Raw genomic sequence first — 72,089 nt, forward strand, 5'->3', positions numbered from 1 at the left:
AAGGTATTACTTGATCAGAGGCGCAATTTTCAAGGGGCCGGGGGACCCCCTAACTTTTCACTCGTAGTGTTATGTATATAAGTTTCGTATAAATTTTTTTAGGTATATACGTTTTCGACCCCCCAGTTATATAAAAAATTACTTATATATAATTTTTAGGTCCGGTGACTTCCGACCCCCGGTGCTTGAAAAATAAGCCAAACAAATGTGAATTTTTAATTACCATGACTACACAATCAAACTTATGAGATTACATCTTTTAATAATATTGTAGCGAGAATTATATTTCAAATATTTGACTATCACTCAAGTCGTCGATGTCTACTCTTGAAACAATATTGATGTGTTGTGAGATTGTCAAGTCATAAAAGATTTGATATATTTCTCAAACCGTTCAATATCTACTATCAGATTGCCATGTTGTAACAAAGTGGTTTGTTTCTCAAACCATATAAACAAGTTAATATCATTGATACGAATTTATAGTCGTTAAGAGGTAACACAATAAGTTACCAATTTATACCCTAACCATAGCATCCTAAACAATGAATATGTTTTCAAGAGACCTTATTTGATACGAACCTCGGTCTATCTTGATATCATATTTTTGTATGTTTTTTTTATATGATGTTCTTTTAATTCTACATCAATTTTTATTTCACAAGTTATTTATAGTATTGTATTTACAAATGAGTTGGGTTCACAAATTTGACAACAATATTTAAAACGTACTATGTAGAGTAATATTTCTCAATGTTTTAAAATCCGGTTTTTATATCGTATCGGATTTGGCTCAGAAATGGTTTAACCGGGTGTATCGGGCAGTTCAACCAGGTGTACCGGGTGGTTTAACCGGTACAACCGGCCGGTTTAAACCGGTTTTTAAAACAATATTATTTCTAACCCGAAAAGATACAATACATTTGTATAAACTATTTGCTTAACGCATTGCAAAACACAGCTTTGTGTGAAGGCGTGATCTCAAACTTGTTGTGTTCTACGGATTTTACAAAACAATTAAGCAAAAAGGTAATTTAATTCGAAACAAAGATGAGTTGAAAAACCATATTGCTAAACACACTCACTTTGTTGAAAATAAATTGTTGTAAAAAAACGATATAAAGTGACAAATTTCAGAAAAGAAATTAAATAGAAAGGGTAATTTTAAAAAAAAAATATACCATAATTTGTCAAATAGAAAAAAAAAATTATTCACATACAAGTCACATGTTATTCCCTCTCTCCTCTATTTTGTGAACGTACATAATTTTTTATACATTATTTGTTTTTTTTAAAAAAATACCATAAAATCGAGCATCTTTTTATTTTTAATATGAGTACCATATTGTTATATTTAAAAAAAAAATCGAAAACTCAGTTGCGTATTACACAATGGACATAACTTAAAACACAATGAGTATCAACTAAAAACACAATGGAAAGTAGACCAAAAACACAATCGATGACAACAGATAAAAGACCAATGGACATAACGTAAAATACAATGAGTATCAAACTAAAAACACAATGGAAAGTAGACAAAAAATACAATTGATGACAACAGATAAAAGACACAATGGAAATAACGTAAAACATAACGAGTATCAAACTAAAAATACAATGGAAAGTAGACAAAAAATACAATTGATGACAACATATAAAAGACATAATGGACATAACGTAAAACACAATGAGTATCAAACTAAAAACACAATTGAAAGTAGACTAAAAACACAATTGATGACGACAGATAAAAAACACAATTAGTGAGAGCAAATAAAAGACACAATGGACAACAGACTAATACAAGATGAACAACAGATTAAAACACAATGGATAACAGAATAAACACAATGACCAGAACCTATAACACAATGTATAGAGTACCCAAATATAACATCATCTTCGTTGCGCCATACATTGTGTTATAGGTTTTGATAAAAATGCAATGGACAGAAAACCCAAATTAACATTGTGTTATAAGTTTTGATAATAACACAATGTATAGAAACCTTATTAAAAAAATGTAAGGACCAAAACCCAGTTGAAAGACAAAATGGTCACAACATTTAACACAATACAAAGAAAACCCAGTCAAAGTGAAAAATTTTATCTTATTTTTATATAGTAATATAATACTCATATTAAAGATAAAAAACGCTCGTTATTATGGTGATCTTTTTTCAAAAACAAATGTCGTATGAAAAAGTTATTGACGTTTTGACTTTGATGAGAGAATTGACATTTGACTTGCATGTGGAGAAAGAAAGTCAATATATGTAAAATTCCTTTTATGTCATTCTATTATTTTCTTTTCTCTAAAACTAATCTCAACCCTCAAAATCTAAAATCAATGGATTATAATCCTTCTTACCCTTCTTATTTATGTTGTCCTTTGTATTTGATCTTAATCATTCTAAACACACTCACTTTGTTGAAAAAAAAAAATTGTTTAAATATATTATTGCCTTGTTCGATTTTTATTCTCCTATTAGATGAGGAATACTTATCTGTAAGGGGTTGTTTAGTAGCTTCTGGATTGTCATTAAAATGCTACCTTTTAATGGAACCATTAAGAATTTTACCAATGAGAAGGTAGAAGAATGTGACATGTGATGATTTACCATTCAGAGATTACCTCTTAACCATTCAGACTTGATGTTATCTCTTATTCATTCAGAGGTTTTAAATGGTAGCATCTGAATGGTCATTAAGAGGCTACCAAACAGCCCCTACAACGAGACGACTAAACTTATTTGTGAGATGCGTAGAATGTCGATTTTTAGGCTAGTCGTGACTAAATTAGCTTCACAAGCGGTGAGCGATTTATCGAGACAAATATATATGTTATGTTAAATAATTTGGTAGAAAACGTGAAAGATGAAATGAATTTTAAGGAGATGAAATCTAAAGTAATTATGGTTGGGTTGTTCAAGAGAACGAGTCATCAACATATATTTTTGATAACAGTTTCTTATTCAAAACAAAACAATTGAGGATGGATATGATAGTCTTTCTAGTTCGTTAAAAGAATATTTTTAACTACCAATAATAAAAAAATAAGCAAATGTTTTTTAAAGTAAATATTTGTAACACACCTATTACTGGGATTTGCACATATCAAACATTGCAAATCCAATACTTTCTTGAGCGTCGAATGGTGGCCCTAGACCCCTATTAACAAGCTTATTTATGGTGTTATACAAGTACCCCAGGACTTGATAGAGACTTGATAGAGAAGATGAAGTGTGATTGATACATCTCCTTAGTTGTTGTGACAATCCTGGTCTCCATCTCATCTCAGTAGATCCATGCAATACAATATCAACAAATAGCTTACACTTGCAAACACATTATCGTTTAAAATATAGGTAAGAATCTTATCTCCAAATGATTGATCAACTGGTCTTGATCTTAATTTTGTTATATCATGCATGTCCACGACTAAGGAGAAAATTATCCACGATAGAGTGTGAATTTGTGACACTACAATAACCTAACATGAAATTCACGGGTTTATGTTTGGTATAAACGGTTTCCGGTCAGTTTCAGGCCTAACGCACGAACCGTTTAGCTAGATGTGTTGAGTTCATGTCAACCCGTTAGGTTCTCATGTTTACCTATTTAACACATCTATTCTTCAATTTATTTTCTTAATATGCATTTATGCCATTAACGTAATTGTTTTTTTTTTGTTTGTTGCAAAAATCTAAAAAGAAAAACAAAAAACAAATTTAACATAACACTTTATAATTAAATATAACTAGAATCACCCCCCCCCCTCCCCAATTTATGACGGAGACGTAAAATTGTGCCAAATAACGCTAATGTCACATCACCACAAGTGACAACCAACGTTGAAGTTGCGACGTGTTAGTATGAAAATATTATGCCAAAACGTAAAACATAAAAAATAATAACTAAGTTGATTTAGGACCTGCGTGTTGCGACGAACCTCTCAAATGTGAAAACGTTAAACACGCACGCACGTTGTGTCATGTTAACTCGCAAAAAAAATTAGAACAAAACGTAAAACGAAACATAAAAACGTTGAACATACGCACGTTGTGTCGTGTTAACTCACAAAAAAATTAGAAGAAAATGTAAATACGTTGAGCCATACATGAACATTGCGACGTGTTAACTCGCAACATTTAGAATGAAACGTAAAGCGTAACGTAAATACGTTGAACCACACACGAAGGTTGCGGCGTATTAATTCACAAAATTTAGATTGAAATGTAAAACCAAAGGCTGCGAAAGATAAAAAGTTTAAGGGACCAAAATTAAAAGTAAAAAAGTTGTGAGGTTAAATTTCAAAAGATAATAACGTTTTTTTTTTTTTTTTTTTTTTTTTGTTAAAAGTAAAAAAGTTAAATTTGTAAGGTTAAATTGCAAACGACGAGTTTTGGGTAAAAGGTAACAAAAATCAAATTTTTTAAAACATCCTAAGCATAAGATATAAAACTATTATGCATAAAAAGTTACAAATTAACACCACATAGATTGTTTTATATACATTTTTATACTTGTTGTAAACGTACATTTAGAAAATAATATGCAAGACAAGCAAACATTACTAAAAATCGTGTTAAACATATCGTATTCATATCAACCTGCAAATATTTATTTTATATTCAAGTTCATACGTCATACACAATTTTTAGATCAGGTAGCGTTTAGGTTCATCTGAATCCGTAAACACAACCCACATAATTAGTATCCTATTCTATAGGCCATAAACATGCATGTACTATGCATAGAAACACAAGATGGGGGAACAATGTTAGAGCTGTCTGGCACTCCCTCATTGGTCCGAATAAATTACGATTTAACCCCAATATAAATGTACGATTTTGTCTCGGTTCAAAATTACGGCGTTGCCATCGTTGTAGATTTTGACAAATTACGATTTCCCTCTGTCAAAATTACGATTTTGCCCCCGGTTAAAAATTACGGCCTTATCATCATTGTAGATTTTGACAAATTGCGATTTTACCCTTGTCAAAATTACAATTTTGCCCCCGGTTCACAATTATAGCTTCACTTATAGCTTTTGATAAATTATGATTTTACCCAGTCAAACTTATGATTTCCCCCCGTTCAAAATTACAGTCTTATCTTCGTTTTCGTTTTTTTTTCTTGCAAACCTATGATGGTATTTTTTTTAATTGGTCGACTCAATGTAATTTTTCTTCGCTAATGCTTGCTCATTGGTCATGGACAAATTAAAGTTTTGCCACCAGTTTAAAATTACAGTTTTCTCATCGTTTTATTTTTTCTAGCAAAACTATGATAATGTTTTGTTTTAATTGGTGGAGAAATATTTGGCCTAGCGTACTACAACGCGGGCGAAGAATAGTGCCAGACAGTTGTCTGACACTTCCTCATTGGTCAAGCCAAATTATCATTTTGCCCTTTTTTAAATTTACAACTTTGCCATTGGTTTTTTTTCTTCCAAGCCAAATTACGACTTTTGTCTCAGTTCAAATTTACAGTTTTGCCATCGTTTTCGTTTCCTTTTTCTCTGTCAAATTACGATTTTGCCCCCGGTGTAAACTTATAGTCATGCTATCATTTTTTTTTGACAAAACTATGGTAGAGTTTTGTTTTAATTGGTTGACTCGGTGTAATTTTTATTCGTGCCAAACGACTACCTGACACACGCTCATTTGTCCTTAAAAATTACTATTTTGCTCTCAGTTTAAAATTATACTTTTTCCATCATTTTTTTTTAGGAAAAGTATGGTAAAGTTTTGTTTCAATTATTTGACTATATGTAATTTTTTTTTGAGATCGTGTTATGAGTATGTATAAGTAACCGAAACACAAACGTACATGTTATGAAAGAAAAATATTTGGCTTAGCGTCCCGTAACGCGCTCGACAAAAACACATACACGTTAGGTATCCACGACACCCCGTCCAGCATGTTTTGCTCGTGTGTCGCCGCCAGTTTCCCACTCCACCGATAACCAAAATCTTTTTATCTTTTTTTTTTTAACGACCAACAGAATCAATCCCGAGCACTCATGTAAATGTATAATTTGACGTCATATTATACAGAACTCAAATGTCATCAAGAGAACCATTGACTCCATAGAACTAACTTTGTTCTTTTTTTAGAACATTATATACGTAGCAACCATTTATTTTGACCAAAATTGTCAACCCTCTTCATTTTTTAATCTTATAAAAAACGTCAGGCAAAGAATCATAGTGCAACCCAACACGCATGGAAACATTATCCACCATTGACCACTGCTTAACTAATTCACAAATTACATCATTTCTTAACTCATATGCCTATCAAAATGAAATATTCCAACAACCCCCCTTTCTCTGCAAAGTTGTTCATGCACACATTAAGCATGACTTTGCTCATCATAATCATGGTCACCTCCTTCCAAGCCATGGCACTCGAGCCCGTACAAGCGCCTGACCCAGAGTTTTCATTTGAGCCGGAGCCACTTATGTTCAAACCTGATGATGAGATACTCGATTATGGTGATTGGTTTGGACCACCTAACACTGGCGGGACACCCGATAGCGGTCCAATACCTCACGCGGAGGTGGATGATGAAGTTGTTGATATTTACTTTGATGATACTGATCTGATAGATTGATCTTGAAGTAATGTGTTTAAAGTTTACATATATTTCATGCTCGAAATGAATACGCCGTATTTATGTAAAACAAAAGGAATGTATATCCTTGTTCAGTGAATGTTATAATTGAAAATAAAATTGCATCTCACTCTTGTATAACTCCTTGAAATTCTTTTTTTAGCGTGTCGTGCCTCTCGTTTTTCCTCCTTCACTGCAGCCTGCATCAATCAAACAAAACCGAGTTTCTAAACCAATATTCGGTTATCTTGAAAAATAAAGAACGAATTACAATAAAATGTAAACCATACGCTCTTTCTTTTCTTCCTTCGTCGATTCTTGACCATGTTTCTTCGTTGGAAGCTGCAGATTCTTCAGTTTACTCAAATCTTTCACAGCCGCGGTTGCAGAAGTCAAACCGTGAGGCAAAAAGTCAGCATGGAGATTTTCTTTTCGTTTAAGAGTAATTACATGAGTTGGAGTAGTGATCGCCTTGTTGACCGTTTCAGTCAACGCCTTATTTTGCCTTGTTGCTCTCTTCTAAAAACACATTTCTTTTGTCATTTTCATAATGTTCAGCATATTGCATACATCGCGGTTTCAGATAAAAAGTTTATTAAGCGAGTGAACGATTTACATGAAATCAGATCAGGAAACTTCACCAGATCAAATTGTTCATCCAACTGTCAAATTCTCTAACAACATTGTGAACAATGTTATCTTCTGAACAATTCGAATTAACAACTGATTCTTTTGCCAAATGAAACTTATTATCCGGAAGGTTTGCATTCACAACAAAATCCTCTTCCAAGTCTTTAACATCAACCAAAACACGATTCGTACTATCATCTGACAATGCAGCCACTTTGGGATCAATTGCTTTCTGTTCTGAGTCCTTACAGGAACAAATTTTCACTACAACAATATAGATCAAATTCTTGTACCAATCAACATCATCATTTGCCAATGAAGCCTAGCTCAATTGGTGAAATTTGGGGGAGCTAGAGTGGAGATCAAGTGGAGGTTGGGGGTTCGACTCCGGTTGAGCGCGTATTTACCACTTGTGGAGAGATTTACCTCTATGGGCTCCAAAGGACTTGTTGGGCCTTGGCCCAGCCCCTAGTAGGCCTGGTAAATCGTACCGTTAAAAAAAATCAAATGCCTAAAAATCACAAAAAAAGTAAAATATTTTGTTTTGTGCAACAATGTATACCAAAAGATATGAAACTAACCTTTACAACACAAGGCAGCTAATTTCCCTCATAGAACACAAATAACTGTATTAGTCATTAACCAACATCTTGTTAAAAATGCATTCGATGGAATTTGCAGAGTATATATAGGGTTTAAGCCCATTGAGTAAGTTTAATAATTTTTTCGTGTATCATCAAACCCGTTCTGACCCGAACCCATTCCGACCCGAACCCGTGTTGACCCAAACCTGTTTCGACCCGAACCAAAACAAACCTTTTTTAGTTGACCCGTTTTGTCCCGAACCCGTTTGGACCCGAACCCATTTTGACCCATGACACGACTCGACCCGACCCATGAGTTGGCATAGGGACAAAATCAAAAAATCAAAAAATCAAAACATAAACATAAGGACTAAAAATCACAATCCCGCAATTCACAATCATGTCACCATTTTTAATACCTTGAAACTTCTCAACGATGGCATTCCACCAATCCGCATGAGCCAGCCTCCACCTTTGACCAACTGCAACTCATAGATCTCTTGTTTAGAGATTTAAATCCTCGTTTATTTCATTATTTATCAAATAAAAAATAAAAACCGTACAAAAGATGTTAGCACGTCAACCTAACCTATGCCCAGCACATTTTGACCATTACTTAAAAACTGACCCGTTTCATTTTCTTTATGAAGGGGATCAACTTGTTTCTCGGGATCTGAACTTGTCATTCTTCGAGCGTCCACATCATCTGATTGACCGGATGTCACATCATATTTGACCCGGCTGCTGTCTTTACCTTAGGTTGCTCAGTAAGAAGAATCTGTGTGGATCATTTTCATGACTGAACCAAAGAAATTTGTCACAGGTACCTGATGATAAGATAATCGAAAGTCAACTATTAGTTCCTGATTGCATAGTGTGTAATCGATCACAACTTGCAAGTTCCCACTTTATTAGTAGCATTGGATTATATGTACAACTGCCATACCTTCTCTACATGTTCTTGGTATAGATCTGTTCGATAATATGTGGTTGACATCAACAAATTTGGGTTAAATGAGCTGAAAAGTTTGCAAAACAACAACGAAAAAGGAGAAATAGGTATGGGCTGAAGACCGTATAGAACTTTCATAACTTATATCGTTTATACCTGCTTAATGATGCATTGTCATACATATTTAGCCTCTCAAAGAAAGCTAAGGTATAAAACGTGAACCGATCCACAATTGAGACACTAACCTATATCACAACAATTTCAACAACGTCAGTGTGCAAGTTAAATATATAGAAGCTTTGCTGTACCCCAATCCGTTCAGAACTAAATGGGTCGAATATATGCTTTTCAAGTTATTAACTATTTAACAACATCCAGAATATGAGATCATACTCACATCAGAATCAAGTGATGTGAATATGAGTTTTGCCCTTTCATGCTACTTCCAATAGCCAAAACACCGGGTGATTGAAGCTGAAAAAGAAGAAACAATCCACACTGTGATCAATACTCATGACAAATATGAATCGGGCTTGTTACATATATAACCGTGAAGATCAGTTTTAAACGAAGAGGAAACAACGATAGATACATAAGAAAGGTTGTCAACGGTTCGATTTCCCATAACGATACACATGGCTGCCTCTCACCAGCAGTTGACTCATCCCGACCGACCTATAAATATATCAAGATTTAATAAGTAAACCAAACAAACAAACAAATTTAAATCGTATATAAGAAAATAAGTGCTTCAAGATTAAAATACCTTCACAGATCGCCAATGAGAATTAGGAAAAACATACTATTTGCTATGACCATAACATGTAAGTTTCCAAAGTGGTTTCTCCTGCTGAAAATCTTAAGTAATCTGGCGCTTGCAAGTCTCTGGATTTGTGCAACTTTATAACACAAAAAATTAAACACACTCAGTTCTCATGACATAAAAAGGTTTAACCATGCAAAGACGTTGTTACGGGTCAAACCGACTCATTTACCTTGAAAAGATGAGGGTCCGGGATACCAAGGTCGTTTCAAACAAAGAGGAAACAACAATGGATACATATGAATCTTGTTAGCAACTCAAAAATTCACAAAAACATAAATTTTCGAAAATAAATAAATAACCTTCGCGACTTCCCCAATGATATCATATCAAGCAAACTGGCTTATCAGCAAATGAGCTGATTTCTTGTCATAAATAAATAAATAACCTTTCGTAAACGCAGGGAGTTAATATGGAGCATAGGCCTGCATTGATACCACGACAATCCTTATGTTAGCAACTAAAAAATTCATAGAACACAAACTCTGATAGCTACCTGTAACATCTTTAAAACCAAAGAATTTAGAATGATGAAATTATAATCCTAAATTTGAGCCTCTTAAAATCTAACCCTAATTAATTGACAAATAAAGAGAATACCTCTTCGGAAACATTACATAGTTTTTCGTCAGTCATCCCATGTTCGACGAAATTCCTAGCTGCATGTCCAGCCGCACTTCTACTTCCAACTATCAAAAACTTGAAATCGACTCGAAAGAGTTTAGGTAAATCTCAAACAATCAAAATTTGTCATAAAAAATAAGTCTCTCGATTCTCATTAGCAAAAGAGGCTGAATCATAATAACCAAATCACACCAATAAAAAGAATAATGATGCAGATTTTTCGTATGCTTTGTTTCTAGATCCTGACAAGCAAATGAGTCACTCAGATACTAAACAACTCTTCATCTCTTCTGCCATCTCATGGTTACTAAACTGATATGTGTTTCAAGCAATTTCATCAGATACATATTTCATGTATATGTGGATAGGTTGAGTAATGGGTTCAAACATGTAGGTTAACTTTTTTTCATCTTTCCAGAAAAAAATTAATGAATAATTGATGCAATAAATGTGATTAGAGAAACACATTTACAATAACAATCAAAATCTCTCATTTAGCAATTTGAAAGCTTGTATGAAACAAAGATATATTTTAGTAGACTTTAACCCATTTGACCAGTTTTAGATTAAAAATAACCTAAGCGGCCCTAGCCTTGTAAAAACTGGGTCAAATTACAACCTCTACTATTTTAGTTTATAAAAATTAAGACTAATGACCGGTGTCACTATATCTTTAATGAAATGATGGAACACCATCCCGTGACCCACCGCTTTATAATCAGATCCCAGTTCTCCTGAAAAGAGAATACAAACCAGAAAACTTATTTACAATTACATCCCAGTTCTAAATTTTTGATTCTATATGTTTGATTGATACAAAACATACATGTGATGTTCTTCTAACTGCAGGAATAAAATTACCAAAAAGTCAATGCCTCCACATAAAAACTGTTAATTCAAATACCCACAAATCATAACCAGTTAAACAATCATGATGATGGACCTGAGAAGAAGCTCGAGACCACTGATTCCACCTTATCCTTGTTTATCAAGCTCGAAACTGCCAGTGACAAAACAAATATGAAGAAGCCTATCAAATGCCTATACAAAATTAATCACGAAATAATCAGTATATACATTCAATCCAATCTGTAATATGCAAATTTAAAGGAGAAAAGTTGTGAAAAAAATACCTGTTGAAATTGAATGAAAAGATCCAATGATTATGGATGGATGAATGGTGAAAAGAGAGAACATAGGTATACCTGTTGAAATCGAATGAAAAGATCCCACAAACTCAACATTATTTAAAATTAAGAAACCCTAAACACTAATAACTAAAAACAATAGAACAACATTTAGAAACATATTGCGAACAATTGAAAAGAAAGAAAATATATTATTACAAGTCACGATCCCAATCGAATCGTATTAGAATGTACATACAGATATATAATTGATCAAGGAAAGCAACAGTATTATAACGGAATGAATTGTTTCTGATATCTAAATCGACTACGATCAAAAAGAAAAATTGTGATGAGATCAAATGTGCAAAAGAAATAGAGAAAGAGACCTGCGCCGCCTCCAAGAGCTTCACGAACAGAAATCCGATCATAATCTCCCATGGCAAGTAGGCTTTCTGACTAACAGTTGAAAACGAATATATCAAAATCAAATGTCAAGAACTTCGAATCGGATACATAAACTTACCATGAATACAATCTTTAGAGGCAACTTTTGGGTGGCGACGATCGAAGAAGAGTAGATTACGATTGGGATTCAAGATCTGAAGAGTTTTCTAGGGTTTTGCAAAGTAGCGGTGGTGAAACGTATGAGGGAATTAGAATGATTAGGGTTTTTTAGTTTCTTATATACCCGGGTCAATCCATGCGGGTTTGGATACAATAAACGGATCCCGTGTAAAAATTAGACATTTCTCTTATTTTCCCGCCAAAAATCTAGTGTGGTTGCACCACAACGCGACACGTGTCCCAAACCTTATTCATTTATTATATATATATAGATATATAGATATAGATAGATATAGATATAGATATAGATTTCCACAACATTATCATTATCATTATCAATATAATAATTATCAAATTATCAAATTATCAATTATCAAAATAATAATATATCATATCATCGTAAACATATATCATTATAATATAATATAATATAATATAATATAATAAATAAAATGATAATAAATATAATAAATAAAACGAATAATAAAACCATCTGAGAAAACCAAACTCGTACGAAAATCCTTTCTTCTCTCTCCTCAACCAACCACCGGAGTTCTGACGTCATGTCCAGAAACCGTCGCACAACCTCCCTCCGTGACTCGGAAACTCGACTCACTGAGTCCGATAAGATCGAATGCACCGGTAGCTGGGACGCTATTGAGTGGACACAGATCGATGTAATTCCTCTCTTTATTCTACGCTCTAACCCTAGCTTTTTTGTCTTCTTCATTCTTCACCGTATTATAACCGTAAATGTGTTGTTGATTTTGTGTAATTGAGTTCAGTTTTTTTGTGGATTTCACAGCAGCCTGTTGTTTCGAGGCCTGTTCCGCATGGATTATCTGATTTTTTGTATGAAGCTGAGGAGGTTATCGCGGAGGTAATAGTTTTGAGTCTGAGTTGACCTAATTTGTATGTTTATGTTTTCGGTTTTGTGTTATATGATGTGTGGTTTAGTTGTTAGGTTTCTGTAGAAAAGGTTGTGATTAATATCTGTTTTTAAGTTGAATAGCAGTGTATTTGATGTGTGCACAAAACTGTGTGTTGTTATGGATATGGAGATTAAGTGGCTTGCATATGGTTGTTTATCTCTGTGTTTGGAGATACAATATTAGAACTGTAGAACTGTAGAACTGTAGAGATACAATATCGAATTTTTCGTATTGTTCGTCTTGCTATAGATGAGCAGAAGTTTATTTGTTTTTATGGTGTGTTGAGCGACCTTAGTTTGATTATTTTTCTTAGGCCTCAAGGAGGTTCGGAAAGCCGGTATATGTGATGCATGGTAGAATCTGAATGAGTATTATTATCATTCCTCATTATTGTGTGACGTTCTTAAAGAGTTAAAGGTCATCGATGCTTTTCTAAGACTGTAACAAATAGAGAAATTGGATAGAGCAGCCTGCCTGAAATTATTCAGAGGGCTCTACCCTTTTTCTTAATATTGGCTCTTTATCTTGAACAACTTTTAAAAGTTTTGTGATGTGCAATATGCTCGGCCTGCTGATATCCAGTAATTTATGATGACTATAAATTTGTTTAACAAGTCTTTTATCAAACACCATCTTTGAAGTTAAATTTCTTATTAGTTCTGCTGTCATGATGAAAGTCTGATCCAGAATATGTTGCATTATTATGATATTATCTCTGTTCAGTGGAAGCCATAAGGAGTGCATATGTATCACAAAATTGGGATGCTAGTCGTCACTAGCGACATTCATTCTGGTGCCTTGGTCGAAAACTGCTAGTACAGTAGTACCTTTAACAGTTATAATCATAGTTATCGATAGCGCAGATAGCGTTCGCTATCGCGCGCTTCGTAGCGAAGCGCCAATGTCTCGCAATCCGTTACGTAGCGACTGAATAGCGTGATTATAGCCGATTCTGACAACGAATTCTGGCTGGAAACCTGCAATTTCTGCCGGAAACTTGCTGGAAAATAGGAGAAAGAAAAGCGGCTGTGTTTTCTTGCGTTTTAGTCTTTTGAGGCTTAAATAACTTTATGGATTTTAACATTTAACCCCTCTATCTTTCATTAGTTTACATTTAGTCCCTAAAACTTGTAAAAAATTACATAAAAGTGTAAAATTAGTTTGTGTATTTTTAACATTTAACCCCCCTATTTTCACCAGCTTACAGTTGGTCCTTAAACTTCTAAATTTATATGTAAAAAGGTATAAAACTAACATTATATATAAATTTTTTTTTGTAGATAGCTATTTTTATTTCTTAAATTTTTAACTACCTTATCGCCAAATACGAAATAGCGGGCGCTATTTCACTGCTATCGGCCTATCACTTCGTAGCATGGTACCTTGTCGCTATTTGCTATCGATAACTTTGGTTATAATCAAAGTCGGCTGCAATCATGTGTACACATTGATGGGAAACTCTGAAAATATACGAAAGGCTGGAATGTTATAATTTTTTGTTGTTTGAACTTTGAGTTTGGACTTAGTGTACTTGTTTTCAGTATCTCATATTCTCCTCGTATCTTCGTATGATTATCTATTTATCTCATATAGGCTTGCTCTTGAAATTTTATTATATTTTGTTGTAGTAATGCTTTTTTTACTTTGCTTTTAGGGGTATGGCGTTCTTGTTAACACTGATGAAGCAGGTACCTTGTTCGTGACCAATTTTCGTCTTCTTTTTTTGGTAAGTTGTTCATTTGTGGAAGCTTTTTATATCTACCTTCCACATGGCAGTAGTGTAACTATGCAAACGTAGAATGCAAGAATGTCTGATTAAAATTATTGCTCCAAGGACTTAGTATTATTAGAATTGGTTGTCAACTTGTCACGAAACAGTTTATGATTTTCTTTTTTTATTGGCCTAAAATCCAATGAGGCAGTCTGAATCTATGCATGCAATGGTCAAGAGAAACTTACATCTTGCTAATAAGGCACGCAGAAAGAATACTTATCGACTACCATTGACCTAAACACTCACATCTTATTAATTAATAACTTCATATTATACTATTTAAATTTGATATCTAGTTGATAATTAAATTTAGGTTGTTCACTAAACATTGTTTCATCGTGCCAATCACATGCATACATCATCTGCTTATGTTGATTTGCATGTTTCCTATACTGCTTCTTATAGAATTATGAAACAGTATATGCTGTTTGGTCATATGTACTGTGTGCTTTAGCGGTATTTGAAAATACCCGTATATCTGATATCTTCATCTTTGTATGTTCTTACAGAGTGAAGGATCGAGAGACATCATTGCACTAGGAACTATACCATTGGCCACCATTGAAAAGTTTAGCAAAATTGTAAGTTATGCATTATCTTCATATGGATTTGGAATGGCATTACTACTATATGCTTCTGTACCAGTTATTCTTCCAACAATTCATTACTAGTATGTCATTGAGTTATCCTTTAGGCTTTTAGGTATGTTGAAAATGTCATACTTCCGGTTATTAAAATTACGACTTACAACTACATGCTGATATTTATCAGATAACTCATTGTCTCATTTTCATATTTTGATGATCTGAAGTTTCAAAATTTATAAAATAAAATCACACACAGGTCTCCGGAGAAAGTAAATATCATGAATTCTGTTTATATGCTAACTCTTAGACAAGCACATAATTGGATTTTAGAATCTGATCATAATTTGGAAACCAACTAAGGATTTTGGATAGCTTTTTTCGATTTAGTAACAATCACATTTCTTCACCATTGAAGGAAAACATGCGACCTACAAAGATCTTGTTTACTGATATGTTTCAGCAATGAGAGATTTTGGGAATCTTAATGTTGATACCTGTGTTTAAAAAAGCGCGCTTAAAGCGAGCTTTAAGCGTGAAGCGCTGGAAACATCGCTTTTTTTTGGTCTGAAGCATTACATTACGTGAAGTGCTGTGAAGCGAGCTTTAAGCACGAAGCGATGATGGTTTGAAACGACGCTTCAGCCCAATCAGGTCACATTTGGGCCATTTTTTAAGCCCAACAGTCTTTAAATAGGGTTAAATGAGGCCTTTTTTTTTACCCTAAGTGTGTTTCGACTTTAATTTATGTTTTAACTATGTTTTTTATGTGTTAAGTGTGTTTTTTAATCATGTTTTTGTGTTTGTTATTGATTAACAAGTAGAATATATATTTTTTTTTAATTTTGAGCGCTTCGTATACGTGAAGCTCTCGCTTCGCGCTTGAAGCTTCGCTTAAAGGTTTTGGAACCAAAACGCTTCTGAGCGCTTCGCGCTTTTTTAAACCAAGGTTGATACACTCAATACACATTTTATGTGCATATACACGTGTGTGAGTGTGCATATGCACATGCATATATATATATATATATTTTTTTTGGGGGGGGGGGGGGGTTGTAGGCATCACTAGAATTTTATTAGGCGATAACAGTTATGCAAAGGCATCACTTTAATGAATAGGTGGACACATCACACATGGTACTTATATATACTGATGTTAATTTCATTCTATAATGAGGATACAGGTGATAAAGCAGCTGTCAGGACCTAGGCAATATGATAAGACTCCTACACGAAGGCTTCTTCAGGTCATCGGTATGTTGGAATGCTTTTGTTCTTGTAAGGTGATATATGGTCAATATGCTTAGTGTCTGAAATCTGAATTCACCCGATAATTACTTCCATGTTGAGTTTTTTCTAGGAACTTACCAGTTTGCATGCTTATCTTGATGAATATAATCTGTTAAAAAGGTATTTGGTGTTGTAAAGCTAATCAAGATAAGATGAAAATTTAGGTTGATAGAGTGAATTAATTAATAAACTGAAGCTAGCATAACATACAGTCGAATCGTAGGGAACCATGTGCAGATTGTTTATCATTCCCGTGCATAGGGTTTTTGTTAGGAGTGCTAAACGGGTCGGAGTGCTGAACGGGTCGTGTTCGCAGGTTGGCGGGTTCAACCCGACCGACGATCCCGAACACGACTTGAACCCGAAAATCGTGTCATACATATGAACCCAAACACGACTCGTTCAACCCGAATTTTTTTATTTTTTTTCGCAAATCGGTATATTAAAATCAAAATTTACTAAATAAAACACAAATGTATATAATACAATTATTTTAATTATAAAATCTTATGTCACTTTCTCTTTAAAAGTTATTATTATGGCATAAATACACACCCAATTTAATTTATATCATAAAATATTGTAAAAAAATAATATAAATGTTTAAACGGGTCAACCTGCCAACCTGACCGGGTTGACCCGAACCTGAGTCCCGATCCCTTTAGCTTGGCGGGTTCAACCTAAAAGTGACCGAACCTTGTAGACTAAACCCAAACCCGCAAATTTCGTGTTAGGTTCGTGTCGTGTCAGAAATTCACACCCCTAGTTTTTTTTTTTTTTTCCAATTTGTGCGAATGCATGTAAACTAAGAAAGCTAGATGGCTATGCTTGTTTTTTTGCAGGAAAAGATATGAGGATTATTGTATTTGCTTTTCGTCCTCGAAGTAAACAGGTAAAATATGAAGAATGTGTTACTACATACTTGTGCTTTTTATAGAAGATCAACTCGAAATGCAGTTAAATTTGGACCCAGTATTTCAACTTTTATGATAAAATTATCAATTTTAATGGTTCAAAGTAATGCATGGTAGGCGCTGCTTTAATTTTATGATAATATTATCAATTTCAGCTGTTCAGCAATTAAGCATATGCATATCATATTTTCGGAATCAATCACTCGACAACACTTTAGATTATTGTGTTTGTGTGATATTTGCAGAGACGTGCTGTCTTTGAAGCATTACTAAGGTGTGCAAGGCCCACAAGGCTCTGGGATCTGTATGCCTTTTCATCTGGACCGTCAAGATTCAGCAATGCTAGCCCTAGAGTGCGATTAGTGAATGAATACTTACGTCTTCTCGGTATGAAATCACACATTTCATCAGCAAAGATGATCGAAGATGGTTCCTTCACGTTGTCTAATGACTGGTGGAGGATTAGTGATGTGAATGCAACTTATGACATGTCTGCAACTTACCCGTTTTCTTTGTTACTACCAAAATCCATCAGGTGAGACATGTTATAGTTATAGTTATACTTAGTTTTTCACTCTTTATTTCAACTTGGCATATAATGTTGTATTTGTTTGTTGATTTTCAGAGACGAGGATGTGCTACAAGCTTGTAAATTTCGCGCACGATGTAGATTACCTGCAATATCATGGTGTGATGCACGTAAGTGCTGGATTTCAATAGCCACTACATTAATATGGAAACCTTTTTTACACTCAATTTAACTTTCCTCTTTGTCATTTATTTTGGCATATGATTTTAAGTTTTAACACGAGCAATTACTTCAATAATATGTAGGCACTGGGGCTGTTCTTGCACGATCATCCCAGCCATTAGTCGGTCTAATGATGAATATGAGAAGGTAAGGATATAAGTTTACTGTTTACCACATTCGTAGTTGTTGATAGCGAAGATAGCGTTCGCTATCACGCGCTTCATAGCGTATTCCACATATTTCACAATCTGTTAATTAGCGACTCCATAGCATGATTATAGCGGGATTCCGATGACGAATTCCGGCTCCGGTGCTGCAATTTCTGCCGGAAACCAAGAAGAAGAGCAGTGATTGTTTCTTGCGTTTTAGCCTTTTTAGGGTTAAATAACATCTATATATTTTAACATCTAACCCCTCTATCTTTCACTAGCTTACATTTAGTCCCTGAAACTTGTTAAAATTTACATAAAAAGTGTAAAATTAGTTTGTGTATTTTAACGATTAATCCCTCTATTTTCACAAGTTTACATTTGGTCCTTAAACTTACAAATGTATACATAAAAAGTATAAAATTAACATTATATATAAATATAAATAGCTGTTTTTTTTATTTCTTAAATTTTAACTACCTTATGGCTAAACACAAAATAGCGGGCGCTGTTTCGCCGCTATCACTACGTAGCATATAGGTACCTTGTCGCTATTCGCTATTTTGATAACTATGACAATACTAGATGTTGCCATAGCCGCGCGTTGCGGCGGCAACGTCTTAGTTGTTTATAGCTGGCGGCACGTTATGTGATACGTTAATCATATGAAAACACGTGTTTTAACGTATCCGATCTAAGAACGTACTAACTTACTAAGTCGGCAAAACCAAAAACCATTTTGTATATGTCATGTGTGTCACGAAAAGGCAGACCCAAGAAAAACTCCAACAAAAAGCCCCATATTTAATCATGCTTTCTTGGTCAACAGTAAGCCCATAAAAGAAGATCACCTTTGACTTGTTTTGTTTCTTTTCCATATTGACATCACAATCACAACACCAATATTGACGTCTTGCTTTTTTTGGAATTTGTGCCACCGACCTTTGATTTTAAGATATAGTAAATTGCCCTGAATGCCTCGAGCAGTAAGATTTGCGAAAAATCCTCTTATTAGCCTTTTCAATGCAGCAACGCTGATGAGAATCTTGTTGGTGCTCTCTGTACTCAACTACCTGATGGAAAGAGAGGACGAAGGTAAAACCTTTTTACTCTTTTATCCAATTTTCTGCATCTTTTTGTTTCTTATGGAAATCCTGTTTAATAAAATATTAAAATGAGTATTCTTTTATTTAGGAAGTTATATATAGCTGATGCTAGACCCCGGAAAAATGCGTTGGCAAACGGGGCCATGGGAGGTGGTTCAGAGTCTTCATCAAACTATTTCCAGTCTGAGGTCTGTCAAAGGTTTGAGCTAAATAATACGGTGCTTTGTCATGCCAGCCTGTCACTTTTAAATTGTGAACTGGATTCTTTCTATGTGTTTGATTTGTAGATTGTATTCTTTGGGATAGATAATATCCACGCCATGAGGGAGAGTCTTGTTCGTCTCAGAGACTACTTGGATACACATGGAACTAAATCATCAGATGGAATGTCTTCATTCTTGGTATGAAGTATGAACTATGAAGTCGACTAGAAACTTTTACCCTAAGATTCTTTCCATATGGAGATATATTATTATTACTAGAAGTGACCCGCCGCGTTTCACGGTGGGGACACACCGATTTGAGTGAAATTTAAATGGAAATGTAGACGAAAAAGTAAAAATAACACTAATAAAAAAACTAAAACTAAAATATTACAAAAATAAAAAAAACAAAACAAAAAAATGTTTTAGTCTCCCGCCAACCCCAATCAGTTCTAGGAGGTTTGGTTTATTTTTTGCCAAACCCAGTTTCTTGCCCGTACCGATTTGGTCAAAACCGGCTCTAATCCTTCTTTAAAAAACCCATACCACTGGTTTGAGGAAAAAAAAGCAAGGTTATATCTAGCATGTAGGCTTGCTTAGTTAATGTAATGGACACTTTGGACCATTTTTTTTGTCTATTTTATCGTCACAGAAGTTAAAATATAAGTTTTTTAATGCATCACTTCAACATCTATATAGTCTCAACAATTAAATAAAATATTCTATTTTACATTAAAAAGTTGCTAACAAAATAGGACAAATCTACTCTAAAAAAATTTATTTAATTTTGTTTTGTACTAATTATATATGTATTTCACCCTAGAGGTTATATGGTTTTATGAGTGCAATGACTATTTTTGAAATAATGCATTTAGTGTATTTAATTAGAAGTTTATTAAATAATGTATTAATGTGTCCTAAGTTTTGAGGTAAATTACAATGATGCCCTCCTCAAATGAAGTTAAATTACCTTGTTGCCCATCTAATATACATTATATAGTAGTATAGAAGTATAGATATAAATTATTATATGATCATTTTGTTCACAACAGAGACATGGTGGATGGACATGGGGTGGAGGTAATCTCAGCAGTATGTCTGCTTCTGTATCAACCCTTGGTGACAGTGGTTGGTTAAACCACATCCAGAATGTACTCGCTGGGTCAGCTTGGATTGCTGCTCGTGTGGCAATTGAGTCAGCATCTGTGCTCGTTCATTGCAGGTACACACACATCAGTATCCGTGGCGTTTTAGATTTGTGATGTTTAACCTGTTTTCTTATTTTTTTTACTGTATTGCTGTTGTGGTGTTTTTTACTTGCTAAAAAACTGAAACGAATTATATTCTTCATCAACATGCAATTGTATTGAACAGTGATGGATGGGACAGAACAACCCAACTAGTCGCCCTTGCAAGCCTGTTACTTGACCCGTATTACCGCACCATCAAGGGATTTCAGGTATGTTTTTATATGAGATATAGGAAACACATAAACACATACATATATAGGAGAAAGTTTAAATGAGAACGCTAAATATTGTGAGAACCGTGAGAACGAATGAAAAAACCGCGAGAACTTGGTCAAAAACAATTCAAATTCAAAATTTTTTACACTTATCATTATTATTCGAATACAATGTTAGAAATTTAATTTACACGTTTAAATTTACGTGAATTCGTAAATAAAGAAAATTTACACGTGTAAGTTTGCCATTTACACATGTGTAAATTTGTTATATTTACACATGTATAAAAAATCTAATAAGAGTGATTTGAGAGGAGAAATGAATTATTTGATGTTGTAAATTCTTTTTTTGATGTTGTACTTCAATTACCATGAGGTTTGGTCCAAATTGCCATTTTAGTCCAAATAGTTTTTTTTTCTCCTCTGGGTCCCTGACTTCTCCATTTTCTTGCCATTTTGATCACATTGCCTAACTCAGTCTAAAAATCTTGTTATAACCATGGATATTTTTGGCATAACTATTGTGTAGTGATAACCAGGGGTAGTTTACAACATAATTTATAAACCTCATAATAATTTAATGCCAAAAATACCCCTGATTATAACCTGGTTTTTAGACTAAAATGGACAATGTGATCAAAATGGCATGAAAAAGGAAAAGTCAGGGACCCAGATGAGAACAAAAAAACTATTTGGACTAAAATGGCAATTTGGACAAAAACTCAGGGACTAAAATGGCAATTTACTCTTAAAAATATGGTTTTGATTGGTTTTTTCATTCGTTCTCACGGTTCTCGCAATTTTTAGCGTTCTCAAGATAACCCTCCCCTATATATATAGAGTAAAAATGGCATATTTAATTCCTATCTTTATGCAGGCTCTTGTCGAAAAAGATTGGCTTGCATTTGGGCATCCTTTTGCAGACCGAGCTGGAATGCCAAGCTTATCTGGGAGTGATGTAGAATTACCGAGGCAATCCTCAAGCTCAAATTTCCCATCGTCACCTATGCGCCAAACACCTGGGTCATTCCCATCTCAACCTCTAATGGCCTCTCAGACACACACTTCAAACAATTATTCTCCAATATTTCTTCAGGTGGGCCTTTCCAACCTTTCTATCAGGTTTCATAGAAACCTTAAAAACGTGTTCCATGATTATCTTATACCAGTTACCACTTCGTTTGATGACTTGATGTTTTGTTCGACAGTGGGTTGATTGTGTTTCTCAGTTATTGCGCATGTACCCTTTCGCATTTGAGTTCTCTTCGGTATGTATATTCATTCATTCATAGACCGACTGTATATACTGACGGACTTCTAAACTGTTTTTGTCTAACGCATAGTTATCAAAAGCGACCGATTTTGGCGCCTAGGCGAGATACTCAGTCGATGCGCATTTAATGCGCTTCTCTTTCCTAGGTATTTAAAGCGCAGGTCCATGTAATAATAATTAATCCCCTTGTTAATTAACCCATGCGCATTTAATAATAATCAACATCTGATGGTTTTGATGATCGATGAAGAAGCTTTATAAGTTTTACTATTAATTACCTTTGCCTTCCAAAAAAAAACTTTTTGAACTTTTTTGTTAGTTAATATTAAATAATCCTTTTTTAATTTGCTCTCACTCATCTAATAATAATTAACACATCTGATGGTTTTGTTAACTAATGAAGAACTTCTGTATTAAAATATTTTGGTATTTGACATTATTTTGGTACTTTATTTCGAAAATTATGTTATCCAAATTATGAAAACGGTATTATCTTTCAAGTTTTGGTATTGGAATATATTAGTATTTTGAAGGAAGTATTATTTTTTAACGCATAATATATATCTTTTTTTATTGTTATTTAAATGCGCTTTTTTTCTCGGGCCCGCGCTTTTTTTGCGCTTCTCGCCTAGGCCCTAGGCGAAGCCTATGCGCCTTTGATAACCATGGTCTAACGGTGTTCATTATTGACTTCGACGGTTACGATCTTGCAGGCTTATCTGGTTGATTTTCTAGATTGCACGCTTTCTTGTCGTTTTGGGAACTTCTTGTGCAATAGGTAGGATAACATTTAACATTTGAGTTTATATGCTAGATGTTTCAAGTTTCAACCCAATTTTTACTAATGGGTCGTTTGGGTTATTAAATTTCAGTGAGAAGGAAAGAGAACAATATGGTGTCTCTGATGCATGTGGATGCTTGTGGATGTATTTAGACGATAAGCGTGCATCAGGTGGCAGTTCTCACGTGCACTACAATCTCTTCTACGATCCATCTAAACACGAGGGCCCGTTATTGCCACCAGCTGCAGCTTTAGCCCCGACATTGTGGCCCCAGTTTCATTTGAGGTGGTCATGTCCTTCAGAAGCTCAAGCTGGAGAGGTTGAAGCTCAATGTAGGAATATGATGGACAAAATCTCTGAACTTCAAAAGGTAATTTACATGTATATCCCTTTTAGTTCTGTTAATAAATCTCTGATTTTGAATGTTCTCTGCTGTTGGCGGTTATTTCATTTGGAGTTGAATGCCAAAATTGTCCCTGATGTTTGGGCATTTTTGCCAATTCCATCCAAAATTGAAACTTTTTTGTAACTGGCCCCCCAATGTTTTATTTTTGTTGCCATTTTCATCCAAATCACTAATTCAGTTAAAATGTACCGTTAACTCTCATGGACGATTTTAGCAATTCCCAGATCTCAGGGACGATTTTGGCAATTTACCCTATCTATTCTTTCGTATTTTTATTTTTATTTTTTTATCTTTTAATAAAAACAAAAAGTTCAATTATAAATATAATATATATACATATACCACACATGGGTTAGGATCGTGTGAGAAGCATTAGGCTAATTGAGAAACTTGAGAAACATACTGGACCACACATTTTCCCTAAGCTTTTCGTAATATACACATATGTATAGTTTAAAATTGACTATATACATGTGTATAATTCAAGATTTGACAATATACATATATGTATATACTATATAGTCAATTTTAAACTATACAACAACAACAACCATACCCAGTAAAATCCAACAAATAGCAAAGCTACTTATAGGGTCTGGGGAGGGTGGGATGTAGACAAACCTTGCCTCTATCCCTAGGGATAGAGAGGCTGCTTCCAGAGAGACCCTCGGCTCCAAAACGAACATCATACAAACACACCAAGTCAAAGAATATAGAAACAAGCAATCTCACATACCAAGAAAGTGATCAGAACGACACAATATAATGTCAATCATGTATAATAGTATACAACATCATTTGGGCATAAACACAAGAAGGCAATCACCGGAAAATTCACTCAAAATAAGAAAAACATACGTCCCTAATATACACCTAAGGCCTTACTACACTATCCTCTAAAAGTCCTTAACCTTAATCCTTAACCTCAATTTTAAACTATATATGTGTATATTACGAAAAGCTTAGGGAAATGCATGATCCAGCATGCTTTTCAAGTTTCTCAAATAGGGTGGACTTCTCTTAGGATCTCTACTATACATTTATATGTACATACACTTAATTTTTTCTTTTTAATTTTTTTATCATTAAATAAAAAATAATAATAAATTAATGATGTGTGGTACGACGGGAGAGACGGGGTGGTACTGATGTTTGGTACGACGGGTCGACGATGGGAGATGAGGTACGAGTACCGAGATAGACGGGGTGCTTGTGGCGGTGGTGGCGGTGGTGGTGATGGGGATAGTGGAGGTGGATAAGAGAGAAGGATAGAAGAGAGAGTGTGTATGGTGTGTGTATAATTATAAATGCGTGTGTCTATGTATATATATTATAGTTAATTTATTATTTTTTTTATTTTAAGGTAAAAAAGAAAATTAGAAAGAAATAAGTGCGTATATATAAATGTGTGTATATGTATATATATTATATTTATAATTATTTTTATTTAATTATAAAAAAACAAAAGAATAAATGGGTAAATTGCTAAAATCGTCCTTGAGGTTTGGGATGCCAAATCGTCCATGAGTTTTAATTTTGGATGGAAGTGGCAAAAATGCCCAAACCTCGGGGACGATTTTGGCATTTAAGTCTTTCATTTGATATCTATTCACTTTGGTTGGATGTGGACGTGCACCATGTGGGTTTTGAATTCTGAGATTCTGCTTTAAACCGGAGGATCCTTTAAAACTGTAATATAAATATATATCCTACTGTAAATAATAATAACAGGCAAAGGACGCTGCGGAGAGGAAAGCCCGAGAAACAATTGCGACAATGGAAGCTGTGAAAGCCGAGATACGAAGCGAGAAACAGGTCAGCAGCTCGGCTATGAACTTAGCAAGAAAAATCAGCAGGGAAAACAATATCATAAAAAGAGCAATACAATCTCTGGGGTGTAGAATTCATGTATCGGGAAATGATGACTGTACAATCAACATTGAAAGCAATCTACCTGATAGAATAACATCAACCTGCGAGACTGGAGGTAGTCTAGACTTGTACGATGAAAAAATGGACGTGCCCATATCTGTTACCTTAACCCACGATAACGGTGATAATGATGATGTTCCTGGAAACCCGATCCTAAGGGTCTGTGAAAACTTGTGCCCACAACGGACCGTAGATGGAGGGTGCAAGTGGCCCGATGCTGGCTGTGCTCAACTGGAGAGCCAGTTTGTAGGTTTGAGAGCTAACTATGATGCTTTTGATCGGTTATCTATTTATGACAGCTACTTCCAGCCCGAATGACAAAACAGGTTTTTCGAGTAGACACCCGGGACATTGTACAATTTGAGGTTTGAAGCGCATACGTATAATTTACAAGGGGAAATTAGGAATGTATAGTTGAAGTGGTTATTACTATGTACAGATTCTTGGTAGATTATGAAACTCTTTAAGTTGTAAAATTAGGCAGAATCTCATCCAAATCAACAATTAAGGTGTTATTACTAGTGAAAGCACAGGACTAGATATTAGAATTTATGTATTCCAAGGACTTATACAGGCTAAAGACGGGCTATATGTATTTCGTGAAAATACTATTTAATTTAGTTCCAACATCTTATGTGACATGAGTTGTGTAGTTGGGTCGATTCGGGTTTAGGTTAAAGCGTGTAATAATTTAGTCTTGCGAGGATGGGTTAAGAGCCCAACAGTATGTAAAAAAAGAGCCAAGTTAATGAATATCTAATATATGTGTGTGTTTAGTGTCGTGTTCGCAACTTCAAGGATTGTTTGGTTGAAACTGATGAATCTGAACACGGTCCGTGCTAAAAACTATGTAAAAAGGTTTATTGAAATGGGTGTTCACACTTGAAGGGTTGGTCGGTTGAAATTGATAAATCCGAACACGATCCGTGCTAAAAACCATTTAAAAAGGTTTTTCGAAATGGGTGTTTACAACTTGAAAGGTTGTTAGTTGAACTGATGAATGATCCGTGCTAAAAACCATTTAAAAAGGTTTATCGAAATGGGTGTTCACAACTTGAAGGGTTGTTAGTTGAATTAATGGACACGAACATGATTCGTGCTAAAAAACCATGTAAAAGTGTTTATTGAAATGGGTTGTTTGTGAATGGTTAGTATGTTACGTATAAAATTAACAATTATATTACCTGTATCATAATTTAAATGTTCTATAATACCAATTAAAGGCAGCTAGAAACCACCCCTTCATGTCCTTGTATCTGTTTCTTATTTATTGACTTGAACTTTTATATCAAAATATTTATATAACCATCTCATTCCTTCTTAAATGTTTAAATACACCCTTTCAAAAAGATGACTGAATCATTTAGGCTTTAGTGAAATATATATCTTTACTTTATTATGTAATTTCTAATTTGCATCATTTCTAAGCCAAGCGTATGAAGTCGCCTTTTGTCATTGGTTACCCAGGTGCCGGTTAAAAAAACTAACATCCTTAAGTTTGTAACGTTTTAAATTAAAACAACACAAGCACTTACCAGAAAAAAAAAAAAACAAAACAAAACAGAGAAATATGAAAATGTATGGCTATCCAAAGCCACATCGTTGCCACGAGGACAAAAACAGTGGCGTAACTAGGCCAAAAATTTAGGGGTATCCCAATTCTTTTTTTGGGATCAGGGGTATCCTTTCTATAACAAAGATGGAGTTGAGGAATATTTTTAAACTACGGAGACGGAGTTGGGGAGTATTTTTACACTACGAAGACGGGGTTGAGCCGTAGCCCGTGCTATCCCTGCTAACACGTTAGCTCCACCCCTGGACAAAAGATATGAAAAATGTATGGCTACCTCACATCGATGCCACAATGAAGAACTCCTTGTGACAAAACTCCGGCGTAGGAATCGGTATGTGTTTAGAGAGAGCGAGGTAGAGGTAAATATTACACATGTCATGTCTACGAGAGAATATTTTGATCGTTAAATCGAGGATTCACTCAGGTGAGTGCATGAAGAGCTATTTAACCATATGCAACAGTCATTAGAAAGAAAAAAAAATCAAATATTCTTTCCTTTTTTACACTACAAAAACAGGTAACATCCATACTATTTCATAACATTACCACTCTATTTCACTCTCAAAACATACGCAAACTTGACCCTAAAAAAACAATCTACTCAGACCAAAACTTCACGAATGCGGTGATGAAAGACCGTATGAATTTCACGACTTGGTGAGTTTCCCGGCCACTAGCTTTCCTTGATACTGCTTTCCATGACTTACTGCTTAAAAATCAAGTTAATCAAAAGATTTAAATCAGAAAGATCGAGGAAGCGAAAACATATGCCTCACTCTTAGTAGAGATCACAACAATGGTGGCAATTTTGACCCGTTTACTTATGAACGGGTCGATTTGGTATTTTTACATCTTTAACAGATCAAAGGGTTAAAAAAAACGCTGCTAAGACACACACATGCACTTACAGATCAACTCTATTCAACGTTGTGATTCTGTTTTGGGGACTGGAACCAGGCTGGCTACTAGATTGGTTCAAATTTGCAAGTCTTTCCTCAAGTGTTGGCTCTCGTACCAGATTACAGGAGGTTTTGGTGTGACCATTTATAGTCTGCTAAGAACAAGCAGATAAATGAATCATCTAAATCATTATAATCACAAGATCATACATATCAAACATAAGTTTACAAACATGCAATTTAGTCACAGTCAAATAAATTGTGTATGGAAGCTCGTTGGCCCATGTGTTTTTATGGTATATCGGTCAATATCGCCGATAATATTGGTACCGATATTCTGACCTATATTTTGCATCGATATCTCACCAGGGGACCGATATCAGTGATATATCGCAATATTAACTACACAGATATTATTATTATTGTAATAATATTACCTTTCTAATCATAGTTAGAGCATATGAAGTGTTGAAAAGGAACTTACCTTTTGTTCAGAAAGTAAAGTATCTTCAAGTTGAACATCTGTGCTACCATTAACATTAAACACCAAGTTTTCTTTCGTTGACGAACGGGCTTGACCCTTTTGACTTTCCAACTTTGACTTTGACTCTTGTAGTGGATGTACCATCTCTTCCTCCAAGTTTTTATCTACTTCTATTATTTGATGATTTTGAGTTCCGTTTGCTACAACTTCGTGTACTTCAACTTTTTGTTCTTCCATTGATAATTCTCCGTTCTTCAAATTTTCAAATGCTTCGTTATTCGGCAAATTCAACACGTTTTCATTTATAAACACAAACTCAGACTCGTGTTGGATTTGTGTCTCTTGTGGATGGTGTTCCAAGAAGCTATTAAGGTTCTCCATGTTATGATCCCCTGAAGGTGATTTGGGTGGGCCCAATACTCGATTTTCTTGAATTATCTCCCGAACTATTTCACGAACTGTGTAAAAGGACCCACCAACTTCCTTACGTGTGAGATTGAGCGATGGGAAATCTCCATTGTTACTCTTCTGATACCTGCAACAACCATATATGTTAACCTTTTTTTTTTTAAATTACGAGATTTTGTTTAAGAGTTTTCATTTGAAGATTTGTTTCTGTTTATTGATTTAGACAGTGGAAAGAACATCCAGATTATCTCCAAGAACTTATTAAAAACAATCAAATCTGCCTGAAATACGGAAAATGTGCATTTAAGTGTAACGACGTTTTAGGGCTTGCTAATCGGCATGGTTGTAAAAATCCCGATTAATCGCTATTCGCTAATTAGAGGTTCACCGAGTCATTTTCCTCTAATCGGCCAATTAATCGCTAGACGATCAACGGCGGCCCTAGGCAGTCCTAATCAGCCAAAAATGGCGGTTCCAGAAAAATTCCGACGAATTATCGGCCATTTTCCGGTCAAACTTTGTTGTGTGTGTGTGTGTGTGTATTACACCTGGCAAACGGGTCGGATCAGGTCATGGGTCAAAACGGGTTCGGGTCAAAACGGGTCAATTAAAAAAAGGGTTGTTTTGGTTTGGGTTGAAATGGGTCCGGGTTGGAACGGGTCAGAAATTTTTATTTTGTGATGACTAAACTATGCGTTAATCATTCATATACTTATGATCTGCGAAGGGTAAAAGTTATATAATTTATGATTTTAAAAAAAATCCTCTGATACTCATTTTCAACTCCTCATTTAAGCTTTTTTAACAGTTTTGATTGGGTTTAAGATGAACAAAAAGCAAGTCAATATGAATAAGGTTGCAACATTATTCGTAGGACTGTACTACGTAGTAATTTAATCGTTTAAACATCAAGAAGTTTATGACCTTTTTATAATTTTATCTACTCAAAATACTTCAAATCGAATTTACCAACAAACTTAAAGACAAACTAGAGAAGATTAGACGAAAATTAATTAAAAAACACTTTCGTTTTCGTTTAGGCAATTCAACAAAATAGAGCATATTTTCTGAGACTATACCAACAAATTGAGGAAAAAAGTAGAGCACATTTTTTGAGATGAGATCGATGTTAAGTTTGAAGAAATTAGACCAAAAAGTTTGCCTCGAGGGTTAGAGAAGAGATCGATATAGAAGAAGATTATGGCTGGGATGATTTCAGAGATGAATCGAAGATCGGTAAAGTGTTAAGATGCGATTTCCACGATTTTAGATGTGATCCAGAACAAAGATGATTTCAGTCTTCACTCTTCAGATGCAATTCGAGGACCCGTTCTATTTCTCCCTAAGTAGTTAGTTAATGCGGTAAATTTCGGATATAGGTCAAGGACCGATATTTGAGATATCGGTTATCGTGGTGGGATATCGGTAATTTTAATATCATGCTAAATTTATATATATAGCAGTTTAACAACTAACAATTAAGACTTAAAAAACTATTAGCAACAATAAGAAGAAAGACGAATGGTAGAACCAAGAAGAAAGGTACTGATATCGGAAAAATCAGTGATATATCAGTCAGATATCGGACGATAACACCGATATTATCGGTATTCGGTACTGATATGATATTCTGATCGATATTTTGCACCGATATCTCGGCAGGGGACCGATAACCGATATATCACTGATATATCATATATCTGATATATCGGGATATTAACTACATAGATTTCTCCTACAACCCAGTTTCACCCGTTCAATTTTTTCTCTTGAGCTGCACTGACCCGTTCCAGCCTTTTCATCATTTGATTTTGACCCATCAAAATTAAACACTAAACCCAAAACAATCCAGGAAGTTGTTTTTATGACCCAAAATGAGATTGATGGGTTAGTTTTGTCAGGCCTAGTATACATAAAACTGAATATTACATATAAAAATCTCAATCCGATTAATCCCTATTAATCTCAATTCATCGTTAGTCCATACCCCACCGGCTGACTAGCGCCTAGCGATTCTTACAACACTACTAATTGGCGTTGTTAACAGTAGGGACTATAGGCGAAGCACAGAAACCAAATCTATAACTTACCGTATACCATAGGAACAATTTTGTAATGCACTCTTATCTACAAATTCAGTTGCATATAAACTTTTGAGTAAATTACATTATTACATGTATCCTCCCTGTGGGTTGGTCCAAATTAAGGATAGTGTCACTCAAATATAAGAATTTTACTAATAGGATTCTACATGCTGAGTTTTTACGCATTATTAAAGTATTGAAACTATTCTAACAACATCCGTTATGTGTGAATCTGTGACGCGCTGATGAGAGTGCATCGCCACAGCTGAGGCGTTGTGTTTATGTGATGCGAGAATATTGCGTGCATTTCGCATAATGCGCTCTGATGCACACAACATTGTTTCTTATGTTTTTTTCCAGATTTTATGAACTGCGTTCGGTTTTTTCAATAATTAATATCTTAGTATTGAACCAAAAGCACAACTCTTATCTTCTTATTACGTCATTTGTTTTACTGTTTCATAATTTTTTATGCATCAGATTTTTGGACCAAACGCATCGGAGCGCATTACGTAGTTTATGCCTTGTGTGCTTTTGACAACATTCCCTAATTATCTAAATAAAGAAAAGTGAAAAGACCTCTTAATAAAAGTCTCAACCATTCCCTTCCTTTCCTCCTTGGAACGCCGAATACCACCGGATTTCTTCCCGTCAAACGAATCATGATGCTTGGCTAGAGCAAATGTTTGCCCAAGCCAACCTCCTCTAGCCGCCTGCATCTGGTCAGGAAACTAACACAGACAGACAGTGAAAATCAACAAACATTCTAATAAAAAAGGTTCATGTTTTAGAGGTTATGGTTTACATAATAAACATATTTATTATATCTATATGCATGAAGGTGCTTTTAGAGACAATCCCTAAATAAATAAATGGTTCGCAAGATTAAGTTGAATTAGTTGGAAATGAAATGAAATGAAATGAATGGGTGTACATTTTCATGAATTACCTGCAATTGTAAGAGTATCTGATGAGCAAGTGAAGAGTTTTATGAGAGTTGAAACCCTACCTACACTACACAGATTGATTGGGAAACTGAAACTGAAAGATAAGAGAGTGTTCGTGTTCCTGAGCTTGGGGACCCGACCCAACCCGATATCTTGCCAACTCTTTGTCTAGGGCTGTTCATGAGATGAGCCGAGCCGAGTCGAGCTAGGGCAAGCTCAGGCTCGGCTCGATTATAAACTGAGCTGGCTCGGCTCGGATTTGAAATCGAGCTGAAAATCTAAGCTTGGGTTTGGCTTGATTTTAAATCGAGCTGGCTTGACTTGACTCGATTTTAAAAATAAAAATTAATACATAGCTCTCAAAATTCAGTATTCTAAAATATTATTCAATATTTCAAAAGAACATATTCAAAATAAGTTCAAACTAATACATACAAGCCAAAATCACGTTCACAACGTAAAATAAGTTTTATATTTCAAGTAAATACAATATTTGTTCATTAGCACGACAATTAACTTTTAAATATGTCATAGATATCAAACTACAAGGCTAAATACATGTAAATTTTGTAATATATATATATATTATATGTATATAAAAATAAAATATATTATAAGTAAATAATTCGAGCTAAGCCGAGCCGAGCTACCAAGCGAGCCAAACAGAGCCAATTTGGCTCGTCACGAGCCGAGCCGGGCTAGGCTCACTTTCTAACCGAGCCCAGCTGGCTCGGTTCACTTTCAAACCGAGCCATATTGAGCGAACTTTTTCCGAGCTAAATCCGAGCGAGCTCCATGCCACGAGCTTTTTGGACAACCCTATCTATGTCTATTTGTTTTTTTTGTTTCATTTTATAGGATACTAAAAATAATGTTGAACAAACATTTTTTTTTTTGGATATTTACTAGTGTTATGCCCCGTCCGTGTTCGGGGTCCTAAGTCGAATATTTCTTAGTTTCATAATATGTATATTTGTATTTCAGTTACTTGTACATACTACTTATAACGCGATCTTAATAAAAGATATATACTGACAACCAATTAAACTAAAACACTAACATAGTTTTGCTAAAATAGAAACTAAAATGATGGCAAGCTTGTATTTAGAGTCGGGGCAAAACAGTAATCTGTCAAGACCAATGAGCGAGTGCTACGCAGCTGCTTGGCGCGAATAAAATCTATATTGAGTCAACCAAGTAAATCAAAACACTACCATAGTTTTGCCAAAAAAAAACTAATATGATGGCAAAACTGTAATTTTTAACTAGGGGCAAATCATAGTTTTGAACCGGGGGCAAAACTATAATTTTATTTTGAACTGGGGCAAAATTGTAATTTCAAATTGAGGGCAAAATCATAATTTTTAGCTGGGGCAAAACCATAATTTTATATTGAATTGTGGGGCAACATCGTAATATTAAACTGGGCGCGAAAACGTAATTTTAAACAAAGGAGAAAATTGCAATTTGAAAGGACCAATGAGGAAGTGCTTGCCTGACACTATTCCCCCACTTTCTATTTGTATGTATAGAAAGTGGGGCAAAATCTATATTGAGTCAACCAAGTAAATCAAAACACTACCATAGTTTTGCAAAAAAAAAAAACTAATATGATGGTAAAATCACAATTTTTAACTATGGGCGAAATCATAATTTTGAACCGGGGGCAAAACTATAATTTTATTTTGAACCGGGGCAAAATTGTAATTTCAAATTGAGGGCAAAATCATAATTTTTAGCTGGGGCAAAACTATTATTTTATCTTGAATCGAGGGCAAAATCGTAATTTTAAACTGGGCGCGAAAACGTAATTTTAAATTGCAATTTGAAAGGACCAATGAGGAAGTGCCAGACAGGTGCCTGACACTATTCTCCCACTTTCTATTTGTATGTATAGTAAATAAATGTGAGACGAATATTATACATGAAATTATATATACATTATATCATGTACTATTACCACCGTCCCTTTGCTCGCCGGGTAGAATAACCTTGGCGTTCATGTACTACGTCAACCAACACTACGCTCGCGAGATTTCTAAAGAAGATTTAGCAAAAGCGTTAGTATACTCGAACTCCCTTTTTCCATTTTACACTTTGGGTGCAATATGTTTTACTAATAACCTACACAGTTACACTTAGACTTTATTAAAATGCACAAATAATCCAATACATGCATGCATATGTTATACTTGATTCTTTAATCTAGGTTTGTTCATTTTGTGATAAACTTGTCATTAACTTCGTACGAGCCTACCGTTAACATGTATAATGCTAATGGAGTAACGCACCGCCCGTGAACGTGAGGTCATGTTAAGTCTTTAACTTTGCATTAAACTTTGGGTTGACTTGAATATTCACATGCCAGTTTAATGTTAATCTTGATAACTTAGTTTGCCATGTGGATTTGTTTAAAACTTTCATACTTATGCTATGCATCAAACTTGTATACTCATCAATACCTTTGTATTGAACCATGTATTTTTAACATATTGCAGCATGATGAGGATGATGATGATGATATTAAAATGGGCGTAGCGATGATGCTTTAGATACACGCTTAGAAATCTTTAGATTACGTTGTTGTATCATTTTTAAACAATGTTGTATTTTGTTTATCGTCTTGATGTTGTATTTCGAAACTATGTTGTATTTGAAATTTCTTGTATTCTAACTTGACAATTTGTTATGAAATGAAATGAAATGAAATCAGCATACTTAAATTACTGTCGCTTTTAGTGTTATGTTGCAATAAACAATCTCGTTTTCGTCTCACTCCGATGTTTTCGCCATCGGTTGGGGTGTGACAAACGTGGATTTAAGCACGGTCCCACTAGATTAAGTGTTGACCAAATAGAATGTTGGTTATAACCATACGAGTGAGGAGTCTCGTGTGTTATGGTTGGATAACCTTACATTCTGTTTTGAAAAGGTTTTGACCTGTTACGACTTGTTTATATGGTTTATCACATTTTAACGAATCGTATGCGTAAATACGAGTTTAGACAAGAAAAAAAATTTATGACAAGCTAAATATGTTAAAACACAATTTTGTTATGTTGTACAAGTTGTTTTGGTGTCAAAACATTAGATTACATATGCTTAAAAGTCATTCTTCGAAAATTTCATAAAACCGAGTTTGACTTTTTAGAAGTCCAGGTTTGACTTGCATTTTGACTCATATTTGATGATCATGTGATATAAATGCAAGGTTTTATACCCCACATTATGAGGACCATTTGGGTGTAACTTGTAACGACTCGCACAAAAATATCCTAAAACGCTCCATAAGTGGAAACCCGGACCCCTGAAACCCTAATCCTTGTGAAAAACCAAGAAATCAAGAAATTGGAGTCCACGTGGGCCGCATAAGACATAATGGTAGTTTACTCGGGCCGCGACAGCAAGGCATATCTCCGGATAAGCTTAAGGGACACCTGTCGCGACCACCGATGACTCAGCAAACTCCGATCTTATCCACACTCCCACGCGGGCCGCGTGAGTGTTCCTTTGATTTTACGCGGGCCGCGAGGCGCCCTGTTTCCAGCCCTATAAATAGCAGTCGATAGTTTCAAATCAATTCGCTCAATTCTTTTCTTCTTTTAGCTTCTATTATAGTAAAATAATAGCTCGGGTATTATATTCTAAATCCAGAAACTCTGCCCGTATTAGGGTAATAACTCTAGTCACTGGTACGATTCAATGTCCGATGGATGTTTTAGTGCTGCCCGTAATTGGTCTATGCCTTTGTCATTCGTTGTGAGGGTTTTGGTCTCGTGAGTTGTCGTTAACGGTGAATTGAGTTAATACACTAATACGAGTTCCATTACATCTAGAAATTAGAACTCGTAATCAGGAAACTGCTAGAATACTTAATAGCTAAGTAAACTTAATTGTTAAATAAACTTAGTAGTTAAGTAGCCGAGTAGATTAATTAATCTGTTAATTAAGTTAAGTATGATTAATTAGTTAAGCTAAATTAAGTAAGCTAAGCTAAGCGAAACTAATTAAGCTAAGCTAGATTAATTAAGCTAAGTGCAATTAATTAAGATTAAGCAAGATTAATTAAGCTAAGCAAGATTTATTAATCACCTAAATAGATATACATGAAAAATAGATATATATGGGGTAGATATTATCTAAGGAAGATATTATATAGTACCTAGGGAATATATTATCTAAGGAAAGTGTTATTTAGGGAAGGCTTTATCTGGGGGGAAAAACTTATCTAGGGAAATTCTATGTAGGGGTAAGACTTATCTTCTTATCTATAAATAGGAAGCTTAGGAATTCATTTCCTTTGCTCATTTCTTCTATTCTTCTCTCTATACGTTAGTGTTCTAACCAATAATCACCGATGCAATGTTCTGTCCGATCGATTCAGGAACCATCTAATAAATGCCAAAGTGCTGTACTTTGTGAATTTCGGTAAACGGAATCCAAAGTGTTATACTTTGTGAATTTTGTTAAGGTTCGAATCCTGTGACTACCGTTAGGTTTGATTTGGGTTTTACACAAATACGTATTCCATTATGTTAAACTATATGTTTAACTACCAGAATACTCCCAACTACACACTTACAATCAAACAAGCTGTTAAATCATCAGAAGATCCAGAACAATAAAGTATACGCTTAATTATCAGAAGGAATAGAATCAAGAAGCTTGCTAAATCATGCTTATACTGTGAGTCATTCTCTTTTTACCAAACTGCTTTCAAAACCTTATTTGTTTTCAAAGTTATAATTACAGGGATTAAGTCTTTGCAAATCTTAAATTACTGGCAGTAGGTGGGGTATTGTGCACATTACTGTTGTATTATCACTTTTAGGTGGGCGAGCCTAAATAGTGATACACGTCACTTTTGGGTGACAGGACCCAATAAGTGATATGATCACAGTCACAGATCCGGTCGAGTGACAACTGGACCAGATAATTATAAGATAGGGACAATTGTAATCGCTCTTAATACTGTAAATTATAACAGTACGTCGTTTTAACAAAAAGAATGATTCAATCAGTATTTCCTGCTGACAAAACCTTTTTAAAACGCGTTTCAGGTAATTACAGTAGATTGGAGTAAGAGTTGGATACGGCACCAATAAGACTTACAGAAGTGGCTCATTTTATCAATTAAATTAAACTAAGAATTATCATTTTATGTATTCGGGTTTATCCCATTTTAAAAGCTACCTTTGTAAAACGTGGGTTATTCCCATCTGTTTTAATAAATAAAATCCGGTGTTTCTAAACTCTGATATTTTTCCTAACTCACGGTCCTGATGAAATTTTCCGCTGCAATGTTTTAAAAAATAACCACCGGTACCACTTGGCTGCTCGCGGCTCCCGATTCCATCCAGGTTGGGGTCGGGGGACGTGACATAACTAATTTGAAAATGGTTGACCAAAGTGGTCAGAATAGAAAGTCAAACAGTATGGTCAAACTGTTGACGATTTTTGAAGCTTGGACAAAATTAAACTATGAAACTAATTGTTATTGAAAGATCTAAAAGAAAAGAACTTATAAACTTCAGAAGGCTACTTCAAAATACCAAAGGAAAGGCTTACAAATTAGGAACTAGAGAACTCACACAAGACTTTTTGTGTTTTGAGTTTGTAATGTGAATTATGGTACTCAAAAAGGCTATTTATAGTGAATGAGGAAGCATGAGGTTAGCACAAGTGTCCAAGGGTGTTTATATGAGTTATTAGTGTCCTACGAGGTGTCAAAACTAAAAGAAATGGTGGCAAGTATGAAGATAGGTGGCAAAACATAGTAAAAATGTTGTTACCAACGATTTCTTTACTGTCAGACACCCCTTGCGGACCATAAGGGGGACCCTCATACGGTTCGCAAGGCCTTCAACAAAACAAAAGTTTGGTTTTTGCCATTTTAGGTCCCTCAACTTCTTTCCTTTCCCTTTTGGCAGTTCGAATCCCCCAATATTAACCAATGTTAATTATAAGGAGGGTTTCAAGACACGTGTCACTTATAAATTTATTGGGAATAATCAGGTTGTTATAGTTATTTTCGTTTTTTTTTTGTTTTTTCCCGATTAACCGGTACATCGGTTAAAAACTGGTTTAAAATAACCGGTTACTATCCTACATATCGATAACCTGGTACAAACCGTTGATTTTTTTTAGCCACTAATCGGTTATCGGTGTACCAATTATTAACAGGTTACGGTTCTGGTTAACAACTAGTTTTGATTAGCAAAGCAATTATTTTTCCCACCTCTACTTGGAACCCATGCTACGGAGGTATTGCGCTCTAAAACACTTGGGTTCGGCTCGTTAGTGTATGAAACTAAAACAATCATACACCGGTGTGTATGATGCACCTTTTAACCCACATCAATATTAATTCTTATTTACATCTTTACTTTTTTTTGAACGACAAATGTTATCCTTACTTTAGATTACTGACATGATGTCGTGGTCACAATCAAATTTAATCCAATTACTACTAAATAGTTAGTGGCAAGTGGGTATCGAACACAGAGAGTTTGTGGAATATGTGTTATTTCAAGATTTATCTAAATTAACTAGAATTAAACTAATTGCAATGAAAGTAAATTTCAAGAGTTGGTTTGATTGATTTGATTTTAAAACTGAGATTACTATTTTAATTGCAAAATGTAAGTGTTGGTTGTAAACAAATTAGAGACAAATGACCATCCTAGACTTCTGGTTTCAATTGACATTCATGTTTTAATTCAACTAGAAAGAACCAAATAAACATGGTTCATGTGTAGTTACGTGTTCGTGGTGAAAGGGAACTAAGTACTCGGATTCCTAGAACGCGAGGTTGTTACCCGATGACCAACCAATCAATACCCAATCCTAATCCCTCCCATGATATCTCGATTGCCAACGGCACCGAGAACGTGTGGTTTGAGTTATGATCAAAGCATAAATCAACTATTTACGAACAAATATCAACACCTCATAATAAACAAACATAAGATGCAAGTCTATTATTCTAGAAATAAAGATCAAAACATGAAATGTCTCAAGCAAACCTTCAATCCAGGATGATCATAAAGAGTTTAGCCACTCATAGCTTGGATCATCATAATCAAACAAGTCTTAATGTTCATGTGAATCAAAAACACCAACAAATTGTTTAGAGATTGTTTAGAACCAAGTAAAACAAGCCAAAATCGCCCAAGAAGTGCTCCAAAACGGTTGGGAATGATTGGATGATGAAAAGGCACCATAAACAACCTTAAATGAGGGAGTTACAAGTTTCACGTCAGTCACCACTGGCCACCGTAGCTTACGGTGGCTTGAAATGGCCTACGGTGGGTTAAAACTGGCTTACGGTGACAATTTTTGTCACACCCCGGCCGCGTATAACATGCAACCACGGCGGAAACGCCGGGGAGTGTTGTGGACAGAATTAATTGTTATACAACCATGGAAATTTAAGTTACATTTTATTTATCAACACGGATGTTACATTGTCTTAAAACAGAAAGCACAGAGTTCAGAACATAATTATACTAGTCTATCTTCATTCTTAGTCACTAAGGCACAGGTCCGCCCTAGTATCGTGATCAACATCTTAAGGAACAGCTCCTGAAAACACATGTGAAAGTAGGTACGTCAGCATAAAAATGCATGTGAGATACATAGGTTTTGTGAAAATGGGATTCATGACTTGAGTTTAAAGAATGTTTAATAACAGTCAGTCATGAACCTTGTACTTTGTCTTGCTTTGTAAACCATTTGAAAAACGATAACATCAGAAGATACGTATAGATAAGTGCAAGGTTAAACGAGTAACCAAGTAAAATGAGTTGAATAAGTTGTTTCGTAAGACAATGTTTTATGAAAAGTATGTTATTTGTATAAATTGTTATATATCTAAACTGGAATGATTTAGATAACGCTAAGATATGTAATATTATACAAACATTTATATATAGGAAGTACCAGTGGCGTATCCACCATGTTTGCATCATATTACATACTCCACGTTACTCAAACCATTTACCCAAACCAATCCACCATGTAAATTGTTCATGTATAAACCAAATGTCAAGTGTTATTGTGTAAACCATGTCAAATGTTTATGTTCAATGTAAACCACCAAATGTGTATGTCAATGTCAACGTGTTTATGTTCAATGTAAATCATGTAATGTGTATCCCAAAATGTATCATGTATGGTAAGCGAAATGTATCCACTTAAACCATATGTAAAATGCACAAAACAAGTCGTTGCAGTAAAACGTGGCTTAAATCAACGTTATGTTCTGTGGAAAAATGCATGCTCTATTGATATTAACATTTATGCGGTATTGTAAACTATGCATACATCCAAGCCTTGAGACTGTGGCGATAAACCCTTAAAAAAATTAAAGGTTTATCTACGTTATGTATATCGAATTCGGTCATTCCTTCCAATCCTATCAAACCCAGGATTTCAGAAATGGGAGTTGTCAATTCCTATGGTACCACTACCTACTAACGAACGGCGTAGCTAATGTTAATGAATGTATTGTCCCATGTTAAACAAACCAAATGTCATAACAAAATGAAGGCATGTGATGTAAATAATTGTACTAAGTATGCTAAGTAAACATACGAAGCAGAAATGTTCATGTAAATCAATGTGTCCATATGCTGAGTAAACATATGCAACAGAAATGTTCATGTAAATCAATGTGTCCATATGCTGAGTAAACATATGCAACAGAAATGTTCATGTAAATCAATGTGTCCATATGCTGAGTAAACATATGCAATAGAAATGTTCATGTAAATCAATGTGTCCATATGCTGAGTAAACATATGCAACAGAAATGTTCATGTAAATCAATGTCTCCATATGCTGAGTAAACATATGCAACAGAAATGTTCATGTAAATCAATGTGTCCATATGCTGAGTAAACATATGCAACAGAAATGTTCATGTAAATCAATGTGTCCATATGCTGAGTAAACATATGCAACAGAAATGTTCATGTAAATTAATGTGCTAAGTGCGCACACAATGGGCATACATAGCATAAAAATGTAATGAAATCGTGTACTATAATGTACTAACAACATAGCAGGCATATGATGTGAAAACATGGAAAAGCATGAATGTAACAGATAGGCACATGTGTTTCACCCCAAAACAGTTTGGAAAATAGTAAAAGAGGGGTTCAATGTACTCACCTGAGATTGCTTTGAGTTCTTGTATAATAACCAGATAATTCTAGAGATCACGGAATATCAAACGGCACCTAATAGGTAGCTATATCAATATACCGGACCAAAATCGGAAGGATCGGATAGTACGCGGGTTCGTAAACCAAATGAGTATGGAGACTCGTGTAATATGGTTTAACAAAGTCTACGTACTAAAATGAAACCTAACCTAAGTGCTTACGGCCCATCACGACCCGTTTAGGTAGCTTATGCTACCCTAACGCGTCGTTCGCGTAGAACGCGTTCGGAACGCCTAACATTGCGACCACAAGGTATAACCTCAGAAGGTTATAACTATGGTCACCTAATATGTTTGGTCGGATCCTAAAGATCGACCAAATGGGTCTGGTTCGAATGTATAAGCGATGGTTTAGATCGCTTACCTTACGACCCTATATAAGCACTATACTAAACGTGACGAGCTAAGCATGTTAGAACATGCTTAACTAAGTTTAGAAACCAGGTTTGGCATCAAAACAAACGACTTTGATGCTCACGAGTAGCTTGGTTACAAAATACGCAAGAATGCGCATTTTGGCCGAAACTACGACTCGTCACTGAGCCTAGATAACGTGGTGATCAGTAGGTATAATCACTACGGACCATAACCATCGTGATCACGCTCACGTTATGAAGTTCTAACGAACTTCGCATCGACCATAAGCTGGTCAATGCAGAAAGTCAACAAAACGTCGACTTTCGGACTCGAAAAGCGAATAAAAGAACGAAAGAATACTTACGGAGGGTCCCCGAATGCTAATCTAGATCAAAATAGCTCAGGTATGAAACAATGGTTCCAACTTAGAGCCTTAAGATCAGATTGTGTGGGTTTTGAGCAAAAATGGGGGGGGGGTATTTATAGGAAAAGTGAAACCGTTAGGATCGTTTTATCGAATATCGTGCCACGATCTTGTGCGTACATGTGTTAAATTGCTAGATTCACTGAATATGGCCCTTGGCCTTTTATTGGGTGAAAAGGGAATTGGACCTTTCGCGATTTGAAGAGCCAATCAGCATTAAATGTGGGTTCTGCTGTACTGAGGACCCCTTACGGACCGTATGGGCTTTGGCTTACGGTCCGTAAGCCCCTAGTTTGGCAGATTTACCATTTTGGTCCCTGCAGCACCAAAACTTGGTATTTGATGCGTTTTTTGGCATGTTTAAGCCCCGTTAACCTCATTTCAAAGCGCTAAAATGATGTTAAAGTATAGGGAACTAAAAATGTGCTCAAAAATATGTCGGATGTCGGTTCGTTTGGCCGTACGGTCGCGATGTTCGGTTAATTACGACGGAATGCGCATAAGCGCGAAAGACGATCCAAATTGTGCGACGAACGGATTTTTCTCATGCCATACACTAAGGCATAATATAAGGATGCTTACATAAATTTTTGGATGTCCGGATGTATTCAGAACGTAAGTTATGCGCAAAAGTGCAAACTTGTACACTTTTTGACACTTTCAGCCCTTGAATGATCCAAAAGTTTGTTTTAGCATACCAAACCCCTCAAAGCCTATTTCTAAGGTATGTAAAGGATATTTATGGTTTGTTTAACTTATGGACATGTTTCGGAATGTTCGTTACAGTTCAAATGGCATACTTTCGCAGTTTATCAAGTTTAGTCCCTATAAGCGAATTAACTTGTTTTTGCCATACCAAAGCCTTCAAAACTTATTTCTAAGTTATGTAAGGGTTATTTAAGGTATGTTGAGTATATGTTGATGTTCCGGAGTATTTGTCGCATTAAAATGAGTATGTTTATGCACCAGTTTGCGTATAATTCTCTAGAAAGCGATGTAGAGTTTGAATTTGAGCAAAAGTAAAAACACGAAAAATGTAATGCACAACAAAACAAACATTGGGATCAAATAACATTATTTTATTGATAATTGAACTGTTCACAATTATTACAGGCACAAATCTTACAGTCTCCCCTACTTGTGAAATGTCGTCCCGAAATTTATTTAGAGGAAACTCGTGGAAAAAGATGCGGATATTTCGCCTTCATTTGATCTTCGCGTTCCCAAGTAAACTCGAGTCCACGTTTAGATTCCCAGCGAACCTTGACCAAAGGAATGCGCTTGCGTTTGAGCCACTTGACTTCACGTTCCATGATTTCCACTGGTTTCTCAACAAATTTCAATGTTTCATCAACACGAATTTCATCAAGCGGTATGTGGAGGTTCTCATCAGCTAAACACCTCTTGAGATTGGACACGTGAAAGGTTGGATGAACATTTCCAAGTTCAGGAGGTAACTCAAGTCTGTAGGCTACCTTACCGTTTCTTTCGACGATCCTGAATGGTCCAACGTATCTAGGTGCAAGTTTTCCTTTCTTTCCAAATCTGATCACACCTTTCCAAGGTGAGACCTTAAGTAATACACGATCACCGACTTGAAAATCCAAGGGTTTACGTTTTAGGTCCGCGTAACTCTTTTGACGGTTTCTAGCTGTCTGAAGGTTATCACGAACTTTCTTTACCTTTTCTGTTGTCTCTAAAATGAGGGCAGGTCCAGTAAGCTGAGCCTCGCCAATCTCATTCCAGCAGACTGGTGAACGACATTTTCGACCATAGAGAGCCTCGAAAGGAGCCATGTTGATGCTAGAGTGATAACTGTTGTTGTAGGAGAATTCAATCAACGGAAGATGTGAATCCCAACTACCGCCAAAGTCGATCACACAAGCTCTGAGCATATCTTCCAGTGTATGGATTGTTCTTTCAGATTGACCATCCGTTTGCGGATGATAGGCTGTGCTAAGATTAAGTTGAGACCCCATTGCAGATTGCATGGTTCTCCAAAAATGAGAAGTGAAACGAGCATCTCTGTCAGAAATGATGCTCAAAGGAACACCATGTCTAGCTGCAATTTCATCCATGTAGATTTGAGCAAGTTTGTCAGCCGAATAATCCTCACGGATTGGCAAGAAATGCGCTGATTTAGTAAGACGATCAACGATTACCCAGATGGCATCATGACCTTTCTTTGTGCGCGGGAGTTTAGTAATGAGATCCATAGTAATGTTTTCCCATTTCCGAACTGGGATCTCTGGTTGTTCCAATAAGCCAGAAGGACGCTGATGTTCAGCCTTAACCTTTAGACAAGTAAGGCATTTTGATACGTATAAGGCAATGTCTTTCTTCATACCAGGCCACCAATATTGAATACGAAGATATTTATACATCTTATCTGAGCCAGGATGAATGGAATAACGAGACTTATGGGCTTCATCCATAAGCAAGGTACGAAGATCATCTTGGCTTGGGACCCACAAACGGTCCATGAAATAGTACGATCCATTGTCCTTCAGTTCAAGAGCAGGTGTTATGTGATAAGGAAATTCCTTATCCATTAAACCTTGCGAAACACAAGCTTGTTGAGCCTGAGAAATGTGTGCTTGGATATCTGTTTGAGCTTGGATAACAGATTGGACACGAACACAATGAAGCTTAGTACGTTCCTTGCGACTCAATGCATCGGCTACGACATTCGCCTTACCAGGATGGTAGCGAATCTCGCAGTCGTAGTCATTTAGAAGTTCAACCCAACGTCGTTGTCTCATGTTGAGCTCTTTCTGATTGAAGATATGTTGAAGACTTTTGTGGTCTGTGAAAACCACACATTTTGTACCGTACAAATAGTGTCTCCAGATTTTAAGAGCGAAGACAACTGCACCCAACTCAAAATCATGAGTGGTGTAGTTCTTCTCATGTATCTTCAACTGTCTTGATGCGTATGCTATGACTTTGTTTCTTTGCATTAGGACGCAGCCAAGACCCAATTTAGATGCGTCGCAATAAACGACGAAATCATCATTGCCCTCGGGTAATGTTAGGACAGGCGCGTCGCAAAGCTTTTGTTTCAAAGTCAGAAACGCTTCCTCTTGTTTGACTCCCCAATCAAATGGCTTGTTCTTCTGAGTTAGAGCAGTCAGAGGAACTGCAATCTTTGAGAAATTCTCAATGAAGCGGCGGTAATAACCCGCTAGACCAAGAAAAGAACGAACTTCAGTAGGGGTAGTAGGTGTATCCCAATCCTTGATCGCACTGATCTTGGAGGGATCTACATGAATACCTTGTTCGTTGACAATATGTCCTAAGAATTGAACCTCTTTAAGCCAGAATTCACACTTGGAGAATTTGGCGAAAAGTTGCTCTTTCTTTAGGAGTTCCAAAGTAAGACGAAGATGTTGTTCATGATCAGCTCGCGTCTTAGAATATATTAAAATGTCGTCAATAAAAACAATGGCGAACTGATCCAAATAAGGTTTACAGACCCTATTCATTAAGTCCATGAAAACAGCAGGAGCATTAGTCAAACCGAATGGCATGACTGTGAACTCATAGTGCCCATAGCGAGTACGGAACGCTGTCTTGGGAATATCTTCTTCATGCACACGGAGCTGATGATATCCAGATCGAAGATCAATCTTTGAAAAATAGGAAGCGCCTTGCAATTGATCAAAGAGATCATCAATGCGAGGTAGGGGATATCGATTCTTGATGGTGAGCTTGTTAAGCTCACGATAATCGATACACATCCTAAAGGATCCATCCTTCTTCTTTACAAAAAGAACGGGAGCACCCCAAGGTGAAAAGCTAGGACGAATAAAACCTTTGTCGGAGAGCTCCTGAAGCTGCTTAGATAACTCTTGCATCTCAGACGGTGCAAGACGATATGGAGCTCTGGCAATGGGATTTGCACCAGGTACGAGATCAATACGGAACTCGACTTGGCGTGCTGGAGGTAGACCAGGTAAGTCTTCAGGGAAAACTTTAGAATAATCCCGAACGACAGGAATATCTGAAATAGACTTACCCTTGCCTTTATCTGCTGTAACATGTGCTAAAAAGGCCACATAGTGCTTTCGCAGATACTTCCATGCTTTAAAGCAAGACATAAGTCTGAGACCACCGGCAGGCTTCTCACCATGAACCTGTATGATCTTGCCTGTCGACAGCGGTATACGGACAATCTTCTCAGAACAAACTATCTCTGCGTGATGCTTAGATAACCAATCCATTCCCACTATAACGTCGAAGCTTCCAAGTTGCATTGGCGTGAGGTCAATAGGAAAAATACGGTCGTTAAGGTTTAACTGGTAGTTGCGTAGAACAGAATTTAGAACAATGGGTTCACCACTGGCAACCTCTACTGTCAAAGGTTTACCTAATTTCGTTCTAGACACGTGAAGCATTGTCTCAAAAGACAATGACACAAAACTCTTGTCGGAACCCGAATAAAAAAGAACAGATGCCGGCTGATTATTAATAAAGAACGTACCGTTCACCACTTCGTTGTCTGTTTGTGCTTCTTGTGCATTCATGTTGAAGACTCGACCTCGAGCCTGAGCCTGATTCTGGTTTGCATTCTAGTTCTGGTTGGCTAGCCTTGGACACCGATTTCTGTAGTGGGTCAGATCCCCACAGTTATAACAAGCACCTGGTGGGTAGTTTGGTCGTGCAGCCTGACCCTGTTGCTGAGCAACTTGTTGAGCAGGGTTCTGAACTGCGCGATTCTGAGCAAACCGACAAACATCGGCAAGATGACCCGACTTCCCACAGTTAGTACAGAAACGGCACTGATATTGCGGCTGATGGTGACTGTTGCATTGATTGAACAAAGGTGCACTTCCTGAATAGGGCTTCTTTGCTGGAGGTTGGTTGGGAGCTGCCTGGTTAGCTTAGGCAGTGACAGCATAGTTTTGGGAAGCCTTACGCTTCCTTGACCCCCTTGAGGAACCAGAATCCTTTCCCTTCTTGTTTTGACCCTTCTTGCTATCTTCCTTGTCAGCCGACTGCTTCTTGCCCTTGTCACCCTTCCTGTGTAGCTTATTCTTTCGAATCTGCGACTCAGTCAACGTCGCTGATAACTCGATTGCCTGACGGAGTGTGGTAGGGTTGCTACCAGTAAGGATGTCTTGTACTGAGTCAGGCAGGACGTCGATGTACCTTTCGATAGCCTTGTCGAGTGGGGCAACCATAGTCGGGCAAAGTAGACTCAACTCCTCAAACCTGTCAGTATAAGCCCTGTGCTCACCACTATCTTACTTCAAATCATCAAACTCTTTCTCCAACGCTCCTTGTTCATGACGAGGACAAAACTCCCTCATCATAAGAGCTCTTAGTTCAGCCCATGTCTGAGCTAGAGCAACTTCTGCACCACGGTCTCTCATTACCCCATTCCACCATGTAAGAGCCCTCTTTTGAAACACACTCGAAGAAAACTCAACCTTGCGATTTTCAGGACACTGAACATGACGGAAAGTGTTCTCGATGCCCTCGAACCACTGAAGAAGCCCAGTTGCTCCCTCAGAACCACTAAACTTGAGTGGCTTAGCCGAGTTAAAATCTTTGTATTTTCATGTACCATTGTTGTTGTTGTTGGCCTGGTTCCATTGAGTAAAGAGATTTGGGAATTGAGCAGCCATCTGCTACGCAATAATTTCTGCCAGTTCAGCAGTCGCTATTTGGTGTTCATGTCGAGGAGGCATTCTGGAAGAGGAAAACATGAAAGGAAACGAGTGAGATGATTGGATGTAGAGAATGAGATGAAACAGAATCAACAAAAGCAAGGATGGTGGTTATGCATCGCAATGCAAACAAGCGATATGAAATGTCTAGTCAAAGTAAATGGGTCAGAATTAGTGTATCGCGAAGACATGCTCGCCTATAAGTGAACACTCACCCTAAGAGTTCCCAGGTAAGAGTGACTGGTCCGATTATGTGGATTTGTACGAACACTCTAGCCTTAGACAGAAAACCCAGGGTACAGGCATTCGCTCTTCCAGTTCGCACGTGTTCACACTATTAACCCAAAACCTTGACGAGGCTTTTGGAATCCAAAGAGCTTCAAAACCATATAACAGAGGGTTCAAAACCTTACAACAGAGGGTTCAAAACTTAGTAATCAATCATCTTAGAACAGATGATTAATTTTCAAAGCGGATTCGGAACCGAAGTTCTCGTTGTGGTTATCACCTAAGGATAGGTGATGTGCATGTTTTAAAATCTAAACACAAGATAACTTGTGTTAGGGTCCTAAAGTTACAGTCTAGGTCAAAGCATTACTAATAACCTAATTCCCTATAACCAATGGCTCTGATACCAACTCTTCTGTCACACCCCGGCCGCGTATAACATGCAACCGTGACGGAAACGCCGCGGAGTGTTGTGGACAGAATTTATTGTTATACAACCATGGAAATTTAAGTTACATTTTATTTATCAACACGGATGTTACATTGTCTTAAAACAGAAAGCACAGAGTTCAGAACATAATTATACTAGTCTATCTTCATTCTTAGTCACTAAGGCACAGGTCCGCCCTAGTATCGTGATCAACATCTTAAGGTACAGCTCCTGAAAACACATGTGAAAGTAGGTACGTCAGCATAAAAATGCCTGTGAGATACATAGGTTTTGTGAAAATGGGATTCATGACTTGAGTTTAAAGAATGTTTAATAACAGTCAGTCATGAACCTTGTACTTTGTCTTGCTTTGTAAACCATTTGAAAAACGATAACATCAGATGATATGTATAGATAAGTGCAAGGTTAAACGAGTAACCAAGTAAAATGAGTTGAATAAGTTGTTTCGTAAGACAATGTTTTATGAAAAGTATGTTATTTGTATAAATTGTTATATGTCTAAACTGGAATGATTTAGATAACGCTAAGATATGTAATATTATACAAACATTTATATATAGGAAGTACCAGCGGCGTATCCACCATGTTTGCATCATATTACATACTCCACGTTACTCAAACCATTTACCCAAACCAATCCACCATGTAAATTGTTCATGTATAAACCAAATGTCAAGTGTTATTGTGTAAACCATGTCAAATGTTTATGTTCAATGTAAACCACCAAATGTGTATGTCAATGTCAACGTGTTTATGTTCAATGTAAATCATGTAATGTGTATCCCAAAATGTATCATGTATGGTAAGCGAAATATATCAACTTAAACCATATGTAAAATGCACAAAACAAGTCGTTGAAGTAAAACGTGGTTTAAATCAACGTTATGTTCTGTGGAAAAATGCATGCTTTATTGATATTAACATTTATGCGGTATTGTAAACTATGCATACATCCAAGCCTTGAGACTGTGGCGATAAACCCTAAAACAAATTAAAGGTTTATCTACGTTGTGTATATCGAATTCGGTCATTCCTTCCAATCCTATCAAACCCAGGATTTCAGAAATGGGAGTTGTCAATTCCTATGGTACCACTACCTACTAACGAACGGCGTAGCTAATGTTAATGAATGTATTGTCCCATGTTAAACAAACCAAATGTCATAACAAAATGAAGGCATGTGATGTAAACAATTGTACTAAGTATGCTAAGTAAACATACGAAGCAGAAATGTTTATGTAAATCAATCTGTCCATATGCTGAGTAAACATATGCAACAGAAATGTTCATGTAAATCAATGTGTCCATATGCTGAGTAAACATATGCAACAGAAATGTTCATGTAAATCAATGTGTCCATATGCTGAGTAAACATATGCAACAGAAATGTTCATGTAAATCAATGTGTCCATATGCTGAGTAAACATATGCAACAGAAATGTTCATGTAAATCAATGTGCTAAGTACGCACACAATGGGCATACATAGCATAAAAATGTAATGAAATCGTGTACTATAATGTACTAACAACATAGCAGGCATATGATGTGAAAACATGGAAAAGCATGAATGTAGCAGATAGGCACATGTGTTTCACCCCAAAACAGTTTGGAAAATAGTAAAAGAGGGGTTCAATGTACTCACCTAAGATTGCTTTGAGTTCTTGTATAATAACTAGATAATGCTAGAGATCACGGAATATCAAACGGCACCTAATAGGTAGCTATATCAATATACCGGACCAAAATCGGAAGGATCGGATAGTACGCGGGTTCGTAAACCAAACGAGTATGGAGACTCGTGTAATATGGTTTAACAAAGTCTACGTACTAAAATGAAACCTAACCTAAGTGCTTACGGCCCATCACGACCCGTTTAGGTAGCTTATGCTACCCTAACGCGTCGTTCGCGTAGAACGCGTTCGGAACGCCTAACATTGCGACCACAATGTATAACCTCGGAAGGTTATAGCTATGGTCACCTAATATGTTTGGTCGGATCCTAAAGATCGACCAAATGGGTCGGGTTCGAAAGTATAAGCGATGGTTTAGATCGCTTACCTTACGACCCTATATAAGCACTATACTAAACGTGACGAGCTAAGCATGTTAGAACATGCTTAACTAAGTTTAGAAACCAGGTTTGGCATCAAAACAAACGGCTTTGATGCTCACGAGTAGCTTGGTTACAAAATACGCAAGAATGCGCATTTTGGCCGAAACTACGACTCGTCACTGAGCCTAGATAACGTGGTGATCAGTAGGTATAGTCACTACGGACCATAACCATCGTGATCACGCTCACGTTATGAAGTTCTAACGAACTACGCATCGACCATAAGCTGGTCAATGCAGAAAGTCAACAAAACGTCGACTTTTGGACTCGAAAAGCGAATAAAAGAACGAAAGAATACTTACGGAGGGTCCCCGAATGCTAATCTAGATCAAAATAGCTCAGGTATGAAACAATGGTTCCAACTTAGAGCCTTAAGATCAGATTGTGTGGGTTTTGAGCAAAAATGGGGGGGGGTATTTATAGGAAAAGTGAAACCGTTAGGATCGTTTTATCGAATATCGTGCCACGATCTTGTGCGTACATGTGTTAAATTGCTAGATTCACTGAATATGGCCCTTGGCCTTTTATTGGGTGAAAAGGCAATTGGACCTTTCGCGATTTGAAGAGCCAATCAGCATTAAATGTGGGTTCTGCTATACTGGGGACCCTTACGGACTGTATGGGCTTTGGCTTACGGTCCGTAAGCCCCTAGTTTGGCAGATTTACCATTTTGGTCCCTGCAGCACCAAAACTTGGTATTTGATGCGTTTTTGGCACGTTTAAGCCCCGTTAACCTCATTTCAAAGCGCTAAAATGATGTTAAAGTATAGGGAACTGAAAATGTGCTAAAAAATATGTCGGATGTCGGTTTGTTTGGCCGTACGGTCGCGATGTTCGGTTAATTACGACGGAATGCGCATAAGCGCGAAAGACGATCCAAATTGCGCGACGAACGGATTTTTCTCATGCCATACACTAAGGCATAATATAAGGATGCTTACATAAATTTTTGGATGTCCGGATGTATTCATAACGTAAGTTATGCGCAAAAGTGCAAACTTGTGCACTTTTTGACACTTTCAGCCCCTGAATGATCCAAAAGTTTGTTTTAGCATACCAAACCCCTCAAAGCCTATTTCTAAGCTATGTAAAGGATATTTATGGTATGTTTAACTTATGGACATGTTCTGGAATGTTCGTTACAGTTCAAATTGGCATACTTTCGCAGTTTGTCAAGTTTAGTCCCTGTAAGCGAATTAACTTGTTTTTGCCATACCAAAGCCTTCAAAACTTATTTCTAAGTTATGTAAGGGTTATTTAAGGTATGTTGAGTATATGTTGATGTTCCGGAGTATTTGTCGCATTAAACTGAGTATGTTTACGCACCAGTTTGCGTATAATTCTCCAGAAAGCGATGTAGAGTTTGAATTTGAGCAAAAGTCAAAACACGAAAAATGTAATGCACAACAAAACAAACATTGGGATCAAATAACATTATTTTATTGATAATTGAACTGTTCACAATGATTACAGGCACAAATGTTACAATTTTTGTCAGTCGGCGCCGTAAGCTACGGCCCTTGCCGTACTTACGGTAGGCTTCAACCTAAAAATTTGTTTTCAGCATAACTTTTTCGTTTCAACTCCGTTTTCTTCACTGTTTTCGCCTACGTTCTCATAATTTCGTCCTCTATCATGTTATCTTCTTCTTTCTTCAATTCCAATAATTGATTTTTTTCATTTATTTTCCGTCTTTTAATCTCCAATCCCGTTGTGCCTATTCGAAGCTTCATTTCAACACTTTTAAGCCCCAAGTGTACCTTAAACACAAGCAACCATAGTTATCTAATTCAAGATAAATACATGGACAAATGTGGGATTAAATTATACTTTATAACCATTAAGGGTCGTCCTACGTACTACCCGTCACATCCCCACACTTAACCGTTGCTTGTCCCAAGCAACCCGTTCAACAAAACACAATTTATGCAAGCGATCAAGTACAAACCAAGCAACAATTATCCTCATTTACTAACTTTTTTTTAAACCCGCACATAACACACCCTTCACAATAACTCTCTTCTCGGTGGCAAGTAATAACTAGCAAAGATACGCTAGATCACACTCAAGGCAAACGGGTAATTGAACAATGATATGCTTGTACTCAAATCGGTCCTTCGTCTAAAGAATTTGTTAAACATGCATACGAATCAAAGGGACTTAAAGGTTGTAACACGGCTAGGCATACGGGTAGGAAATAGAAATATATGTAGTAGCTAATGATTCGACCCGGTCTTTTATTTCTATCTAAACATAACATCTATATACAATACATCAATCTCTTTTTCTCTTTTTTTCATTGCTTTTTCTCTTTTTTTTTTTCATTTCATTTTCATATCTTTTTTTTCTTTCGATTTAACAAACATAACAAACAAGAATACTAGAACAAGATGATTATACTAATAAACCGGGTCAAATACGGGTTAATTTTTAAGAGAAAGTAAGCACGGATTAACAAAAGATCGACTCAAAGCTCAAATGGGCTACTAAAGTCCAAACCCCCGCCCCTCTCACTACCATGCTCATATAGATAATTTATGAGGTCCAACCCCCAATTCCCACACTCGCACACACCTTGACGAGGCTACCTAAATGCTCTTATCCTTTTCACATACATATCAAGCTAAAGCCTCAAACTGAATTCAAGCACAAGTTCTAATGCACCCCCACTCATTGCCACTCTCATAAAAAAATATTTCTAACAATTCAAATAAGTGGCTCAAACTCTCACCAAGAAAAAAAAAAGGAATATGGGTTGCCGGTGTGTCATGCGGTTTGGTACTTAAGTGTTCAATTTTGGACTATTTTTAGCTTGATTTCAAAATTTTTATATTTTTTTTCAAAATTTCCCCTCATCCCCACACTTGGGATACATTGTCCCTAATGTATGGATTTGAAGGGAAAGATCGCTCCAAACACACCAAACTTTTTTTTCTTTTTATTTATTTAATTAATTATTTATTTTTTTAATCTAAAAGCAAACAAACTAACTGCCAATATTTCAAAGCTAAAAAACAAAACAAGACTAAGGAAAGAGTACATTGACCTGGTGAAGTTTGACACAACAGATGTTGTAGATAATCTGACTTCCTATCACCACCTTCACATAAATATCCGCATCTCTTCCCCACACTTGAATGTCGCCATAGCCCTGAAACATAGAAAGATAAAAACAACAAGATCAATATAAAACCCCGGGTTTCCTCCCGAGCAGCGCTAAGTTTTCGGGTCTTCAGCCAGACCGTGCCAACCCCATTTATGGTAGCTCAAAGAAGCGGTTCCTGCCATCTGCATCACTTCCTCGTGCCATTGAGCAAAATGCATCTGTTTCATTTCGAATCGGTGGGTAATTAAATACACTCTTGATTGAACCCATATGTTTTTCTTCACGATCCGGTGGGTGATTTATTCTTATTCTTTGAAACACCTTTTCACTAACCCCGCTGTCCTTCGCCTCAACAAAATCGTAACTAATCATTTTAGTCTGAACATCAAATGAGAAATTACGGTTCTTTTCGGTCATGGAAATGATTCCTTTTCTATAATCGATTTGAGCATTTGCCGTATAGAGAAACGGTCGACCTAAAATTACTCTTTGTTGTGATGCCAAATTGGTAAAGGCATAATCTAGAACAAGAAAATCCACTAGATATTCGAATTCTCCCAACCGAATCATAACATTCTTAACAATTCCCCGTGGACGCCTCCAACTTTCATCCGCCAAACTCACCATGGTGTCTACATCCTGAAGCGGACCAAAATCATACATGTCATATAGATCACCTGGTAACACACTCATGCTCGCCCCATAATCCAATAATGCATGAGGAATTTTTAGTTTCCCCACTCGGATAGGCACGATTGGCGCTCCATACTCTTTATCATTCTCGACTTCGGCATCTTTTTCCAAACCTGTATTCACTTGATACGAAGAAGTTAGCAATGTTTCATTAAATTTAGTATTTGGAACGGTGCTTACCACATTGATGTTAATGCTTTTTGTGTTCTTGGGATTTATCACCGTGTCACTTGGTGATTGACCTTTTGCTTTCTTTAATAATGCCACGTCACTTGCAAGTTGACCCATTTGAGTGGTCAACAGTTGGATAGCTTTGTCCCGGATTTCATCTTTTTGCATGCGAACATCGTCCATTTGATTTCTTCACTGCATCTCTAGTTGCATTGCCTTGAGCATCTCCATAACTTCATTTCCACCTGAAGAACTTTGACCCGAGAACCCACTTTGATTATTGATCGGTTGGCATGGAGCAAAGTTACCCTGACTTCCTTGAAAATTCGGGTTGGCTTGATTTGAGGGATTTCCATATCTAAAATTTGGGTGGTTTCTCAAACCGGGGTGGTAAGTGTTGGAATTCATGTTGTAATTTCTACCACCCCTACCTTGTCCTTGCAATGCATTCACCTCTTCATATTGCCCTTCCATTCCTTGGCAATTTTCAGCCGCATGTCCTAACTCATTACAAAGCGCACACACATCATAAATTTGATTAGAAGTTTGAACATTACCATCGTCTACCGCGTGCACTTGAGTTCGGGTAATGACCGGTCGTGCTCTCCTTGATGCTTGAGCTTTTCTTTTTGATGTAACCGTCATTTTCTCCAAAAACAAACAAACATCTTGCTCGTAGTTTGTGCCAAAAGTGCCATTCGTGATAGACAATAAGTCACACGCATCTTTGGAACATAACCCTCATGGAATGCATTCATCAATTCCCATAGCTTTATCCCATGATGAGGGCAATTCTTTATCATCATGTTAAACCTCTCAAATGCTTCATGGAACATTTCACTTGTTTGTTGTTGAAAACTTCTCAAACTTTTTTCTAGCATCATTCGTCTTTTGAGCGGTAAAGAACTCATACAAGAAAATTTGTTGCATTTCTCCCCATGTATAAATAGATGCCGAAGGTAAGGTGTAAAACCACTTTTTTGCTTTATCTTCTAACGAAAATTGGAACAATACCAACTTCACTTCATCGGCCGAAAACCCTTGACCCCCAATAGTATTACAAATCGAATCGTAAGCCTCCAAATGAAAATAAGGCTCCTCTGTTGCTAAACCTTTATACTTTGGCAAACTTTGTTACGAATTCGTTCAAACTTCAAATGTCCTCCCTTGAGCATTTTGAGGGAAGACTACTGGTGATGGATTGTGAGTGATCACCGGTCTAAAATGTGCTTCTATGCTTCTCGCATCTTCTCGAAGATGTCTTCTTGGTACACCCAACCGAGCTCGTGGGCGTATAGGACCCATTGGTCTTTGCACTTGCATTCGTGGAGGCCCAAATTGTTGTAGAAGTGGCAGTTGAAATCTAGGCCCCACTTGAGGTTGTTGCACTTGCCTTTGCACCGGTGGACCTTGTGGTGGCAATTGTTGAGTTATGATTTGTTGTTGAGGAATCCTACCAGCATTTGGCATTCTTTGGTTTTGACCTTGAACATAGGTATACTCCCCTTGATCTCCATCACCCCCTATATATGTATCCTTCTTCATCATATTCCCCAAATTCGTCGTCATATCCATCACCAAACTCATCTTGTCTTGCACCCAGAGTATGTTTGTCACACCCCAACCGGTGGCGGAATCATCGGGGCATGGCACTGAGCGAAACAGATTGTCCAGAAGTTTCCATAACAATTATTATCACTATTCAGTTTAAATAACACGTCCCATACCTTGTCCCAAATAACAAACAAATTATTACAGATAACAACTAGTCAAATATTCTGTTCCGACAACTCAGATTCAATTAAGACAATAAATAATGTTCAAATGCTCCTAAAGACCCAGCCTGAAAAGATCTAAAGACAACTATGCTCTAGTTGCTTTTTCGTGACAGACAACTATTTGTTGGGGGCCTCTAGAGCTTTATTCTAGCCTCGCTTTCCTAGCAAGCAAACATCTTAAACACCTGTCACATACGTTAAAATAAAGTCAATACATATAATGTAAAGGTGAGCATACAAGTTTGGTAATAACATATAGAGTTCGAATAGTTTATGCATAACCAACACGTACACAGAGGAAAACGAAGCATGTTAATTATCGACATGGACCTATCGATACCAATGACTGCGGGTTGACCGTCCGAGACGGTTCGCAATACATGATTACCACCTGAGTTGCTTGGTTTGGAGATCCATGATTTCGACAGGCTTTTCCACGAAGTGTAGCGTTTCGTTGACCTGAAGATCGTCGAGAGGTACAATCAAATCATGGTCAGCTAGGCATTTTCGGAGGTTCGACTAATGGAAAGTCGGGTGGACGTTACTGAGTTCCTCCTGTAGTTCGAGTTTGTAGGCGACTTTTCCGATCCTTTCCAGAATCTTAAAAGGTCCAACATATCGAGGCGCTAGTTTCCCTTTCTTGCCGAATCTGACCACACCCTTCCAAGGTGATACATTTAGGAGTACGTAGTCGCCAACGTCAAATTCAAGGGGCTTGCGTCTTCTATCGGCATAACTTTTCTGTCTATCCCTGGCCTTTGCCAAGTTGTCGCGAATCTGGAGGATTTTGTCAGTCGTTTCTTGTAGTAACTCGGGACCGGTTAATTGCGAATGACCAATCTCGTGCCATACAATAGGCGATCGACATCTTCTTCCATATGAAGCCTCGAATGGTGCCATTTGTATGCTGGCATGATAGCTGTTGTTGTACGAGAATTTGACTAACGGTAGGTATTTGTTCCAACCAACCCTGAAGTCTATAACACACGCTCGGAGCATGTCCTCAAGAGTATGGATCGTTCTTTCAGTCTGTCCGTCGGTCTGAGGATGGAATGCAGTACTCAGGTTAAGCGACATACCCAGGGCCGCTTGAAATGTTTCCCACAATCGCGAAGTAAACCGAGCATCACGGTCTGAAATGATGTCACGAGGCGTACCATGATTAGAAATGATCTCGTCAGTGTAGATTCGGGCTAGTCTTTCTACCTTGTAGTCTTCCCGTATTGGCAAAAAGTGGGCTGATTTGGTCAGACGATCTACTATAACCCAAATGCTGTCATGACCTAATGGCGTGGGTGGAAGTTTGGTTATGAAATCCATAGCTATACTCTCCCACTTCCATATGGGAATTGGAGGTTGTTCGAGTAAGCCAGAAGGTCGCTGATGTTCAGCCTTGACTCTTGCACAAGTCAGGCAACTTCCAACATAGAGAGCGATATCCCGTTTCATACCCGGCAACCAGTACTTGTAGTGAAGGTCCTGGTACATTTTATCGGCAACGGGATGAATAGAGTATCGGGACTTGTGGGCTTCGTTCATTATAATCTTTCGCAAATCGGTCCGGTTAGGGATCCAAATTCGGTCCAGATAATAGAAAATCCCATCTGCTTTGCTTACAAGCTGAGCTCCATCGTGGTAGATTCTCTCCTTCTTCAAAGTGCGTTCATTAAAACAAGCATGCTCAGCTTCGCGGATAAGAGCTTCGAGGTTGTGCTGGGCTTGGGTATTGCGAATACTGAGCAAATAACTCCGTCTGCTGAGTGCGTCGGCTACAACATTTGCCTTGCCCGGGTGAAAGCGAATCTCACAGTCGTAATCGTTAGGAAGTTCTACCCATCGGCGTTGACGCATGTTAAGTTCTTTTTGATTGAAGATGTGTTGTAAACTCCTGTGATCGGTGAAGATCGTACACTTGGTACCATACAGGTAGTGTCGCCAAATCTTCAATGCAAAAAAAACTGCGCCTAGCTCAAGATCATGGGTTGTATAGTTCTTCTCGTGGATTTTGAGCTGACGAGATGCGTAAGCTATAACCTTATCTCGTTGCATGAGAACACAGCCAAGACCAAGGTTGGAAGCATCACAGTAGACAATGAAATCGTCGTTTCCGTCTAGCAACGTGAGAACATGAGCATTGCAGAGCTTGCGCTTAAGGGTTTGAAAAGCAGACTCTTGTTCAGTTCCCCAAACAAAAGACCTGTCTTTATGAGTAAGAGCGGTAAGCGGCACAACGATCTTAGAGAATCCTTCGATAAATCGCCGATAATAGCCCGCTAATCCAAGAAATGATCGGACTTCAGACGGGTTCTTTGGCATAATCCAGCTTTTAACTGCTTCAATCTTCGCGGGATCGACATGAATACCCTGACTATTCACGATGTGACCCAGAAACTGAACCTCCTCCAACCAGAATTCGCACTTGGAGAACTTGGCGTAGAGTTGGTTCCCCTAGAGTAACTCGAGAACCAAATGTAGATGTTGTGCGTGTTCGGCTTTCGACTTGGAATAAATCAGGACATCGTCGATGAACACGAGGACGAAACGGTCAAGATAAGGCTTACACACGCGATTCATCAAATCCATAAAAACCGCGGGTGCGTTGGTTAGACCAAAGGGCATAACAATGAATTCGTAGTGGCCGTATCGAGTGCGAAAGGCTGTTTTGGGTATATCTTCCTCTTGAATGCGCAACTGATGATAGCCTGAACGTAGATCGATCTTCGAGAAACACTTGGCACCTTGCAGCTGATCAAATAAGTCATCGATTCGAGGCAATGGGTAACGGTTCTTGATGGTCAGCTTATTTAATTCCCGATAGTCGATGCACATCCTGTGTCACACCCCGACCGCGTAAAACAACAAACCGCAGCGGAAACGTCAGGGAGTGATGCGACAGAATTATTGTTTCAACAACCATGGCAATTAAAGTTATGTATTATTAAGATTAAAGTTTTACATTGTCTTTGAGTTCAAACTAAAATAACATAATAATTGTCTTTTAAGTCACTAAGGCCTAAGTCCGCCTAAGTGAAGCACAACCATCATCATGCATTAGCACCTGAAAACACATGTAAAAATATAGGTACGTCAGCATAAAAATGCCTGTGAGATACATAGGTTTTGTTTGTGCAGATTCATGACTTGTGTTTTAAAAAGTGTTTATCAAAATGAAGTCATGAACCTTGTAAAACGTTTTATGAAGTCATATGAAAATCGATATGAAAATTAAATGATGATGAAAAGATAATACATGGTTAAATAAATAACCAAGTATAAATGAGTTTTGTATAAAATGTGTAATTTGTAAAACAATGTCATGTTTTTGTATAAAATGTTTCATGTCTTGCCCAAGTGGTTTAGATAACGCAACAATGTATAATATAATAAAAGCACTTATATATAGGAAGTACCAGCGGCGTATCCACCATGCTTTTATCAAATAACATATAGCCCCGTTACATAAGTCACTTATCAATACTCAACCAAAATGTTATGTTTAATGTCAAAATGTATATGTTTAGACCATGTCTAATGTCATGTGTAATGTGTATCATGTATAAACAATGAAATGCATAGCAAGTAGGAAATCATCTACTTAAACTATGTGATGATGCCAACGTGAAACAAATGTCATGTATGGTGAATAACTAGTAATTACTCAACCATAGGAAAAATGTACAAAACAAGGTTTTTGAATAAATCTAAGTTTAAATCAAATGTTATGTTTTGCAGAAAAACAATGCTTTATAATTACAAACATTTATGCAGTAATGTTAATCGCATACATTCAAGCCTTGCGACTGTGGCGACAAACCCTTAAATGAATTAAAGGTTCATCTAAAGTTATGTAGTCGGATTCTGCCATTCCCAACTTCCAAACAAACCTAGGAAGTCGGAAACGGGAGTTGTCAATTCCTATGGTACCATTACATAAGTCCGAGCAGCGTAGCTAATGTTAATGAATGTATTATTGTCCCGATTTAACATACCAAATGTCATAACCAATGTAGCATGTGAAAACCATGTACTAGGAATGCTAAGTAAACATGCTATCACGGCTCCCCGACCCACCCTGGACGGAGTCGGAGGCCGCGAGGCAGTTCCCGTGGTACTCGTGGTATTTATTTTATGCGACAGCGGAAGTCTTTGATTAACAGGATCTTTTCACCGGAAAATACTTGTTTAGTATATTACACAAAGTTTAAGGGATAAATCCCAAAATTTACAATAAGTTGATTTCACACAGAAATCTTTATTTTTCCAAAACATGTTTTATTTATTTACAATGAGCCACTTCCCTGAGCTTGATAGTGCTTTACTGCACTTTTCCTGGACCACACAGATCACCTGAAACATGTTTGAAAAAGGTTTTGTCAGCGGGGAAATACTGAGTGAATCATTCCATTTTCTAAAACGACTCGTTAGTTATAAATTTACAGTATTAAGAGCGATTACAATGTTTCTATCAACCAATTATCAAGAATGGGTATTTGTCACTCGACCGGATCTGTGACTGCGGTCATACCACTATTGGGTCCCGTCGCCCCAATAGTGACGGTTTACTCACACAGAGTAATAATCACTCACATAGAGTGATACTCACTCACCTAGAGTGATAAAAATAGTAATGTGCACAATACCCCACATACCAACTGTAATTTGGTGATTACAAAGACTTAATCCCTGTAATTATAACCTTGAAAATAATTTGAGGTATTGTAATACTTACTCACAAACTGTGAGAAAACATTTTAAAAAGAAGAATGACTCACATTGCAGATTTAACGAGCAAATAGATAATGCCTACTGATTAGCCTTGATTACACCTAGTTTAACACAATGCACACACAGGCAGGTTAGTAACTAATACAGCAGTTATGTCAATTCACGAGATTAAATCCTCACAACGATTAATCAGTGCAATACTCGATAATTCAGTCGGATTCACAACGAATAACAGAGCATAGTCCGAATTCGAACAGCACTCTAATATTCAAGTCGAAATCACGACGAATAATCAAAGTACAAGCTCAATTGAGCAGCACCCGGACTATCGTTGGATAGTTATAATCGATCGGACGTTGAATCGTAATAGCGATCGAGTTATTACCCTGATTGCGGCAGCGTCTCGTGATCGTGTGTGTGTGTTTAGACTGAATTACGAAATTATGGACGTCCACAGAAGAACTTGTGAAACGTTTTAACACCCCTGGTTGTCTGCCAATGTCGGCTTTTTATAGTCAAAATTTCACGTCGCTTACGGACCGTATGACCCAACCCTTACGGTCCGTAAAGTGACCGGTTAGCTTACGGTCCGTAAGGACCAACCCTTACGGTCCGTAAAGGGTGTGGTCTAGCTTGTAGACTAGCTTTCTCAGTGGTATAGGCTCGGTGAATCATTCACAATCGAAATTTCCCTATTTTACAACGCATATTTCGAGATAAATATCAATTAGGGTTTAGCCCCCCTGAGTTTTAGGGGCCCTGATCCTGATTTCGATTATTCCGGAAATTTCAGGGTTTATGCCAAATTACTTGGGTGTCTTAATTAAGGTTTTCTTATTGGATAATTATTATCCTAATTACCGGTTTTATTGACAGTTGTTACATCCTCCCTACCTTAAGAAAAATCTCGTCCTCGAGATTTACTGGAATAGATGAGGATATTTTCGCTTCATTTCTGATTCCAGTTCCCAAGTGTACTCTGGCCCTCTCTTTGAATTCCACTTGACTTTGACCAATACCAGTTTTTTATGCTTGAGGAATTTTACTTTTCGATCTTCGATCGCTAATGGTTTCTCTATGAATTTCAAATTTTCATTTACCTCTATATCTTGAAGAGGTACTACCAGGGATTCATCTGCTAAACATTTCTAGAGATTGGATACATGAAATACATCATGTACTCCAGCCAATTCTTCTGGTAGTTGTAAACGATAAGCAACTGGTCCGATTCGTTGAATCACTGGGAATGGCCCAACGTATCTCGGACTTAGCTTTCCTTTCTTACCGAATCGTACTACTCCTTTCCAAGGAGATACTTTTAAAAGTACTTTATCTCCGACTTGAAATTCTAAAGGTTTGCGACGATTGTCTGCATAACTCTTCTGACGATCTCGAGCTGTTTTCAGTCTTTCCTTGATCTGGGTTATCTTGTCAGTAGTTTCTTGTACTATTTCAGGACCTGATAATTGACTTTCTCCGATTTCTGCCCAGCATACTGGAGTTCTGCATTTGCGTCCATACAGTGCTTCGAATGGTGCAGCTTCGATGCTCGAATGATAACTATTGTTATAGGAGAATTCTATTAATGGCAAATGGCTATCCCAATTACCACCAAAGTCAATTACTCATGCGCGGAGCATGTCTTCTAATGTTTGGATTGTCCTTTCACTCTGTCCGTCTGTTTGTGGATGATATGCAGTGCTTAGATTTAGTCGAGTTCCCATTGCTTTCTAAAAACTTTTCCAGAAATGAGAAGTAAATCGACTATCTCTATCCGATACTATGGAGATTGGGACTCCATGTAGGGATACTACTTCGTCCACGTACAGTTGTGCTAACCTTTCCATACTAAAGGTTTCTTTTATTGGTAAGAAATGAGCTGATTTGGTTAATCGGTCTTCAATTACCCAAATTGCATCATTACCTCTTTTGGTTTTGGGTAACTTAGTAACAAAATCTATTGTTATGAGTTCCCATTTCCATACAGGCATTTCTAATTGTTGAAGTAATCCTGAAGGTTTCTGGTGTTCAGCCTTAACTTGTGAACAAGTTAAACATTTGGATACGTATTTGGCTATATCCTTTTTCATTCCTATCCACCAGAAATTATTTCTTAAATCTTGGTACATCTTATTGTTTCCTGGGTGCATGGTATACCTAGATTTATGAGCTTCTTCTAAAATCTTATTTCTTAACTCTCCTTGCTTAGGTACCCAAATTCGCTTCTTATGGAATCTCCAAATTCCATCTTTTCCTTGTTCTAGTTCTTTTAGGTAACCTTTCATTCCTTCAGCATCGTCTTTGATTGCTGTTTTCTGAATTTCCTTGATTTGTGCCATTAAATCTACTTGTAGATTCAACCTCAGAGCACGGACTCGTTTCTGGTTCTCATGATACTTACGACTTAAGGCATCTGCAACTACATTTGCCTTTCCTTCGTGATATTGAATATCACAGTCGTAGTCGCTCAGCATCTCCATCCATCTTCTTTGCCTCATGTTTAATTCTTTTTGCCCAAATATATATTTTAAACTTTTATGATCTGTATAGACAGTAAACTTAATTCCGTACAGATAATGTCTCCAGATCTTAAGAGCAAAGATTATGGCTCCTAATTCTAGATCATGAGTCGTATAATTCTCTTCGTGCTTTTTCAATTGTCTAGAAGCATACGCAATTACCTTCTTGCGTTGCATCAACACACATCCATAGCCTAATTTTGAAGCATCACAATATACTTCAAAGTCTTCTGTTCCTTCGGGTAAAGCTAAGATTGGTGCATTTGTCAACCTATGCTTTAAAATCTGAAAAGCTTCTTCTTGTCTAGGTCTCCATTCAAACTTAGCAGTTTTACAAGTTAACTTAGTTAAAGGGACGGCTATCTTAGAAAAATCTTTGATAAATCGTCTATAGTATCCAGCTAAGCCTAGAAAACTTCTTATCTCCATTGCTGTTTGTGGAACTTTCCACTTCGTAATTGCTTCTATCTTAGCAGGATCTACATGGATTCCTTCGTGATTTACCACATGTCCTAAGAATTGTACTTCTTGCAGCCAAAATTCACACTTTGAGAATTTGGCATAAAGCCTTTCTTTTCTTAACAAAGTTAAGAGAACGTGTAAATGCTCACAATGTTCTTTTTGGCTTTTGGAGTAAATAAGTATATCGTCGATGAAAACGATTACAAATTTGTCCAAGTATGGTTTACAAACCCGATTCATCATGTCCATGACTGCTGCTGGGGCATTCGTTAACCCAAAGGGCATGACTGTAAACTCATAATGACCATACCTAGTTCTGAAAGCAGTTTTGGGTATGTCTTCTTCTTGTAGTTTCAACTGATGGTATCCGGATCTTAAATCTATCTTAGAGAAATACCTAGCTCCTTGAAGTTGATCGAAAAGATCATCAATCCTAGGTAATGGGTATCGATTCTTAATCGTAACCTTATTCAATTCCCTATAATCGATACACATTCTCATCGATCCATCTTTCTTTTTCACAAACAACACTGGTGCACCCCAAGGGGATGAACTAGGTTGTATGAATCCTTTGCTTAATAATTCTTCTAATTGCCTTTTTAATTCTAACATTTCGGTAGGTGCTAATCTATATGGTGCTTTAGCTATTGGTGCAGTACCTGGAATTAAATGGATTCTAAATTCTACTTCTCTATCAGGTGGTAATCCAGGTAATTCTTCTGGAAAAACGTCTGGGTATTCTGACACTACCGGGATGTCCTGAAGTTCCTTATCCTTAGTGTTAATGATTACTGAAATCATGTACACCATTTCCTGCTTTCTCGAATAACTAGCCAATTTCATTACTGAGATGAATTTTAGTGGCTTCCGAGGTTTATCTCCAGTAATTAGAATTACTTCTCCTGTAGGTGTTTGAATTTCTACAGCATTTTTGTCACATAGGATTCGTGCATGGTTGGCTATTAACCAATCCATTCCTAACACTACATCGAATCCTGCTAAATTCATTGGTAACAAATTTGCAGAAAACTTATGGCCTAATAATTCTATTTTTCCTTCTTGCCAGACTTTATCTATTTTCACAGAATTTCCTTCTGCGGTTTCCACTGTGAAGATTTGCCTAAGAGTGGTTAAAGGTAACTTAAGATCTTGGCAAAATAAAGTATTTATAAAACTTTGGTTCGCACCAGAGTCAAATAATACTTTTGCAAATACGTTGTGAACTAAGAACGTACCAGCTATCACATCTGGAATGAGTTCGGCTTCTTGAGTGGTTAGCTGGAATGCTCGCGCATTTCTCTTAGTTGTTCTTTCAGCTGGTTTGGCTTGGTTGACTACAGGTTTAGCTAATTTAGGACATTCAAATTGAAAGTGTCCCCTTTCTCTGCAATTATAACAAATTCTTGTTTTCTTCCTGCAGTCTTCTTCCCGATGTCCTTTCATTTTGCAAAAATTGCAAACCATGTTGCATTGTCTATAATGCTTCTTTTTGCAAATTTTGCAGAACGGAGATGATGAGGATTGCCCCGTTCCTCTTTTCTTGGTATTACCCACACGAAATCCTTGGGTAATCTTTTGAGCTAATTCTTTCTTGCGATCTTCCTCTCTTGTGCGTACCAATTCATCTGTTAGGGTGTTAGCTAATTCTATAGCATCGTCAATAGTATGAGGTCTCGCAGCTTTAACGATGTTTCGGATTTCACTAATTAACCCCCAGATGTAACGAGAAATAAGTACCGGTTCTGGCGAAGCCAGTGTTGGCACTACCCTTGCGTATTCAAAGAATGTCGAAGTATAGCCCCGACAATCTACACCTAGCATACGATGACTCAGGAACTTGTTTGCCATTTGTTCCTTCTCGTATTCGGGACATAATTTTCTTTCTACAAGATTCTTAAATTCTTCCCAACTCATGGCATAGGCTATCCTTCTTCCTTTTGCCTGGAGGATCGTATTCCACCATTCTAGTGCTCCTTCTTTGAATAGATTTGATGCATACATCACCTGATCCTCTTCAACACATTTGCTTATTGCGATTACTGCTTCGGTTTTCTCTAACCAACGCAGTGTTGCAGTTGCCCCTTCGTTACCTGCAAATTCAGCGGGTTTGCAAGCAAGAAATTCTTTGTAAGTGCAACCAGGCGTTGCAGCTTTTATTCTTTTAGGGAGTGGGGCCTGTTGCGGGTCATGATTGTCATGATTGCCGCCTCCATTTATGCTGTTACTGCCGTTATCTTCCGGAGTACGTTTACTAGGAATTAATTGTTGTGGTTCGGTAGGTTTTTGAACAGCAGCCACAATCTCTGGAATAGCATGAGCTATCCTTTGGGCGATAAAGTGCTCGATATCTTGTCGAGTTATATATTGATCTTCTTGTTCTTGCTTAGATTGATTTACTTCATTAATTGGTTCATTGTTAGCGTTTTCCATCTGCTAATTGATAAAAATTATTAGTGTCTAGCTTATCAATAACAAAATTCACACAGATAAACACATAGATTATCACAACATACAAGCATAACCAAAATTGTCGATTTCTCGACTTTTACTTTGTTATGGTATATTGTATATGCATCCGTACACACCGTATCTTACAGAGTTTTATTGCCCATTTTACCAAATTTTAAGTTACTATTATACAATACGGCTTTCTGTGGTTTAACTGACGGTTCTAGTAACGATGCTCCCTCTCATCGTACTTCCAAGTTAGATGCTCTCCCATTTCCCTGATCCTATTACCTGTACCTATCAGTTCTTCACCGAACTGACGGAGTTCAGCTAGGTTTTCATTACTCATGGGAGGATTCGGGAGTGGTTCTGGGTCAAATTGTGGAAGGAAGCTATAAGGACTGTTGACTATGTTTTGGAATTGCCAGTCGTTTGTCCACCATTCTTCCAGTTCACCTAGTGGTTGGGTGTGGATTAAAGGTTCGGGAATAGCCGGTGCTACGCTTAAAGGAAATTGGACTGTAGCCGGGTAAGGATACAAATTAGTACGGATTGGGCTTATAACCTCACAGTTTCCTAATAGACGGTCTATTTCATCTTGGAACGTAAGCTCTTCTGGCTATTTAGAACTTTCGCCAATCTCTATTCCCTTTTGCTTCAGATCTATTCCTATTTCCTTTTCGGGTGGTTTTGAACTTTCTCCAGTTTCTATTTCCTTTCCCTTGCTCACACTCACAGGATTTTCTATTTTAGGGAGTCTCCTAGTGGCAGGTTTCCTACGGCGTACTTTCCTCCACCCTACATATCTTCTCTTCTTTTTAGGTTTGGCTTTTTCCAGCGGTGGAGCTTGGAATTCCATGGGTTCTTCTATGTCAGCAATGTAACCAGTAAAGTCGTGAGAGACTTCGATAGGCACTGGATATAAGTTGAGATTCTGAAAAGCTTCCGACATCTCATTCATGCTGCATAGCATATATGTAAAAATGCAATGTTAAAACTTTGGAACAAAGTTTAGCAAACAAACACTGAAGTTTTATTGCATATTACTTTTTACAGAAACAACGGAAATAAACACACTGAGATTTTATTTATTTACTGGGTGGTGATTTTTCTTACTAGCCCCAACTTATCAGATATTTAGAGATTTGCATTTTCTGCTACGGTAGCTAGCATATAAAGATTCGCCCATTTCTCGTCTATTTTATCTTCCCAAGGTGCACTATTACCCAATTCTTGAACTTCTGGGTTAAACCTAACTCTCTTGGTTCGGGGTTTCTTGTTCTCCTGACTCTTTTTAAGTATCGAATCCCTTTTCTCTGGGGAAAGAGGATTCTCGTAGTTTGCCTTTTGGACAAAGATTCCTTCTTCTAAATTTACCGGATTCTTAGAAGAAGATGCAATATCTAGTTTGTGGTATATGGCGGACAGCTTTTGTTTACCCATACTGTAATTAACAAATAGTCAGTTAATAACACAAATAATCACAGAATAACAGCTAGTAAAATTAAGTATTTTGTCAAATACTTAATTTAGTATTAGGCTTAATCAGTGGCTCGATCAGTGGCTCAATAGTTATAAATTCTTAGCTCTGATACCACCTTCAACTGTCACGGCTCCCCGACCCACCCTGGACGGAGTCGGAGGCCGCGAGGCAGTTCCCGTGGTACTCGTGGTATTTATTTTATGCGACAGCGGAAGTCTTTGATTAACAGGATCTTTTCACCGGAAAATACTTGTTTAGTATATTACACAAAGTTTAAGGGATAAATCCCAAAATTTACAATAAGTTGATTTCACACAGAAATCTTTATTTTTCCAAAACATGTTTTATTTATTTACAATGAGCCACTTCCCTGAGCTTGATAGTGCTTTACTGCACTTTTCCTGGATCACACAGATCACCTGAAACATGTTTGAAAAAGGTTTTGTCAGCGGGGAAATACTGAGTGAATCATTCCATTTTCTAAAACGACCCGTTAATTATAAATTTACAGTATTAAGAGCGATTACAATGTTTCTATCAACCAATTATCAAGAATGGGTATTTGTCACTCGACCGGATCTGTGACTGTGGTCATACCACTATTGGGTCCCGTCGCCCCAATAGTGACGGTTTACTCACACAGAGTAATAATCACTCACATAGAGTGATACTCACTCACCTAGAGTGATAAAAATAGTAATGTGCACAATACCCCACATACCAGCTGTAATTTGGTGATTACAAAGACTTAATCCCTGTAATTATAACCTTGAAAATAATTTGAGGTATTGTAATACTTACTCACAAACTGTGAGAAAACAATTTAAAAAGAAGAATGACTCACATTGCAGATTTAACGAGCAAATAGATAATGCCTACTGATTAGCCTTGATTACACCTAGTTTAACACAATGCACACACAGGCAGGTTAGTAACTAATACAGCAGTTACGTCAATTCACGAGATTAAATCCTCACAACGATTAATCAGTGCAATACTCGATAATTCAATCGGATTCACAACGAATAACAGAGCATAGTCTGAATTCGAACAGCACTCTAATATTCAAGTCGAAATCACGACGAATAATCAAAGTACAAGCTCAATTGAGCAGCACCCGGACTATCGTTGGATAGTTATAATCGATCGGACGTTGAATCGTAATAGCGATCGAGTTATTACCCTGATTGCGGCAGCGTCTCGTGATCGTGTGTGTGTGTTTAGACTGAATTACGAAATTATGGACGTCCACAGAAGAACTTGTGAAACGTTTTAACACCACTGGTTGTCTGCCAATGTCGGCTATTTATAGTCAAAATTTCACGTCGCTTACGGACCGTATGACCCAACCCTTACGGTCCGTAAAGTGACCGGTTAGCTTACGGTCCGTAAGGACCAACGCTTACGGTCCGTAAAGGGTGTGGTCTAGCTTGTAGACTAGCCTTCTCATTGGTATAGGCTCGGTGAATCATTCACAATCGAAATTTCCCTATTTTACAACGCATATTTCGAGATAAATATCAATTAGGGTTTAGCCCCCCTGAGTTTTAGGGGCCCTGATCCTGATTCCGATTATTCCGGAAATTTCAGGGTTTATGCCAAATTACTTGGGTGTCTTAATTAAGGTTTTCTTATTGGATAATTATTATCCTAATTACCGGTTTTATTGACAGTTGTTACACATGCCTAGTAGAAATGTTCATGTAAAACAATGTGCTAGCATGCTCAGTAAACATACATAGCAGAAATGTCATGTAAAACAATGTGTTCCATATGCTAAGTAAACATATGCAACAAAGGTGTAATCGGCTCCTAAATCGGGAGATAGGATAGAATGAGGTTCTATAAATCAAATGAGTAATTGAACTCATGTGGTATGATTTAATAGGCTCTACATTCTGATTGGAAAGTCTACCTAAGTGCTCTTGACCCGTTTCGACACATTATGGTAACATAAGCTACTATAAGGCGTCGTTAGCGTAAAACTATGTTCGGATGGTTAACTATGTGCTATGCCAAGTCTTACATGCCTAAACATGTTACTAAATCAGATTATATGTCAAAAATATGTTCACATAGTCAAAATACGGGTTTTAGCTTCAAAAGGGCATTTTGGTCATTTCCTATGGGCATACAAGCTAACTAGCATATGACTAACCATTCCTATGTGATCATAAGGTATAACCTCAGTGGTTATTCCCTATGCAACTATGATCACTAACTAAGCTTGGTCGGATCCTAAAGATTGACCAAACGGGTCGGGTTCGGAAGTGTAAGCGGTTGTTTAGACCGCTTACCTTACGACCCTAAACAACCACTAAACTAATAGTGTCGAGTTAAACATGTCAAAACATGTTTAACCTACTGATTTGGTATCAAAACAAAGTGTTTTGATACCCTAAAGTAGTTCCGTTGCAAAATGCGTGCTAAAACGCATTTTGACCAAAACTTTGACTCGGCACTACACCTAGTTAACGTGGTAATCAGCGGGTATAATCACAAAGGATTATAACCAACGTGATTACAATCACGTTGCAAAGTTCAACCGAACTTTGCGTTGACCAAAGACTGGTCAAACTGGAAGTCAAACACTGTTTGACTTTTTAACTAGAAAATAATAAAAGAATGAAAGAAGCTCACTAAGGGTCCTTGCTATCTTTTCAACAAAGAAGACAAAGTCCCAATCAGATTAGGAGAGCTCCAAAGCAGATAAGAGAGGAGAAGAATGAGGAATGAGCAATGAAACAATGAAATTGGATGGCTATTTATAGTTGTAGTGATGCACTAGGATCATTACAAGTGTTTGTGTAGCCCCCAAGGAATAAATCTTGGCCACACACTTGTTACAAGCAGGTTAGAAGCCTTGGGAAGAGATAAACTTGCTCAACATTCCAAAAAAATGCATAAACAGCCCCTGGAGATGAAACAGATTGCTGAAAATCAATTTCTGGAACTGGGCGTTTTTAGGCAGCCCGCGTAAGAGTCACACTGGGCTTTACGTGGCTCGTGTGAACTCTGCAGTTCAGCAACAGTTTCATAATTGACAGCTTTGGTCCCTGCATGCATTCGAGTCCATTTCAGGCCTTTTTGACCCCTGTTAAGCCATCTTCAAGGCTCTACAAGGTCAATAAAGTTTAGAGGACTCAAAATATGCTTGGAACACTCTCGGATGTCGGCTTGCTTGGTCATACGATCGCGTTGTTCGGTAAATTACGACGAAACTCGAACGGACACTAAAACGAACCAAATTAAGCGACGAATGGAATTTTTATATGCCGATCACTAAAATAAAAATATTTTAGTGTGTACAAAAATTTTGGATGTCCAGATGTGGCCAGAACGTAAGATATGCGCGAAAATGCAAAACTTACGCCGTTTTTGACACTTTTAGCCCCTGAAAGATCATATAAGCATGTTTTCGCACACCGAACCCATCAAAGCTAATTTCTAAGCTATGTTTAGGTTATATATGGTATGTTTTACTTATGATCAAGTTCCGGACTGTACGTTGCCTTACGAAATGGCAGACTTTTGCAAATTGACGCAAATAGTCCCTGAGAGCGAATAAACTTGTTTTTGCCATACCAAAGCCTTCAAAACTTATTTCTAAGTTATGTAAAGGTTATTTAAGGTATGTTAAGTTTATTTTGCTGTTCCGGGGTGTTTGTCGCGTTAAACTGATTACATTTATGTACCAGTTCGCGTAGAACTTCCTAGAAAGCGATATAGAGTTCAAAATCGATAAAAAATCAACATGAGCATAAAATCAAACATAAATGACAAGCATTGGGATCAAAACACACTGTTTTATTAATATTGTATTGTTCAGAGTCTGAATAATGACATCACAAGCACAGATGTCACAGTCTCCCCTACTTTAGGAAATTTCGTCCCGAAATTTATTTAGAGGAAACTTGTGAGAATAGATGCGGATATTTCGCTTTCATCTGATCTTCACGTTCCCAAGTAAAAGTTGGGCCACGTTTAGATTCCCAGCGAACTTTGACCAACCGAATCCGCTTGTTCTTCAACTGCCTGAATGTACGGTCCACTATTTCCACAGGTTTCTCAACGAAGTGCATCGTGTTATCAACACGAATATCATCAAGTGGTATGTGGAGGTTCTCATCAGCTAAACACTTTCTGAGATTGGAAACGTGGAATGTCGGATGAACATTTCCAAGTTCAGGAGGTAGCTCTAATCTGTAGGCTACTTTTCCGATTCTTTCAACGATCTTGAATGGTCCAACATAGCGAGGTGCAAGTTTTCCTTTCTTTCCAAATCTAATCACCTTTCCAAGGGGATACCTTGAGTAGGACGTGATCACCGACTTGAAATTCTA

General features: G+C 37.0%; 2 protein-coding genes, 1 long non-coding RNA gene and 1 other non-coding gene across 52 annotated transcripts; 2 read left to right on the forward strand and 2 right to left on the reverse strand.

The window, feature by feature from the left end:
* Positions 1 to 6,233: 6,233 nt before the first annotated feature.
* On the reverse strand, positions 6,234 to 12,038 carry LOC110894811. 45 transcript variants are annotated; one of them, XR_004874895.1, is made up of 17 exons: positions 11,755 to 12,033; positions 11,372 to 11,443; positions 11,182 to 11,238; positions 11,065 to 11,081; positions 10,947 to 10,972; positions 10,215 to 10,303; positions 9,787 to 10,039; positions 9,558 to 9,690; positions 9,384 to 9,466; positions 9,189 to 9,265; positions 8,948 to 9,036; positions 8,786 to 8,858; positions 8,468 to 8,666; positions 8,259 to 8,321; positions 7,837 to 7,881; positions 6,916 to 7,732; positions 6,234 to 6,825 (listed from the first exon to the last, which is right to left on the reverse strand). It is a non-coding gene; the product is annotated as an uncharacterized LOC110894811 (long non-coding RNA). The 45 variants fall into 45 exon arrangements; XR_004874891.1 differs by having other exon boundaries at positions 10,215 to 10,313; XR_004874882.1 differs by having other exon boundaries at positions 10,215 to 10,972; positions 11,755 to 12,035.
* Positions 12,039 to 12,416: 378 nt separating this feature from the next.
* Positions 12,417 to 26,134, forward strand: LOC110894810 (phosphatidylinositol-3-phosphatase myotubularin-1). Of its 3 annotated transcripts, XR_004874914.1 has the most exons (20): positions 12,417 to 12,609; positions 12,738 to 12,812; positions 14,519 to 14,590; positions 15,148 to 15,219; positions 16,407 to 16,476; positions 17,355 to 17,404; positions 17,672 to 17,961; positions 18,052 to 18,125; positions 18,261 to 18,324; positions 19,356 to 19,421; positions 19,521 to 19,620; positions 19,720 to 19,833; positions 20,688 to 20,857; positions 21,010 to 21,094; positions 21,978 to 22,196; positions 22,309 to 22,368; positions 22,444 to 22,519; positions 23,087 to 23,151; positions 23,246 to 23,525; positions 25,293 to 26,134. XR_004874914.1 is itself a non-coding variant. In XM_022142036.2 (19 exons), exons 1-19 carry the CDS (start codon positions 12,496 to 12,498, stop codon positions 25,809 to 25,811), a joined length of 2,559 nt encoding a protein of 852 aa, XP_021997728.1. In that variant the 5' UTR covers positions 12,418 to 12,495; the 3' UTR covers positions 25,812 to 26,122. The 3 variants fall into 3 exon arrangements, 2 of the variants coding, with proteins under 2 accessions (XP_021997728.1, XP_021997729.1); XM_022142036.2 differs by lacking the exon at positions 22,444 to 22,519 and having other exon boundaries at positions 12,418 to 12,609; positions 25,293 to 26,122; XM_022142037.2 differs by lacking the exon at positions 22,444 to 22,519 and having other exon boundaries at positions 12,418 to 12,609; positions 12,741 to 12,812; positions 25,293 to 26,017.
* A 1,375-nt stretch (positions 26,135 to 27,509) lies between these two features.
* On the reverse strand, positions 27,510 to 32,138 carry LOC110894809. Of its 3 annotated transcripts, none has more exons than XM_022142033.2 (5): positions 31,891 to 32,138; positions 31,521 to 31,672; positions 28,450 to 28,984; positions 27,975 to 28,117; positions 27,510 to 27,772 (listed from the first exon to the last, which is right to left on the reverse strand). In XM_022142033.2, exons 2-5 carry the CDS (start codon positions 31,658 to 31,660, stop codon positions 27,664 to 27,666), a joined length of 927 nt encoding a protein of 308 aa, XP_021997725.1. In that variant the 5' UTR covers positions 31,661 to 31,672; positions 31,891 to 32,138; the 3' UTR covers positions 27,510 to 27,663. The 3 variants fall into 3 exon arrangements, with proteins under 3 accessions (XP_021997725.1, XP_021997723.1, XP_021997724.1); XM_022142031.2 differs by having other exon boundaries at positions 27,510 to 27,775; positions 31,891 to 32,133; XM_022142032.2 differs by having other exon boundaries at positions 27,510 to 27,775; positions 31,951 to 32,089.
* Positions 32,139 to 55,105: 22,967 nt separating this feature from the next.
* Positions 55,106 to 55,212, forward strand: LOC118485226. The gene has a single exon (XR_004875531.1). It is a non-coding gene; the product is annotated as a small nucleolar RNA R71 (small nucleolar RNA).
* The last annotated feature ends 16,877 nt before the right edge of the window (positions 55,213 to 72,089 follow it).

The sequence above is a fragment of the Helianthus annuus genome, chromosome 12 (assembly GCF_002127325.2).
Source record: "Helianthus annuus cultivar XRQ/B chromosome 12, HanXRQr2.0-SUNRISE, whole genome shotgun sequence".
NCBI lineage: Eukaryota > Viridiplantae > Streptophyta > Magnoliopsida > Asterales > Asteraceae > Helianthus > Helianthus annuus.

Coding starts and splice junctions, on each gene's coding strand:
- LOC110894810 (XM_022142036.2), top strand. CDS start 12,496: ATGTCCAGAAACCGTCGCACAACCTCCCTCCGTGACTCGGAAACTCGA. Junction 17,962..18,051: donor TTACTACCAAAATCCATCAG/GTGAGACATGTT, acceptor GTTGATTTTCAG/AGACGAGGATGTGCTACAAG. Junction 21,095..21,977: donor GCACCATCAAGGGATTTCAG/GTATGTTTTTAT, acceptor ATCTTTATGCAG/GCTCTTGTCGAAAAAGATTG.
- LOC110894809 (XM_022142031.2), bottom strand. CDS start 31,660: ATGCAGGCGGCTAGAGGAGGTTGGCTTGGGCAAACATTTGCTCTAGCC. Junction 28,118..28,449: donor CTTTACTTTCTGAACAAAAG/GTAAGTTCCTTT, acceptor TGTTCTTAGCAG/ACTATAAATGGTCACACCAA. Junction 27,776..27,974: donor ACGTTGAATAGAGTTGATCT/GTAAGTGCATGT, acceptor TTGATTTTTAAG/CAGTAAGTCATGGAAAGCAG.